The sequence below is a fragment of the Miniopterus schreibersii genome (genome assembly GCF_964146895.1).
Source record: "Miniopterus schreibersii genome assembly, chromosome: 8".
NCBI classification, from domain to species: Eukaryota; Metazoa; Chordata; class Mammalia; order Chiroptera; family Miniopteridae; genus Miniopterus; species Miniopterus schreibersii.
Genome location: NC_138109.1, coordinates 2933859 through 3001065, shown reverse-complemented (window position 1 = coordinate 3001065; position 67207 = coordinate 2933859). Strand labels below are relative to the sequence as shown.

The 67207-nt window shown below is 54.6% G+C and overlaps 5 protein-coding genes across 7 annotated transcripts in view; 3 read left to right on the top strand and 2 right to left on the bottom strand.

Moving 5' to 3' along the window:
- Positions 1-2007, top strand: part of CTRC (chymotrypsin C) — a 6317-nt gene extending 4310 nt beyond the window's left edge. The window contains exons 6-8 of the mRNA XM_081144307.1: positions 217-362; positions 1221-1373; positions 1920-2007. Coding sequence (XP_081000433.1) covers positions 217-362; positions 1221-1373; positions 1920-1934 — 314 coding nt within the window. The 3' untranslated portion in view covers positions 1935-2007. The remainder of the gene's footprint in view (positions 1-216; positions 363-1220; positions 1374-1919) is intronic.
- Positions 2008-9477: 7470 nt separating this feature from the next.
- Positions 9478-20118, top strand: LOC308560698 (chymotrypsin-like elastase family member 2A; the record flags this gene model as incomplete). Its single annotated transcript, XM_081144871.1, has 8 exons — positions 9478-9517; positions 9772-9860; positions 10639-10736; positions 11861-11989; positions 13727-13863; positions 15456-15601; positions 16758-16910; positions 19745-20118. The coding sequence occupies 8 exons, from the start codon at positions 9478-9480 to the stop codon at positions 19760-19762; spliced, it is 810 nt and encodes a 269-aa protein (XP_081000997.1). The 3' UTR covers positions 19763-20118.
- A 101-nt stretch (positions 20119-20219) lies between these two features.
- Positions 20220-33402, bottom strand: CASP9 (caspase 9). Its single transcript, XM_081144870.1, has 9 exons — positions 33205-33402; positions 30581-30932; positions 28303-28337; positions 27220-27396; positions 26686-26775; positions 25349-25496; positions 22598-22777; positions 21934-22043; positions 20220-20939 (listed from the first exon to the last, which is right to left on the bottom strand). The coding sequence occupies exons 1-9, from the start codon at positions 33334-33336 to the stop codon at positions 20850-20852; spliced, it is 1314 nt and encodes a 437-aa protein (XP_081000996.1). The 5' UTR covers positions 33337-33402; the 3' UTR covers positions 20220-20849.
- A 2146-nt stretch (positions 33403-35548) lies between these two features.
- On the top strand, positions 35549-58923 carry DNAJC16 (DnaJ heat shock protein family (Hsp40) member C16). Of its 3 annotated transcripts, none has more exons than XM_081144203.1 (15): positions 35549-35798; positions 37970-38154; positions 41820-41886; positions 42832-43168; positions 45050-45234; positions 47304-47408; positions 48094-48252; positions 50759-50889; positions 51558-51741; positions 52425-52607; positions 52756-52832; positions 53974-54054; positions 54150-54248; positions 54729-54899; positions 55604-58923. In XM_081144203.1, exons 2-15 carry the CDS (start codon positions 37988-37990, stop codon positions 55998-56000), a joined length of 2343 nt encoding a protein of 780 aa, XP_081000329.1. In that variant the 5' UTR covers positions 35549-35798; positions 37970-37987; the 3' UTR covers positions 56001-58923. The 3 variants fall into 3 exon arrangements, with proteins under 3 accessions (XP_081000329.1, XP_081000330.1, XP_081000331.1); XM_081144204.1 differs by having other exon boundaries at positions 35693-35798; positions 54732-54899; XM_081144205.1 differs by lacking the exon at positions 37970-38154 and having other exon boundaries at positions 35789-35798.
- Positions 58924-59296: 373 nt separating this feature from the next.
- Positions 59297-65860, bottom strand: AGMAT (agmatinase (putative)). The gene is made up of 7 exons (XM_081144206.1): positions 65600-65860; positions 64886-65088; positions 62942-62990; positions 61777-61972; positions 60978-61157; positions 60419-60503; positions 59297-59685 (listed from the first exon to the last, which is right to left on the bottom strand). The coding sequence occupies exons 1-7, from the start codon at positions 65836-65838 to the stop codon at positions 59612-59614; spliced, it is 1026 nt and encodes a 341-aa protein (XP_081000332.1). The 5' UTR covers positions 65839-65860; the 3' UTR covers positions 59297-59611.
- Positions 65861-67207: the final 1347 nt, after the last annotated feature.

The window sequence follows — 67207 nt, the reverse complement described above, 5'->3', positions numbered from 1 at the left end:
GCCTGCTCCCCCTTCCCCGCCCTCTGAGGGGTCTCTGACCCTAACAGTCTGACCCATGGGCTCCGAGCCTCTCCTCTCCATTAAGGGCATATGTGTGGTTTCCACAGTCTAGCCCGAGCTCCCTGGGGTCCTGTCCCAGCCCTGTCCAGCCCTCTGCCCTGAAGGCCTGGGCCCCTGGGCTGGCCCCCCGCTCACCCCGACCCGTTCTCTCTGCAGCCAATGGCCCCATCGCTGAGGAGCTGCAGCAGGGCCTGCAGCCCGTGGTGGACCACGCCACCTGCACCCAGAGCGACTGGTGGGGCGCCATGGTGAGGGACACCATGGTGTGTGCCGGCGGCGACGGTGTCACCTCAGCCTGCAACGTGAGTGTCCAGGCCAGGTGGCCAAGCGGAAGGGGACAGTGGGGGGCAAAGGAGGGGTGGGTTAGGGACTTTCCCTGGGAGGAGGCTGAGCTCTGGTCGGCCCCGGCGGCTTAGAGAAGCCTGTCACCTCCTCCCCTGCTCTCCACCCCTCCAGCTCTGTGGGAGAGCATGAGGGTGGAACATGAGTATCTTAGTCTCAGTCGCACCCTGCGCAGCTGTGTGAGCTTGGGCGGGCTGCTTAACCTCTCTGAGCCTCACTGTTCCCGTCTACCGCATGGAGACACAGTGAGCATTTCCCGGGGTTGCCGCAAGGACTAAATGTGTCCATCAGGACTGGAAGGAGCCTCATTAAAGTCTCTACACGTGTTCTGTCCTGCTGCCGGCTCCATCCCCCCAGGGAGGCAGAGGCCTCGGGGAGTCTGACAGGCCCAAGAAACCTCTAAGACACTTGGAAACTGTCCTCTTGTCAAACGCACGGCCCCTCTCCCCACTCCCCCGTGCCCCGCTGTTCCGGCTCTGCAACACAGCTCCCGGGGTCCTCGCCTCCCCGGGCAGCTCACGGAGTCTTAGACATGGTGACCTGAGCAGCTAGGGAAACCGAGGCACAGAGAGGGCTGTCGTCATCCTGAAGTCACACAGCACATCCAGAGCTACTCTGACACCCCAGGGCCTGCTAGAATGAGGCCGAGAGAGCCCCAAACCGCCTCTTCTCTGCCCCCCTCACCACGGAGAGGTGGAGGCCCAAACGGGGTACAAAAGGCTGAGAGGAACCCACACCCCACACCCCAACTCGCCCTTGCTTCCCAAGCCTGCCTCTGGGGGAGGCCTGGGGACTGATGGCCGCCTGGTCTGGTGCAGGGGGACTCCGGCGGCCCCCTGAACTGCCAAGCTGAGAACGGCTCCTGGGAGGTGCGGGGCATCGTGAGCTTCGGCTCTGGGCTGGGCTGCAACACCCGCAAGAAGCCCGCAGTCTACACCCGCGTGTCCGCCTACATCGACTGGATCAACGAGGTGGGTGCCCGCCTCCGAGCCCGCCTTCCTGCAGGCACCAGCCCTCACTCACCCATCCCTCCACTCACTCACTCACTCATTCACTCACCCATCCCTCCACTCACTCATTCACTCACTCACTCACTCACTCAGTGCAGAGCGCTTGCTGTAAGCAGCCGTGAGTCGGGCGCGGTGAAGGTCACGGCCGTTACCATTCATCCTCTGGCCTCAGCAAATGCTCATGTCCCCATCTGAGGCACCACGCTAGTTCCCTCAAAAGAGAAATGCGGCCCCAGGAGAGCAGGGCTCAGTGCAGGAGGGGGGCAGAGTGGTGGCCATATATTTCTTGAAGGCAGGGAGGAGAGGGTCACTGGACTGGGGGCTTTCACACCTGGGCAGATGTGTTCTGAGCCCCATTTGGCTCATGGAGTCTGGGGCTGCCCGCAGTGTCCCTCGGGGTCCTGCGGGGTCCTCTTGTTCCTGCTCTCCGGCAGTAGGGGACACGGGCACAGTAGGGGACATGGGTGCGGGGTGCACATACACTCACCCTGTTCTCTGCTCTTGCAGAAAATGCAGCTGTAATTCATCCTCAGGAGCCACGGCTGCAAATCCCCCTGCAAACCCCCTGAAACCACAATAAACCTCCTTCCCCTCGAGCCAGACGCCTCCTTTCTTGATTTGCAACCCTGAAGCGGTTCCCAGGCTCCCTAGGGGGGCCCCTTTGCACACCAAGAAGCAGAGACCCGAGCCAGGCTGGTCGGGCCTTGCTTGGAGTTTGCTCCTGGAGGTGCTAGTGGAGGGGGGTCCCGGGAAGCCACCTGGTGCCTGGGCGATATGAGTTAAGGACACACTGGGCACTTGCCCCCAACACTTCACAGCTGTGAACCACTGTGGCCCAGATCAAATCACCCTCTGCCCAACCCTGTCCCCACAGAGGAGCCTGGTGGGCCAGCTGGAGGCAGGGTATGGGGTCTCCCCCAGGACAGCCTCGCTGGCTCCGAGAGGCAGCCACAGGAGGATGCCCGCTGCCCGGGGACAACTACCGACTCCCTGGGGAAGCGGCTAACACACCCCACCCCGGAGCAGCCCCCAGGGCCACTGAGATGGGGAGTAATGAGCCCTGGCCTTGTGCCAGCCCCGCGCTGGGCACAGCGAGAGTGCAGACCCAGGGGGAGGGCACAGCCCCACCCTCCGGGGTACAGGTTTGAGGAAAGCAGTGGTTTCCACACATGGTCAGAGCAGGTCAGAGCTGGGAGAGCTTTCACGGTGTTAGATGGGCAGGGAAACTGAGGCCCAGAGAGAGGAAAGAGCCGGGCCAGGCCACAGGAACAGCGAGCCAGCAATACGTGCGCCACGGAGACTCAGGGCGCGGGGAACCCTTGCAAGGCCCACTAGAGAGCAAGTGCAGCCCAGAAAGAGAGCGATCCAGTGTCCAGTGAGGGGCAGACCAAGTGGGGGTCCTGACCCCCAACCACTGTGCGCCTGAGAATGTGCTGATCTGCCAAGGGAGGTGCCCCGCCCCCCAGCCTCTGAACTCCAGTTTCCCAGCTCTGGCCTCCCACCTCCTCCTCGGAGAGCTCCGGGCTATGGCTGCCCTCTGGTTGGCCCATGAGTTGTCCTGCTTCCCCAGCAGACTGGCTCCTGCAGGTGGGCACCGTGGTGTAACTCCCATGCCTCACCATGCCAAGGCAGTTCCAGGAAAGACTTGACTCATTCAACAAGAGCACGGGGCACAGGGCAGGGAGGGGGTGACCAACAGTCCTGGTACTGAGGCATTTTCTAGGGCATGAGACTTTCGGCGCTGAAACCAGGGCAGTTCCAGGCACACTGGGATGACTGGTCACCCTAGTGGGGAGGGGCAAGAGATGTGACTGGAGCATGAGCAATGGGCTTTCTTGGAGGGCCTTATAGCCATGGTAGGGGGTTTGGAGCTTTATTGGAAGGGTAATAGGGAGCCATTGAGGGTTAGATAGAGAGGTGACCCTGTGGTCAGATGTGCACACTGAAGTGTTCATCTGTCAGCCGTGTGGAGGGGACTTGGGGCAGGCAAGTGTGGAGGCAGGAAGGCCAGCTGCCATGGTCTAGGCCAAAATCACTGCGGCCCTGACCAAGGCAGTACTAGAAAGGAGAGAGAGGATTCAGAAACTCAGTAAGAGCTCAGGACTTGTGTAAGAGGCATGTGTGACGTTAAACAGCAGCGCCCCAGTCCCAAATCTATATATACTTTTGGGAATGTGATTGAATTAGTACAACTACTTTTATCAGCTAATAAATGTTGAAACATAAGCCAAGGTACTGTTTGACAAGAACATAAAATTCTCGCCCGGCTGGTGTGGCTCAGCGGTTGAGCATTGACCTATGACCCAGGAGGTCAGGGTTCGATTCCCAGTCAGGGCACATGCCCGGGTTGTGGGCTCGACCCCCGGGAGGGGGCGTGCAGGAGGCAGCCGATCAGTGACTCTCATCACTGATGTCTCTCTCTCTCCTTGAAATTAACGAAAACATGTTTTCTTTAAAAAAACAACATAAAATTCTCAGATTCAGGGGCATGACCCGCTGTTCTGTCCGAGAGTCGATGTCTGTGTGAGGCACACAGAACAGCAGCCCTCCAAAGACGCCCACCCCCAGTCCCCAGAATTTGTGAGCGCGTTGCCTGATACAGTCAAAGGGGTGGTGCAGGTGAGACCAATTTAAGGCTCGGGTGGGAGGGGGTCCCGGGCCGCCCAGGTGGGCCCAGTGGAATCACAGGCGTCCTTATAAGAGGGAGGCGGGAGGGCCAGTCTGAAGGCGGCCTGAGGACAGGGCAGGGGGTCCGAGTCAGAGGGAGGTTCGAAGATGTTACCCTGCTGGCTCCGTAGATGGAGGGAAGGGGCCTCCGGAATCTGGCAAAGGCCAGGGAAGGCCTCCAGAAGTTTCCAGCCCCAGTTTAGCCCAGTGAGACTGACTGTGGCCTCTGACCTCTGGAACCGTAAGTGTTTGAAGCCGCTGCGTTTGCGGTTGGTTGTTAGAGCAGCAACAGGAAATAAATACGCCGAATCTCCTCTCTTCTGGCGAACCCTAGAGTGCGCCGTGGGGGTGTCGGGGAGAAGGAAGGGCAGGGTGAGGAAGGACTCTGGGATCTGGCTGGGATGACAGCGAGGATTTGTGCCCTTTGCCCAGGAGGTCACAGGCCAGTGGTTGGTGCGAGGGAAAGCGGGCACTTGGGCACTGACCCGCCACCTCCACCTTCTGAGAGCCCCACTCGAATGCCACGTGTGTCTGATGCAGTCGCCGCGGCTGGTGGGTACAGAGCACGAGGTACCCTGTGTGCCGGGCACCACCCAAGGGCTTTACATACACTCTCATTTAATAATCACGGCGGCCCTGACTACTGTCCCCCTTTACGGATGAGGAAGCGGAGGCTCGGAGATCACGCAGCTAGTGATGGGGCACCAGGTCTGAACCCCAGGGGGCCTGACTCCAGAGCCCGTGTGCTTAACAACCATGCTATTCTGGCTTGAATCCCCAAATCTTGAGGAGCCCCCTACACTGAAGTCCTCCAGCGGCCCTGCGGAGGGTGGGGAGCGGTGGGGTCTGCGGGTGTGCGGACGGGCCGGAGCCACGCTGGCGGTGAGCCCAGGCAGGCGGGAACCTGGGAGGAGGATTACTGCTCACACACGTTCACAAAGGGCTCGCACCCACTGTGCCAGCCCCTGCGGGCACAATGAATAACTGCGCAGCAACCAGCCACAACCCTCAGTGGCATCCGGTGACAGGACTTGCTGCTTACACGTCCGGGGTCACCTGGAGGCCAGCTCAGTGGCCCTGCTGATTTTGGCTGGAATCCCTCCTATGTCTAGGGGCCTGGGGGTTGGCTGGTCAAGCCTGGGTCTCAGCTCCACGTGTCTGTAGTCTTCCAACTGGGAGGACACTGCAGAGTTATACCGCAAAAGGCAGGGCTACAGGGAGGGGTAAGGAATCGGGGCACGTTGGCAATCTACCACACCCACATTATCTCAGCCACAAATCGGCGGCATAAACACTGGGAGGGCAATCACGGGGCAGCGACAGTGGCTGAGTCACTTCACCTCTCAGAGCCTCAGTTTCCTCAACTGTAAAATGGGCACCCGCCCGCCCTGCCTCCCTGCTGGGAGCCAACGCAATCACAGCGGCTCATGACCGGAGTCATTCCTTCTACGGGCCTCACGTCTGGACTCCTATTAGCAAATCCTCCCTCTCGCTCTGTTCCTTAGGAGAGCGCGGCATTCCCAGCAGGCCTTGGGGGCTGGCTCCCTGGGGCTCCCTCTTATGAGGTTGGGGCCTGTGTCTGCAAAAGTCCTCCTGGAGGTGGGAGGGGGCACAGAAAGACAAAGAATAAACACGGAGCATCTTTCCAAAGTATCGATTTTCCATGAAGATTGGGTGGGGAGGAAAACAGCTTGCGTTAAACCCAGGTACACTATGAAGTGAGCTGCAAAATTCAGACGGAGTTTTCCAGATGACGAAAGAGACTTTGGAGACGTCTCACTTTGTGTGGTGACTGCTTTGCAACAGACCTCAGATCACTTCTGCAAACCAGAGCCAGAGAACCAAATCTGCTTTGTAAATAAAGTTTTATTGGAACCCAGCTATGCCCAGATGGCTGCTTTTGCAGAGTCGGCTAGTTGCAACCAGGACCATATGGCCCGCGAGCTAAAACACTTACTGTCTGGGCCTTTGCAGGAAAGCTTGCCAGCCCGCCCCTGGGGCCCTCCGCGGGCGTCTGGGGCCTGCGGTCTGGGGTTGAAGAGGAAACACTGTTGCACACTGACTGCGCTGGGTGTTTTAAGTGAGTAAACTGCGGTTTAATTTTACCCACAGACCTAAGGCTGGTGCAAGGCCGGGTGTTGCTACTTGTAGCTCATTCACCAGCATGAGTTGCATCGGTAGGTCCGCGTGGGAGGGGGCGTTTCTCACCAACCCGAGCGGGGTGGGTGCTGCTGGTCACCCCACTCCCCGAGCAGCAAGGACCCAGACCACACAGGCAGCCCCCAGAAGCCCCCAAGCACCCAGCCACGAGGCTTCTCTGGGAATCTTTCCGAATGAGTCATAAGCCGCATCCAAGTTCACACCTCCACCTCCCTGCCCCCACTGAGACCACGGGGGGGGGGGGCAGGGGGGCGGGGGGGGGCACCGGGTTCAGAACTCCACAAACTACCTTGTCCGACAAATGGGGAGCCGAGCCCCGGCGGGGAAGTGGGCTCCCGTGGCTGTTTTCTCTCCCTCCCTGCCCCCATCCCCTCTCTAGAACCCGGGTTTTAGTTTCTGTGCCACCCCTCCCCACATCCCTTCTACATGTGGTCTGGGTGGAGCCTCAGGCCTAGGTTTGGGGGCGGGACTTGTGCTCCAGGCCTGGCCAATCACCGTGTGGCACCCCCTTCCCCACCACAACAATTGGCTCAGAGGTGGGTAAGTGACCTGAGGCAGGTCCAATCAGAGTTGCGGGGCTTCTGAACCCCAAAAGGCTCTCCCGCCCTGCTGGGTTTGAGGGTGAGGTGTGAGGCTGCAAGAGCAGGAGCGGGAGAAAGGGGAGAAGGGGCGATTTTGCTCCCCGGGGGGTACTTGGCAATGTATGGAGACATTTCTGGCTGTCATGAGTTGGGGGTAGAGAGGAGGGGGCGACTGGCAGCTAGTGGGTGGGGGCCAGGATGCTGCCAAGCCCCCTACAATGCAGAGGAGGGCCCTGGTAACAAAGAATCGTCACCCCAAATGTCAGCAGCGCTGAGTTGAGAAACCCTGGGTCAGAGATCCTATGGCCATCTTGTGCCCATGGACGGGAGAACGTGCTGCTCCAGGCCACTGGAGAGGATGGAGCTGAGGATGGACCCTCAGGAGAGCAGCTGAGTCCTGGGGACACCCTCAGCTCTGGGCCCTGCTGTGCCTCAAGCTAGCACTGCCCCTGGGCTTTTCTATTTTGTGGCCCAATCCATGGACCTGTGGCTTACTTCTGTTAGATGAAGGTTTCCATCACTTTCAACTCCCCAAAGCAATGAGGTGGGCATATGTCCTTCTGTTTTACAGATGGGCAGCCCCAGGCCAGAGAGCCTGTGAGACTTTCCCAAGGTCACACAGCAAGCCTGTGGCATATGCCAACTGGTATTTGTTCAGTGACCTCACACAGGACAAATTATATTTTTATACTAAAGCAAACACAGCTACAGGAAGCAGAATGCAAAATTCACATTAACTTTCAAAGATAAAAATAGGGGACCTCAGAAATAGTTTGTTGTTGTAGCGACTGCTACAGGCTATACACAAGAGTGCAAACACCCACGGGGAGCTAGGGGTAGAGCAGGGGTGCGATCCCAGGTGTCCTGCACCCCAGCCTCGCTCACCTGCACATGATCCTTGGGTGACTGCAGAACTCTTTGGGGCCATAGCCTCACCCACCCTCACAGCAAGCCTGCAACCCAGACCTGGGCTGTTATCTAGGAAACTCTGGTCCAAAAGATAATGTTCACATCTGACTGAGCGAGGACTTGAGCCCAGGTCTTAGGAGTTGAAGTCCCTTTCTCCTCTGCTTTTCTGGCTGGGCCAAGGGTACTGCCTGTGGTCCCAGAGCGGGGCTGTCTCACCAGAGCCTGGCCTGCCTGGCACTGTACTCGGACCAGGACCACAAACAAGGAGGGTCTAAGGAAGAGCTAGGAAAACCTGGTGCCTTCTACACACACACACACACACACACACACACACACACACCAGCAACGAGGGGCTTACTGCAGGACTAGGGGGTTCAGAGGCCATCTCCAGCGGCATCAAGCAAAGAGGCGTTGAAATCAGACCAACCTGAGTCGGAGTTCCCATCCTGTCTTAGAAGCTGTGTGATCTTGGGCAAGTCACTTTACCTCTCTGAGCCTCCGTTTCCTCCTCTGAAATAGGGAGTTCTCTTGCAGGACTTTGTGAGGCTCGGATTAGATGAGACACGTGGATGCATCTGACATACATGTGACGTTTGGTGTCAGTCCCCCTTTTTGGATGTTTCTGCTTGGACCCCATCTGGAAGATGAAATTATTGGAAAAGTGCAAACTGCTATTGTCTTGGGAGTAGACAATAAAATACATCTTTAAAAAATTTTTTTTAATTTTTTTTAATTGATTTCAGGGACAGGAAGGGAGAGGGAGAGAGAGATAGAAACATCAATGATCAGAAAGAGTCATTGATGATTGGCTACCTCCTGTATGCCCCCCCCCACTGGGGATTGAGCCTGCAACCTGGGCATGTGCCCTGACCGGGAATTGAACTGTGACCTCCTGCTTCCTGGTTCATGGGTCAACACTCAACCACTGAGCCACACCAGCTGGGAAATAAAATGCATTTTAATCCATCCAACAACGCCCTCCTCCGCCAGCACTCTCTCTCACCCCATTGCTGGGGCTACAAACCCCAGTCGTGTGGGTCTGTCTGGCCTTCTCCTCTGTAAGCACATCCCCTGTGCTTTTCAAATCCTCTCCACAATGTTGCAAAACAGGCTGAACGCATCTTTCCCTCGCTGTTTCACAGATGGGCAGGCCCCAGGCCCAGAGGTGTGCATGACTCGTCCAAGGTCACACAGCAAGCTATGGGCCAGGATGGGATTCATCAACCTCAGCACCACTGACATTGGCAAGATCATTCCTGTCATGGGCCGTCCTGTGCACAGTAGGATATTTAGCAGCATCTCTAGTCTCTACCCACTAGGTGCCGATAGTACGCCATCCCCAGCCATGACAAGCAAAAATGTCTCCAGACATTGCCAAATGCCCCCTGATGGCCGGCACTGACCCCATGGAGAACCATTGGCCCAGGATGCTTTGCGATCAGCTGTTGTCTTTTAAAAACTCGGCTCCAAGGACCAACACCCCCTGTTTTTTTCTTCCTCAGCACGTAACACAACCTCTTGGAAGCGGATAGAACCTGTAGTTCAATGTCCATCTTTGGCATCTTTTTCAAAGTACTTCCAGGGTGACAGGTGGGAGAAAATGGAAAAACAATATTTGAACACAGGCCCCATTTTCCACTGGGCTTTGAGAAAATCCCCACCTTGTGCACTCCTGGTATATCTCTGGCCGATAAGGCAGCTCATAAAAGGGGGGCCCGAGCCAAGTCCAGGACTCCTACGGACACACCATGGTCAGGGCCCTGCTGCTATCCGTGTTGGTGGCTGGAGGTAAGCCTGTCACCCAGGCACCCTCCCAGTCCCCTGGTAGGATTGAGGATGGGACTTCCCTGACCCCACTGGACTTGGTCCTCTGGTTATAAGGAAGCTGAGTGGTGTCCAAAGAGGTGGAGCGAAGGGCAGGACTCTGCGCCTCTCGGGGTCCTTCTAGAGCAGGACTTCTCTATGGAGCCTGGGCATGCAGCGAGCGCAGATTACACTGTTTGGGTCACTGCTTCCCGACTCACAGCCCTCTCTCCTCACAGCGCTCGGCTGTGGGCTCCCCACTTACCAGCCCCATCTGCCCAGGGTGGTCGGAGGTGAAGATGTGAGGCCCAACAGCTGGCCCTGGCAGGTGAGTCACCCACACTCCCCTCCTGCCTCCCCGCCCTGCCACCTCCCATCAGCCCTTTGCCCTCCACCATGGGGTCTGTGGCACTGGGAAAGGTGGGAAGAGTCACCAATAAGACACATTTCTGTGGCCTCGGTCAAGCTCCGAGGGTAGAGGAAGAGGTACCTTCTCCAGCTGCATAAGGAGCCGCCCCACCCAACTCCCCATACACACGTGTGTCCGTGTGTGTGTATGTGTGGACATGAGTGTGCACGTGTGCTTGTGAAGGGTGGTCACAGAGGCTTCTTGGGGAGGGTAACCTTGACGACACATCTGTAGGGAGTGAAGAAAGAAACTATGCTAATACTGGGTGGAGAATACTCCAGGTAGGAGGAACAGTAAGTGCAAAGGCCCTGAGGCAGACGTGGGCTTGGTGTATTTTTGCAGAACCTCCTGGAGGTCAGTGTGGCTGGAGCAGAGGGGAGTGGGAGCCTATGAGGTCAAGGCAGCCATGGCGAGCTTTGTAGGTCTTTGTACAGTTTTGGGTTTTACAGTGTAAAATGGGGAGCCACTGGAGGGTCTGGGCAAAGAAGAAATATGGATGTTTTGTGTTATTTTTCTTTTTTAATGTTGCATTGGAATGTTACCTAATCTGATTACTGAGTGTCTTGGTGCCCCTTGCACACTGCACCTGAGAGAAGTGCCTCGCTCGCCTTGCCCTGGCCCTGCTCCCGGGGATGGGATGCTGAAGAGCAGGGAGGCCCGGCTCTTTCAGCTACCAGAGCACCCACCTTCTCCCCAGGTGTCCCTGCAGTACAACAAGAATGGGGAGTGGCGCCACACCTGCGGAGGGACCCTGGTGGCCCAAAACTGGGTCCTGACAGCTGCCCACTGCATCAGGTAGGTGCTGCTCCCAGACACCCAGCCCCCTCACCCCACTGGCCAGCACTCAGCTCTGAGCTGGAGCCCGAATGCCCTGACCCACCCTGTATAAAGGAACCTTGCACATAACCGCTGGCCTGGCTTTGGTCAGCCTTTAGTCCACTCTGCTGGGCAGTCGATGGGTCAACACGTAACAGGACTGAGTGCCCTGTGCAAGACTCTGAGCAGGAACGTGGGGGAGGGGAGGCCACTTCCTGCCCTCTTGGGGTACCGGATGTGGCCTCCGGATCTGGAATCGGGTTCCCTCAAGAAACTTGAATGACTTCACCAAGCCTCAAAACCATCACCTGCAAAAAAAACCACAAAAAAAACAGATAACAAAATTTAATGTGGATTAAATGAAACGATGTGTTAAAGGGCCCTGCACGGGGTAAGTGCTCAATGAAAGTGAACTGTTTCCACTATAAAGGCCCACAGGGAAAGAAAAGGCTCTGTGACATTCATTGTTCACCTGCCTTTTCCCCTCCCTACATAGACCTCTGCTTATCTGACCCCAGCAGGTACTCAGTGACTTTTCCCTAGGGTGGGTGTGACTCTCATTGCCAGGAGGGTCCCTTCTCCCCACCTAATTCATAAGCTTCAGGAGGTGGTGGGGGAAATAATAGAGGCCTGGGAGTCAGGAGTCCCGGCTTCCAGTTCTGGATTCTCACTAGCTATAAAACCATGGACCAGCCACTCCTCTCTGAGCCTCAGTTTCTCCATTTAAAAATGAGAGGTGGGGAGATTAAACTAAAAAATGCCCCTGAGGGCAAATGACTGCTGTGTTCTCTGTATCCATCTCATTTCCCCGATGGTAACCTAGGATTTACATTATTATAACTTTTCTTTTTTGCTATAGTTTATCATTAGTGTAGTTATAATGGTTATATAGTTGTAGTCACTATGTTATAACTAACCAATTGTCCCATGGAAGAAAAATTCCCAAGTGACAACCAGTGGCATACTTGGGCCCACCCCAGCATTATCCAAAGCCAGGCCTCCAAGACAGTGCACTGAGGTGTCCCTGCCCAGGGGAGGGGAGGGGGCAGAGAGAGGACCGGACAGCCGGGAGCTGACCGTCTCGCTCATCTCCTTCCTCCCAGTCCCTCCAGAACCTACCGCGTGGTGTTGGGCCGGCACAGCCTCTCCACGGAGGAGCGCGGCTCCCTGGCGGTCAAGGTCTCCAAGCTCGTGGTGCACGAGGACTGGAACTCCAGCCAGCTCTCCAAAGGGTACCTCTGTCTGGGCGTGCTGGGGGTGGGGTCGGCAGGGGCACAGACAGGAGGGTGTCTGGCAGAAGGCACCCCTCCTTTGCCCCTTTTTGTAGGGAGCAGGGAGGAGCTCTGACCTATAGAAGTAGAGCCAGCCCCAGAGGTGCCTGGGATGAGGGTGTGAACTGGGGGAGGGAGAGGAAAGGACTGTCAGGGCCACCTGGGTCCCCTGCCAGTGAAGCCTGCAGATGCCCTGCCCACCCCAGGCCTCACTGACAATGCATCCATTCTGTGCCGAGCCCTGGGGACACAGGCAGGAGGTCTGCAGGCCCCATGACGGTTGACAGTCGGTGGAGTAGGACACAGTGCCTCCTGCCATTCCCTGCCCTGCCCCCCTCCCAACAAGGCCTTTGACATTTTCAAAGATTCCCTGGTACCCTGCAGGGACAGCCTGGGGGTAATGGACACAGGAAATGACAAGGGTCTCCGAGCTCTCCAAAGCCCACCCATAATTATTCCCCCTTACAGGGAAATGACAACAGCCCCATCCCACCTTCCCTCTCAGGTGAACAGACACCATCCTGTGCGTACCCTGAGCCTTTACTCACCCCCTACCCATGTGCCGTATGCCCTGCTGGGCACCAGGCTCTGGGTGCTGGACACAGAGATGCGTGGGTCACCGTGCCAGCTCTCGGGGAGCTCAGAGGCCTAAGTGGGGCAGTGGGCAGTGCGGGGTAGTGGTTAGGAAATGACCCGGAGCCTGACTGTGTGACCCCGCACAAGCTCCTCAGCCCTCCTGTGCCTCAGTTTCCTCTTCGGTAAAATGAGGGTGATAACAGTGCCTACCTCTGGGGCTGTTGCGAGGGTTAAATGAGATGATGTATGTAAAGCGCTTAGGAAGGGGCCTGGGAGGGGGTGGCCAGGGTCCTGGGGAAGATGAGGAAAGGAGGAAGTGATGAAGGGAAAGGTCCCCTGCAGAGTCCCCCCGGTCCTGCTCTCAAGGCGCAGGCCCACCGAGGCACACAGCCCGCTGCATTAGTGATTAGCTCGTGTCTGACTCCCCCTCTTAGACAGAATTTTGCAAGGGTTGGGCTGTGCCTGATTCATCTGTGAAATCTCCACCCAGCTCCTAACCTGGGGAGGAAGCGCATAGTAGGGCCAGAGAATAGGTGCTGGGCCATCAGGCTGCTTCTGTGATCGCTGATCCTGAGATCCAGGTGTTGCTAAACAAAACTCAGAGCCATGGCTTCACTCACACCCTCATGCCATAAATATTTGTTGAGCACCTACTATGTGCCAGGCCCTGTTCTAGGCACCCAGGAAACAGCAGTGAGTGAGACACACCAGGCCCCCAGCCCCGTGAGGTTTAGGGGAACACCTAAACCTGAGCAGCTCACTGCAGTTGGGGGAGCTCCCCTTTCTAAGCCCACGGCAGAGGCAGCCCAGTAACCAATGGTGACCGAGCCCAGCCCAGGCCATCTTCCTCAGACAGGCAGGGATGTCAGGGACCTCCAACCCCCAGAAACTGCAGTCCAGGGTGCCTGGAATACGGGGCTCCCAGCTCCACCAGGGACTAGATGCAGCCCCAGGTTTAACCACAGCTGCTCGCCGGTCCCTCGTAGCCCTGGCAGAAGGAAGATTCCCCATCAGGCCGGCCAAGGAGGCGCTTCGGTGGTTCCAGCAGGGGCCAGATCAGAAATTAAGTTAGGACAGGAACGGTCAACGCCTTCTGTCTGCTCTACCTCCTTACCGACGCAGGAACGACATTGCCCTGCTCAAGCTGGCCAGCCGCGTCCCCCTGAGTGACAAGATCCAGCTGGGCTGCCTCCCTCCCGCCGGCACCATCCTCCCCAACAACTACACCTGCTACGTCACGGGCTGGGGACGGCTACAGAGTAAGTGGGTGCCGGGAGGGAGGGGGCAATGTCGCCCTTGTCCAGCCGGGGGCCCTGTCCACACCCATCACCCCAGGGTGTCTGGAAGAAATGCTGGCTGCCTTGGAGAGCACAGACCGATAAGCAGTCGGGCTGCCTGGGTTTGAATCCCAGCTCCTCCTCTTACCAGCTGTGTGACCTTGGGTACATTACTCAGCCTCTCCTTGCAGCAGTTTCCTCCCCTGCCTCACAGGGACCCGGGAAGGGGCGTGAAGGAGATAATCCACGGGAAGCACTTAGACCCGTGCCTGGCGCATAGTAGGTGCAGCGTGTTAGTTGCCACTGTCACTGTGACAGAATGAGGGCAGCAGTGACTACATGACATCTGGCAAAGACGTTCCTCTGTGTAGCCCAGGCCGGAGTCCAGAGCGACATTCACTCTGGGACCTCAGGCTTCTGCGGCCCTCATCACACCCTCCTCTCCGCACGTCAAAACCTGCCTGTCCCACGAGCCACCTGATTTGACTGCTCAGAACCTGGCTTCGTGTGCGTCTCCTTTAGGCGTAAACCCCAAGGGTCAGAAATCCAGTGCTGGTAGGACCCGCCCTTCCCCTGTCATATCACCAGGGGCGGCAGACTCTCGGAAGCCCATGCAGGGGACGGTTCCTTTCATGATGACATAAACCTATTAGCATAAGTCGTCTGTTTTCCCAGAGGGACATCGACGTACCTGCAACTCCAATAGGTCAGCATCGCTCTTGACTGGCCTATGTGCCAAATAGGGACACGTGGAAACTCAGCCGAAGTGAGCCGCAGGGCAGGGGGCTCCTGCTTCTCGAGATGCAGGCGCAGCCCCGTGTTCATCTACCTGGGAGACACGGGGCTGCACGCTTTTCACTGGAGGCGCCGAGAGCCAGGGGAAGGTCCAGGAGCTTGGCTTTTGGGCCCAGCTCTGCTGCTTAGCTCTGCAACCTTGGGCACGCCGCGTTGGAGCCTCAGTTTCCTCCTCTGGTTCGATGGAAACACGGTTGGCAAGGTTGGAAGAGCTAGGATAATGCTTCGTGCACTGTAAGATATGGTCCGTGTCAGTTCTTCATTAAAGTGGTCCTGGGCAGGCTGCTTAGCTCCTCTCAGCTTCCTACCCCACCTGCGGTGCAGGAATGAATACTTACGGTGAGGGTCAGCATGCCTGGAAAGGCCTAATACCGCGCACGGGTGGAATTCGAATATTATGAATCCTTGCCGTAAGCGGCAGTGATAACAGTGGAGGTGACGGGGACCGTATCATTAGGGGCCGTTAGGGAAGCTCTGCCTTCGCCACATTGGAATATTTTCCCCAACTTGGGGCTCCAGATGCCAGCGGGCTCACTGTTACATTCAGGATAAGTGACAGAAAGCCCTGAAGCCAGCTGGTCTCATCCAAGGGCAGAGACACGGCCGGGCCTCGGGAACGGGACAGACTCCCAGGAGCACGGCTGCTCCCGTCGCCGCCACGGGTGGATGGGGTTCAGAGTGGCCGGGGAAAGGGCTGGGCAGGAGGCCCCCGGCGTCTCCCCCTTCCTTTAGTCTCAGGCGCCCCCTTGTCCCTTAACGCCTCCTCTCGTCTCGTGCAGCCAACGGGGCAGCCCCTGACATCCTGCAGCAGGGCAAGCTGCTGGTCGTGGACCACGCCACGTGCTCCAGGCCTGACTGGTGGGGCAGCTCCGTGAAGACCAACATGATCTGCGCAGGGGGCGATGGCGTCATCTCCAGCTGCAACGTGAGTGCGGGAAGTCAGGTGCCCCCCACGATGCGATGGGGCCTCGGGATCCTAAAACCCATTCTCCCGCCTGCCCGCAGAAGACCGGGAGCTAGCTCCAGACCTTTGAGACCCCAACATTGGTCCTTGTGGTCCCCAGAATAGGTGTTTTTAGATGTTCCTCGTTGTATCCACACCCCTCGCTGCTAGAAAGTCCTTCCTTGGGTCTCACTGGGGTCTCTCATCACCATCATCTCTTATCCTCAGCTCTGTGTAGGAGGGGAGCCAAGGAGATGGGGGCTCTGGGTTAGGGCCTTTCTAAGGTGACTTCCGGTTTATCTGTTGAATTAATCCCATTAATGGCCCAGTGTGTCCCCCTATGGTAGCTGCCACAGAGCCTCCCTGGAGACAGTGTCTTAACCGAAAGGAATTGCTCTGGGGTGGACTCTGCAGCAGAGGGGGACACAGTGAGAAGGAGCCCCACATGCCCTTTAGGTCACACTGTGCCCTGCACTCCCTGCCCCGTCAGGCCCCACAAACCGGCCCCTGGGAAGGTCCCTCATCGTGGGTGGAAATGGCCGGTGGCAGTGGAGTGCCCGGCACTGTGACCGTGAGACGCAGTCTCAGCTCCTTCACTTTCTGCCTGTACGACCTCAGGCAAGTCACGACCTCTGAGAGCTTCAGTATTTCATCTCCAGTGAAATGGGGACACTAACCATACTTACCTTGTAGGCTCCAGTGAGGATGCAATGAGATAGAAAGTGCTTAGCTCAGTCCTGGCCGGTGTGGCTCAGTGGGCTGGGCATCGCCCTGTGCACCAAAAGGTTGCCGGTTCGATTCCCGGTCGGGGCCCACGCCTGGGTTGGAGGCTAGATCCCCAGTAGGGGGCGTGCAGGAGGCAGGTGATTGATGTTTCCCTCTCACATCGATGTTTCTCTCTCCCCCTCTCCCTTCCTCTCTCTCTCTAAAAATCAATAAGCTGTTCTCGAAAGGAAGGAAGGAAGGGCTTAGCTCAGTTCCAGGCACACAGAAAGAACAAATGTTAGTTCTTGCTGGTATTATGGTGCCACCTTGAGCTGTGACCATGGGAAACACGGGTCTCTATGGGCAGCCCCTTCCCCTCCCGTCGCCTGCCAAGCCCCCGGGGACCCTCCTGACAGAAGCCCACCTTCCTTAGGGAGACTCCGGAGGACCCCTGAACTGCCAGAAGGCCAACGGCCAGTGGGAGGTGCACGGCGTGGTCAGCTTCGGGTCCTCCCTCGGCTGCAACTACTACCACAAGCCCTCTGTCTTCACCCGGGTCTCCAACTACATTGACTGGATCAACGCGGTAAGAGCCGGCCACGCCCCGGGCTAGAGCTTTGGCCCGCGCACCGAAGGGTCTGGGTTTGGTTCCCGGTCAAGGGCATGTGCCTGGGCTGCAGGTTCTATCCCTGGCCCTGGTAGGCGCTTGCGGAGGCAACCAATCAATGTTTCTCTCTCTCCCCCACTTCCCACCCTCCCTCCACTCTCCCTAAAAATCAGTGGAAAAAATATCCTCGGGGGAAGATTAACAAAAAAAATGAGAGTGGGATCCTTAGGACTAGTGGGGAATTCTACTCTTGCTTGTCTGTGTGTCGGCCCAGACTTCACCATCCAATGCTATCAACGAGTTTATCTGCAAAGCCCAAAACCAAACAGGTTGAAACCCCCCACCACCTTAATTATTGGAAACTTCTCCCCCCTAAAGGGTCCCCTAACTAATTGCATCCCCAAGCACAGATGGTGGGTGACAGCTGTCTCGGTCTGCAGGGGACTGGAAGGTTTCTGGGATGCAGGACTTTACGTTTTAGACTGGGCCAGGCCAGGCAAATGGGACTGAGTTGGTCCCACTAATATCGTGAATATGTCCCTGGAGAGGTGTCTCCTGGGAGCTCAAAACCTCATCCGCTTCCACCAGCTCGATTCCTATTTTAACAGAAAACACACATTTATAATAAAGACCATGAAAATTACTTTTCTTTTAAACTGGTACCAGTCTTGGGAACGGCCATGGTTACAGTCAGCAGCAGGTCTAAGCAGCCCCGACAGGGAAAGTCATCAAGGAAAGGCAGGCCTGGGGGGGGGGCATGGGGAAACTGAGGCAGGGAGCCATTGTGCCTAGCGATGGCTCCAGGGAGGGAAGAAGGCAGTCTATGCCCACTAGGGGCACTCTTTACCCACCTCCTGGCTTCACCCCTGCCTCAGTTTGCTCTCCTGTAAAATGGGACTTGAGCAAGACCAGGCCTCCTCGTGTTTTAGGAGCCAGAGCAAGTGGGAGCCGTGTGTTTGTGGCAGAGCCCCAAGGAAGGGGGGCTGGCATCTGATTCCATTATTTTAATTTTCAGAGGACTGTTCACCAACTCGAACCGACACTGTTATAAAACCAAATATGAAGCCACAGCCAGGAGCATGTGGTCACAGGGGGGAAACTGCACCGTCACACGGGCCCTGTCAAAACAAGCAGGTGGCCGCCTCCGCATTTCCCATTAACACTCGCCGCTCCTCACTCATTCATCTGCCTGCTGGCGTCTCTTTGCCAACAAGTGGTCACAGACACCAGAGGTGCCAGGAGAACTTGTTGGAGGAAAATGTAAAATGGAGAAGAGAGTAGCCATTCATTTGCAGGGTTTTGTTTATGTTTTGTTTTGGGTAAATTGCAAGAGAGCCAGGATTCCGGTTTGGCAGAGGGAAATTGGAGTCTGGCTTTTACGGTGTCACCAGCATTTCAAAGAAGCCCTGGCCCAAGACTGACTGGACAGGAGGGTGCAGAGAGGCCTTTTCCCAGGCAAAGGGTCCTTCCCAGCCCCAGCTGCTGCATGCGTCACGGTGCAGCTGGTCCTGGCAGCACCTGGAGGGCCCAAAGCAGGGGCCCAGGGGCAACTGTCCTGATTTTCTGTCCCAGCATCAGCTGTTCCCAGGGACAGACACAAGCACAGCAGAGCGGGGCCACAGCCGAAAGCATGGCAGCTAGGCGAGGTCCTGGGTTCACGGGACAGCAGTCAGGGCAGGCACATGTGCCTGGTAGTGGGCTCCCCGAGTGGCAGAGCCAAGCAGCCAGCTGTCCCCTGGTGGAGGCCGCCCGGCACAGTGGTCACAGTCAGGGGCACGCCTGCGTCACACACAGGTGCCGGGGAGCACCTGCCCAGACAAACCCAGACAGGTGTCAGAGGGTCACGGTCAGGAAGCTGCCATCAAACAGGAGCAGGAAAGCAACAGGGGGAGACAGGTGGGGGGGACATTCATCTTTTCAACACATGTTCTTGGAGCGACAGCAACACATGAATCTCTGGCATTCACCACTTTTATTTATACTTTAGAAGGTAATACATACTCTTTATAAAAACATTGAAAGAATATAGGGTATATCAAGTAAAAAGGTACAGATTCCCCTTGTCTTACATCTCCAGTTCCACCCCCCAGAGATCATCATCGCTAACGGTGTCGTCTCCTGGGCTTTATGTACATATATATACACACTGTCTTCTAACCAAAAATAGGATTTTACTGCCCTGGCCGGTGTGGGTCAGTGGTTAGGGTGTTGGCCTGCAGCCCGAAGGGTCGCAGGTTTGATTCCTGGTCAAGGGCAAGCACCTTGGTTGCAGGGATCAGTCGCAGGTTCGATCCCCGGCCCCGGTTGGGGGCGCGTGTGGGAGGCAGCCGATCAATGTGTGTCTCTCACGTCGATGTTTCTCTCTCTCTCCCTCCTCCCTCCCTTCCACTCTGTCTAAAGAAAATCAATGGCAAAAATATCCTCAAGTGAGGATTAAAAAAAACAACAACGTTTAAGAGAAAACTGCTAAACAGCCTCTGAAGACGGGTTACAGCCCCGCCCACACGCTTCGCGGCCCGCCCGGCGCAAACAGGAGTGCGTGTAAACAGGAGTGCGTGTTAACAGCGTCAGGGCTCCCAACCCCCTGAGAAACAAGTGACATCTAAAGCCTGTGATTTGTAGGAGTTCCCCCGGCAGGCGGGGAAGAGCTGTGATGGCGTTGCTTTCTCCCAGAGCGCGGGGCCTCGCGGGTACCACTAGAGCCCCGCGGGCACTGCTGCGTCACCGGGGGCCCGGGCGGGGAGGCCCACGCTGCCCGGCGCAGCGCCTGCCCGCCAGGTTAACCTGGTTGTCCTCTTGCGTGTGTCCTGCAGGCGATTGCGAACAACTAACCACCAGAAGCTCCCGGAACGGCTTCAGCCTTGGAAAGTCACAGAGGAAAATAATAAAGTGACGATAACACGAATCACGCCTGGGTGAGAGTCTTATTAGCAAACCATTCTCACGTGCTGGGCTTTGACAAGAGGCCGATTGGGACCGTTCAGAAGACTTTCGGGTCGGGGCCTTCTCTGGGGAGGCCCAGCATTTCAGTCCCACGGCTGGTCCCCCTGCAGCGCGGGGTCCTCGGCCCAGGAAGGCACCTGGAGGCGCAGGCGGGACTCCATGGTTAACAGTGTTCCCCTGGACAAGCACCTGACCTCCCTGAGCACACGGTTCCCACCCGTGACCTCCTGGGATGGGGTCGGGGTGGGGAGCCAATGAAGTGTTTCGGGAAAAAAGTGAAAGTCTCCTTTATAAGGAAGAACAAAGGGCTGAAGCAAAGTAAGAGGGAGAAACAGGCAAAAGAGAGCCCATGTTCACCTGAGGTTTATTTTTTTAAGAACGCTGAAATACAGGAAAATTTAATAGTTTTTAAGACTTCATTTAAGATCCACAGATTCCAGCTGTTCAGACTCGGGTCCTACACTTGCTGGTCTAAGAGAGATGCTGGCTTGTTTGTAGCTGAAATATTCCCACAGCTCAGTGTTCTCGGGCGGGGCACCCGGCAGTGTCTGGAGGCATTTTCGGTTGTCACTGTTCAGGGACAGATCCTACTGGCATCTAGTGGTTGGAGGCCAGGGATGCAGCTAAACCTCCTACAGTGCACAGGACACCCCCTCCCCCAGCACAGGATTGTCTGGCCCCACGTGTCAGTGGTGCTGAGGCTGAGAAAATACAAGGGCCTCAGACACCAGCCACGGGTGGAAAGCCACACGCCGTCCACGGCCTTCGGCTCCCCGTGCTCCATCGTCGGTCACTTGTCTCCGGTTTGGAAGCTGCTAAGAGCCTGTCCGCCGCCCGTGGGGGAAGAGCAGGCTCTCAGGGGCCACAGCACCCTTCTCGGCGTGACAGCCACATTGAAGGAAAGCCCAGGCCTCGGCCGTCCCGGGCGGGGAGCCAGAAGGTTTGGGCGAGGCAGGGTCGGGGGCCCTGGCTTCATTAAGTTTTAAAGAAGAGTTTTTTCCGGAGGAAATTAAAACACCCAGGAATCTGTTTGTAAACCCCTTTCTCCGAGACGGCATTAGCGACCTGTGAAAACAACCACGGGGAGCTCTGTGAGTTCTCGCTCCAAGTGAGAATCCTTCCATTTCTGGACCGAAGAGGGGCTGCGGATGTCCCCCGAGTAAGCACTTTTAAACGGCTCTCACTGAGGCCTGCCTGGGGGCAGGGGGGCAGTTAAAGAACATGTTTAGAAAACTCAGAATTCAAAATTTCCAAATTCAAAAATTTACCAAGCTCAAATCAGACGGAAAGGCCTGCTTGAAGGAAAGTCGAGAGAAGCGATGGGCCCAGGAGCTGAGTGCACCACTTGGCCCCGAGGGACCCCCGACCCCCACCCCGCAGGCTGCAGGCTGCCTCTGGGGGCCTCATGGGGGCCCTGCATGTGGCTTCTCCTCTGCACTCAGCTCAGGAAAGCAGAGCCAGAGCCTCTGTGGAGGACGGGAGTGGTCCCAGCCCAGAGAGCTCTTCTCGTGACACAAAACACCTGAGCAGAGCAGGGGGCCCATGTGCTCTGGGGCCCTCAGAGGAAGCCACTGCTCTGAGTGGGATTCTGCTCAGCGAGACTGGGGCCCCGTCAGGCCATCCTCCCCTGTCGTCTCGCTGGGGCCTCCAGAGAAGGGGACATCCGAAGAGGATTCAAGGTTCTGGAGGGTCAAGAGTGTAGGACCACATAGTGGGCCAAAGGGCTCAGGGACAGCCCACGGCCTGCCTTCAGGACTGCCGTGTTCTGTCGCTCTGTCCACCAGGCAGCCAACCCTGGGGCTGAGGACTGGCTCCGTCGGGCGGGGGGGTGAAGGGGAGCAGAAGGTGTCGGCCTGGGGACCTCAGAGAAGCCGAGGATGGCGGCCCTTGTAATAAGGGGCGAATGTCACCGCAGGCAGTGACATCTCGGGTTAGAGAAGCAAAAGCGCCGACTGGCGAGCGGAGGTGCGGAGGCCGACGGTGTCCCACCACCTCTTGCCTTTGGTCTACCTGCCCCTCCCAGCAGCCTCCCCGCTCCTTCCCCGAGGGCGGGGCTCACCCTGAGCAGGAGGCTCTGCAGGTCTTCAGAGTGAGCCCACTGCTCAAAGACGCCATCCAGGGTCTCGATGTACCAAGAGCCGCTCCTGGGGTCCCTCCAGGAGACAAAACCTTCAAAGGAGAAAGGAGGGAGGCTGAGCGTTGCTGGAGAGCCGCCGGCCACCCGGCCACCCGGCCCTCCGGCCTCCGTTCACGCCCCAGGAGCGGCCCTCCTCCCTGTGCTGTGTCCGCGCGAGACCTTGTTTCGTCACCACCACCACCCCTCGTGACGTTGGCCGTGATTTCCAGCACGGACACCAAGGCTCAGAGAAGTCAAGGGACTCCCCTGAGGGACAGGAAAGCAGGGACGCCGGGCACTGTGCCGGGTGGTGAGCCAGCCACCTTGTTCATCCTCAAGGTACGGTTCTTATTCCCACTTTAAAGATGAGAAACTGCGGCACTGCCAGGGTGGGGGCGAGGCACACAGCCCAAGGGCGCATGCCGCCTGAAATGCTGTGCCCCAGGTGCCTCGCCCGCCTTGACCCGAGGCTCGGAGGGGGTGAAGTAACGTGCTCAGGGTCACACAGGCGGCAAGAGGCAAAGCCAGGCCTCACGCCCAGGTGTTTTCCTTCGCAACGCAGCTGCTCCGAGGACGGAGGGGCAGCCCCGCCGGCTGACGCGCTCACCTGGGAAGGTGGAGTAGGACACAAAGATGTCGCTTGGCGTGGGCAGGCTGGACACGGCATCCGGCTGGTCGTAGCTGCCTGGGTGGTCCTGGAAGGGGGCAGCGTCTGACTCCGGGTTCCTGCCGGGGGCCCTGTCCTGAGGGGAGCTGGAGACCACCGCAAACCCGTGGTCTTTCTGCTCTGTGGGAGGCAAAACCGGACGGCCCTCGTCACTGAAACACGCGGGCCAGACCTCCTGCTCCCTGCAGCCGGTCCCCGACCCAAGACCGCGCGATCCCCTCTAGGGCAGGGTTCCCGTGCTGGGCAAACACGGGGAGGAAGCTGTGCTTTATCTACAGCAAAAGTTTTACGCATTCATTGGGTAAAATTTGCGGGTAGAGGGCGGGAAGATGCAGAAATTTAAAAAAACAGCTGTAGAAAGTTACAAAGTATGACTTAAGTGGAGGGGGCAGGGGGCCTGAGACGGGAACGTGGGACCGACGCCGGTCCACCCGGGCAGCCGGGGGCAGCAGGGGGAGGGGCGCTCCAGCGGGGATGGCCTAAGAATGGCCTCAGGAGCCGGGGTGCGCAGAGGGGCTGCCTGTGGGAAACGGAGCAGAGACAATAGGATCCCAGAGGGGGCGGTGGGGAGGACAGAGTGCGCCGGGCAGGGGACGCCAGCCGCCTGTCCGTTCATGCATCACCCTCATCTACACGCCCGCTGGGAAGGCCCAGCTCCGGGGTCACGCGCTTTATGCACAGCTTGGTTCCTAAAGAGCCTGGATGATTCGAAACCCCCCGGGAGGCGGGGCCGAGTTCCTTCCCCGTCAGCGAGACCACCCAGCGGGAGGCGCTGTTCCCTCGGCAGGGAAAATCCACAGGCGGCTGCGGCGCGTCTTGTTTCCTTCCGCCTTCTCAGCGTGGGCGCCGAACGCTGAAGGGCGGTCACCCCAAGTTAACAGCTCGGCCAGTAGAGGCCGCTCCGCCTTGGCCAGAGCGGCACCACGCTGTGGCCTGTAGCAGGCTACTTCCTGACGTTCACAACAAGGTCCCCCCTGCTGCCGGTGTTAGAGGGTTTTTAAAAAATATGCGTCTATTGATTTCAGAGAGGAAGGGAGAGGGAGAGAGAGATGGAAACATCAATGATGAGAGTCATCGATCGGCTGCCCCCTGCAGGCCCCCTGCTGAGGATCGAGCCCGAAACCCGGGCATGTGCCCTGACCAACCGGGAATCAAACTGTGGCACCCTGGTTCCTAGGTTGACGCTCCAGGCGTTAAGAGGGTTTTTAAATTGTCTTAAATTGTAACAACAGTGAGGTTTAAAATAGCAACCAAAATCCAGGGCAGACTTTCTGACGCAGGTGAACACAGGTCGCCATGCCCGCCACTGAGAGATCGGGCGTTTCTGTGTTTCTGTTCTCAGCTGACAGTTGCCCCCATGTGGCGGCAGAGTTAACCAGGAGGCCACACAAGCCGGCTGGGGACTCAGCAGGGACCCGCGCTCCAAAGGCAACTGCATCCCAGCTGGAATCCTGCTTTTCCCGTGGGTTGCTTCGGTTTGTTTTTTTAATGGCGGGAGTCTACGTTATTGCAAATTTCACTCACAGGTATTTTTATACGGTTCTATTTCAAATTCAAGTTCAAGTCATTAGAATGCACGTAAGGTGCAACCAAACGCTGAGCTTTGCGCCAGGCCAGGACCTCGCCCTGCCCGGGGGAGCTGGCAGGGGATGAAGCTGTCTCAACACGACGGGAAGGTGCTGTGACAGGGAGGACCAGGAGCTGCAGGAGCCCAGGGCCAGCTGACCCTGACTGTTCAAGGAAGCGGGTGTTCAGGGAAGGCTTCCTGGAGGCGGTGACAGTGAGTTCTAACCAGAAGGGTGGATGACTAAGACTTGGCCAGGACCAGGCGAAGGATGGCACATGGAAAGGCAGAGGAGCAAGCCAGAGCCTGTGACACTCGGAAGGTTGAGCGGTGCTGGGCGGGCACAGCATCCAGGCTTCGGAGGCAAAGTGGCCAGGGCCAGATCGCCAAGGGCCTCCTGGGCCCCACTAAGGAGTCCAAAGACACGGCAGAGATCCTCCGTGCTGCTGGGAACGGACACTGGAGCAGACACAGAGCTGGAGGCCCGGCTCCCTGTCCCTTTCCCAGAAAGCTGGCCTCCCTGTCTCTGGAGAGGTGGAAAGAAGGTCACATTGGTGGAGGTCACGAGCATGACAACAAAGAAAATGAAGGTTTTTTTCCCCCTCTTTTTAATTCTTGCCCGAGGACACGTTTAGAGAGAGGGGAAGGGGGAGAGAGGGAGAGAGAAACATCGACGTGGGCGAGAAACGTCGATCGGTTGCCTCCCCTGTGCACCCCGACCAGGATCGAACCCAAAACCTAGGTACGTGCCCTGACCAGGAATCGAACCTACAACCTCTCCGTGTGCAGGGTGAGGCTCCAAGCAGCTGAGCCACCCGGCCGGGGCGGAAGGAGATCTTCTTCCTCCACTTTGGTTATTTTCGTCAAGTCTCTGGAGTTGAGGCACCAAAGCTGCGTGAGCCCCCGATGCTGTGGCGCTGAGACAGAGACGCTCACCCCTGAAGGCCGGACAGAGCCGCGCCTACTCTAGCCAGACGCGGGTGCTGACACCCGCACACAGCGACCAGTCTGGGACCCTCCGACTGCCCCGAGGGACCCTCGCGCACCGCGGGGCGCTGCTGGAGGGGGAAGCAGGCGGCGGCCCCTTCCCTGCCAGGCCCTTCGCAGGGGGCCGGGGAACCCCTTACCTCCACCGCAGGCCTGGATGAAGAAGAGTTTGGGCTTCCCTCCCAAGCTGGGGCAGCCGGTTCCGTTGAAGATGTTCACGATTCTCTCCACGGACACGGGATGCCCATCTGTGCCGTAGACGGCCCCCGGGAACTGGAGGTGGCTGGCCTAGAAGACCAAGCATCCTGGTCATAAAACCCAGAGGTGGGGTGGGAACCCAACAGCCCATTCGGAGGCGTGAGGGCGGGGCAGCAAGCAGAAGGTCCCAGCCGGGGCACGGGCTGGTTTCACGGAGCAGGCCGGTTCTGGAAGAGCCCGGTCAGCTTCCACCCAAAGGCCTCTAACTCGCGCACCTGCAGAGGCCAAGAGAGCCTAGCTGGAGGGCGCCGGCCATCTGCTCCTGGATCCGCGCTCTCCGAGTGTGGCCCCAGGACCAGCAGCAGCAGCTGGGACTTTTAAGACATCCAAACGCCTGGGCCCCTCCCAGACCTCCTAAATTGGAAACCCTGATAGAGGAGACCAGAAATCGGGCCCTTTGATGCCACTGACCATGAGAACCACTGCTCTCGATCGATCGATTCATCTCAAACTTCCTGTGCACAGGATCCTGTTACAGTGCGGGCTCTGAGTGAAGCGGTCTGGGGGGGCCCGGGAGTCTGCATTCTCACCAGCTGCCAGGTGACGCCCACACTGCTGGTCCAGGGGCCACACCTTGAGGGAAACGACCTCAGGGGCCCTGCCCAGCTACGGGCCACACAGCGTGCCCTGTGTGATGCTGACTAGGAAGGCCAGATCTCTGGGGTTTTTGAAGAAAAGCTGGGAATCCTAATTTTGGTGTGAGGGCCGTAAGATCTGAAAACACCGCATAACCAAGAGGGGGCTACAGGCCCCCAGCTTGTAACCTCTGACCTTTCCAACTCTCAGTTGAAAAGATGGGAAAACTGAGGCCCAGGAAGAGGAACAGCCTTGGGCACAATGACCCAGCATATTAGTGGCCAAGCCCAGAGTAGGTCCCAGTGTCCTAACTCCCAGCCAGCAGCAAAGGGCCCGGAACAATGCCCAGCAGGCCCGAGGCAGGAGCTGGGAGCTCTGACGCATGTGCGGGCTCCGAACAAAATCTGGGGGCAGGAGCTTGTCTCCTGCCTGCCTCTCCCAGGACCACCACCACCCCACCCAAGAGGAGAATCCAACTCCTCTGAGGGCCAGGTGGCTCCCAAGGAAACCATGGGAGGGGGACAGGGCCCCGTGGCTCTTCCCACAAAGCCCTGGGTGTCCTGGACACAGGAAGGGACAGGGCTCCTGCACGGCCTGTCGGTACACCTTTCCCAGGTGTCTGCCTGGGAAGCTGGGGTCCTACCTGACAACCGTGAGAGAGGATGACCACCACACAGCAGTCCAGGGCGCTGTGGTCCTGCCGCGCCAGCTCTGCCAGAGCCTGGACCATATGCTAGAGAGAGGAGATCGCAGGTGAGCCAGAAAGCCGACAGGTCAGGTCCCCATCCTGGGCGCACCTGAACACCGGCCAGAGCACCTTCCCCACTCCCAGGGCCAACACTAAAGTTGTAACGGTCCCAGCAGCCACCGTTCTTGGTGCAAAGGCGCTGGGCTGGGGCCCAGTCCATTTAATCCTCATGATGACCCCGGGAGGTGAGTCCTGGTCTTGCTGTCCAGACAATGAGACTGAGGCTCAGGAGTCACCCAGCAGGGACCAGGAGAGAGTCCTCCACCCACGTCTCTCTCAGTCTGAAGCTTCAACTGGTAACCACTGGGCAACACTGCCCCTCGTGGTCCTCCACACCTAAGGGCTAGCCTTGGGGAGCTACCTGCTCTCGGGGTCCCTCACTGGACACAGCCCTACCTCACCCCGTCTCTGCGAGGACGGGGGCCGTACCTTGGCAGTCAGGTTGCGCTTCACCTCCACCATGAAGTGTAGCAGGTGGAAGCGTCTCTGCAGCCTCTCGCAGTCCACGTCGGAGCCCTTGCGGGTGCTGAGCCCCGACGTAAGGCAGAAGGTCACGTTGTTGATAATGATGCAGTGGCCACAGGGGTCCGCGTTCAGGACATACGCCTGCCCAAGTACACGGACCAAAGTAAACTGGGGTCGCACTGCCTTCCTCGGGAGGGAAGGCACCCCCCTGGTCTTCACTCTTGTGGTTGACAGTCTGGGGCGATGAGACGGGAAATGGGGTCTGCCCCCCCCCGAAGGAACAGCAGGGTCTGTACCCAGCACTGCAGGGCACAGCAAGCAGACTGCAAACCAGACTGCAGGGAGCACTAGCTGTGTGAGGTTCAAATAGCTCAACTCAGGAGAGAATGGCTCCCACCCGTGTTCAGGGAGGGGAGCTGCTGGCTTAGAAATCCAACACCCACAGATATTCACCCCAAAAGGACCTTACGGGCCATCCTGTCAGGGGAGCAGAGTCGTGTGGGTGACTCCGTGGGCAGACTCGTGCCCAAGGCCAGCCTCAGAGCACTGACGCCAGCTCACCGTTTCCCTTGCAATCCTCTCACATCAGACTGTTCATTTGGTTTATGGTACATAACACTACTTATATGTTTCTTCCTCTGACTAGCCTCTTGCTAGGCTGATGGCTCCACCGGGGATACAAACACAAGTGGTCTGTTCCCAGGTGTCCCAGCACTAAGGCCAGGGCTGGCACCCAGAGTCGCACAATTGATGCCGTGAATGAGAGTGAGTGCCTCGGTCTGGGGTGGATGGCACTGCCATTTCTGGTGCCCACCCCTCATTAGGTCTGACCCCGACTTCACAGGTGAGGAAAGAGCAGAGTGGGACAGTCTGCTCCAGAAAGAGCTGTGCCAGAGTCCGGAAGCTACAGGAGCCTGGGACAGAGACCCTCCATCCAGCAGGGCTGGGTTCCCTGGGCTCCCGACACAGCTCAGGGAAGGACCTGGGGAGAGAGGAGCAGACGGACCCAAAGCCAATGCAATGGCCCCAAATCGCATGAAGACTCACCAAATCAGCGTTTCCCCTCGATCTCCCCTGAGCACCTGAAGGGAAAGAGACGAAGAGGGGAGACATGAATGTCAGGGTCCAGCAGGGAGGGGTGAGGGACTCCATGAGGACAGCCCCCACAGAAACGTAGGAGTGGGAACTCAGGAACCCTCAGATGCTGCTGGTGGGAGGGAGTCAAGGGGCAGAGCCGCCTTGGAAAACTGTTTATGTTTCTAATACTTGTACACACCCTCTGACTGGCAATTCCACTCCAGGGGTACATACACCCAAGAAAAATGAGTGCAGTGGACACAGACTTGGCCACCAATATGCACTGAGGCCTTACTCACAACGCCCCAAACTAGAAACAGCACAGATGTCCGCCAACAGGTCCACAGATGAACAGATGTGATGCAGCCTCTAAAGGCGTGAGCTACCGATGCATGCAGCACCGCGGATGGCCTCAAAACACTACGCCGAGTAAAAAAAACCCGTAGAGTATATACAGTGGGATTCTATTTATGTGAATCTCTAGACCAGAAGATTCATCTCCAGGAGATGCCCCACTCAGTGGAACCCATGGGGCCCAGCACACAGTAGGTCCTCAGGAAATATTTGCAGAATGAATAAATGAGTAAAATGGTCATTTCTTCCTTCGGTGTCATAAGAGTTTTCATTTCAATGAGCTAAAAGTCAACTAGCCACCAGCCTATAAGGTCATGGGACACTTTTTCCTTTTAGGCAGAGACCAAGGTGGCCACCTCCAAGACGTGCTGGAGTCGACACTGGTGATCCAACGATGGTGGCCTTCATTGCTCAGGGCAGGCCTGGCCCCCCATGGAGCACTATTCTCTCACCAATTTAAAAGGCATGCCAGAAAAGTATTCACACGCCACGTTTAAAACAAAACAAAAAAATGGCTTTACCTAGCTAGCCCAAAGGCTTCTATCAGTCCGCAGCCTTAATTCTAAAACTATTGCTCATTTCCCATATTCCACCGCATCCCCAAAATATAACAACTGCCTGCTACTGAGGAATTTATTCATTTCTCAAATTAGCGGCAGTGATCCACAAAGTGAGAGAGTGGCATCATCCAAATGGCAGAATAAGAACTTTCTACTGCCACCCTGGCCAGCGTGGCTCAGTTGGCTGGGCACAGTCCCGTGCACCAAGGGGTTGCAGGTTCGATCCCCGGTAGGAGGTGTGCAGGAGGCAGCTGATGGATGTTTCTCTCTCTCTCTCTCCCTTCCTCTCTTGCTAAAATAAATAAATTAAAAATCTTTAAAAAACACACATACAGAATGTTCTACTGCCTTCCCCCACAGAGAACACCAATTTTGACCATCACCACGGACAAGAGTGCCTTTGTGGAAGTTCAAGAGCCCGGTGGAGTACTCCCAGCACGCTGCTGATGTAAAAAAATAAAATTAAATTAAAAACCCAAGGTTAGGTGCATGGAAGAGGCCAGTCAGTAAAGACTGGAGAAGGTGATGCTGCTTCAAACACAAAGACAGAAACACAAGACTTCAAGGGAATGTGGCACCACCAAAGGAACACAAGCATTTTCCAGTAACCAACCCCAAAGAAACGAAAATCGGAGAGTTGCCCAATAAAGAATTCAAAATCATTGTTTAAAGGAAACTCAATTCGCTACAAGAACACACAGAAAGACAATTCAACGAAATCAAGGAAACGATAGATAAAATGAGAAGTGTAACAGAGAGAGAGAGAAATCTTAAAAAAGAACCAAACAGAAATTCTGGCCCAGCCGGCGTGGCTCAGTGGTTGAGCATCAACCTGTGATCCAGGAGATCGAGGTTCGATTCCCGGTCAGGGCACGCGCCCGGTTGTGGGCTCGATCCCCAGTCGGGGGCATGCAGGAGGCAGCCGGTCAATGACTCTGTCTCATCATTGATGTTTCTCTCTCTCTTTCTCCCTCTCCCTTCCTCTCTCTGAAATCAATAAAAATAAATAAATAAAAAAGAAAAGGAAATTAAATAAATAAAAAAGAAATTCTGGAGCTTAAGAATACAATGAATAAAATAAAATAAATGCAACAAAGAACATAAATATTGGACTTGATCAAAAAGAAGGAAGAACCTGTGAAGCGGAAGACAAGTCGTTTGAAATTATCCATTCAGAAAAGAATACATGCTTTTCAGAGGAGGGGCTTCCAAAATTAAATCTCCTGAAGATTTACCAGAATAGTCCACCCATCCCCTATGAGTACTCAGAAAGACAACACCAAAATTAAATTCTGAATTTCCGCCTGCCCCGCCGTACCAATGGTCACACTCACCGACATCACCGGATCCTCCAGGACCAATGTCCACTGGCCTGGGCACGCCTGGTCTGGGAACCTCTGGCCTCAACACCACTGGAGTGAGTGTGCCTGGGGTCAGCTTCGGTGGGTCCTGCTTCGCTACTCTCAGCTCCTCTGGTCTGACCACCACGGGTTTGAGGTCCAGGGGTCTGATGGCCTCCAGGTCCCGCCTTGCTGCTTGGCTACTTGTTCTCAGGAGTGAAGCCAGGCTGTGCTGGCCTGTTTCCTCCAGGCAGGAGATGAACAAAGGAAGGGCCTGGCTCCCGCGAGTCTCCAGGTCTATGACGAGCTGCCTGGCCTGATCACGCCGAGACCCAGAGCCTGCCCTCTGTTTGGAAAGAAAGACATGGCACTGTTACACGCTTTCCTGTGACTCTCACCTGGTCCCCCTATTTCCCAGATGGCATAAATCTAAACAATCGGCCATGCGGGCAAAAACTGAGCCTGCCTTTGCTTATCTGTTCATTCAGTGTTTTGGAGGCATCTACTATGTGCCCAGTGCTGTGCTGAGTGCTGAAAATACATCGGCAAATGATCTCAGTCCTCAAGAAGCAAACGTCGTGTGGGGAATGCAAACAGACAAGTCAACAATGACACAGCAAGGAGAGATGTGCCACGGGGAAAGCACATGGAACTGGGTGAGTACAGGGGCACCCAACTCAGTCCTGGGTGGTCAGAGAGGCTTCCAGCAGGGGGTCTTCGCTGAGGACCTAGGGAACATTAGCAAGTGAACAGCGAGAGGCAGTGACGGAAGCAGAGGCTGGAGTGACGTGGCCACAAGCCAAGGAATGCTAGCAGCCTCTAGAAGCTGCAGCAGGCAAGGAAGGGGTTCTTCCCTGAGCCTCCAGAAGGAAGCAGCCCTGCTGACACCTTTATTTTAACCCCTTAGGACTCACTTCGGACTTGAGCTCTCCGGAAATGTAAGAGCATAAATCTGTGTTGTCTTAAAAAAGGAAGTGTGAAACGGGAAATGTAAGTTGGGGCGGGGAACAGTAGTGAGGGGATGACCCATTTGTGTGGTCATGTCAAGGAGGCTGCGAGAAGCCACTGAAGAGTTTTGAGAAAGGGGGTGAGAGTCAGATCTGCCTTTTAGAAAATTCATCCTGGCGGCAGGGTGGACAATGAAGGGAGTGAGGCACAGCCAGGTCCGGTGACGGCAAAGATGGTGCAGTTGGAAGAAGTGAGGACAGGCCAGAGAAATAAGGAGGGAGAATCGACAGGACCTGGCCACTGATGGGGTGGACTGTGAGGATGCAGAAATGACCAAGGTTGACCGGTGCGGGGATGGTGCGACAGGGAGAGGGGTGAGAGCGAGAAGAAGCTATATAACAAAGATATATAACAAAGCCAGGAGGAGGGCCCAGGTCCACCTGGCTCCAAAGCCTGTGTGTTTATCAGCCCTAACAGGTGTGGTGAAACGGTGCCCATCGTTCACACAGCATTCTTTAAAAATTCTGGATATTTGCTAATGTTTAAAATCAGGTAACTGGACATCAAAGTCAAGACTTCCAGCTTCTCTTTAACAACGTGAAAGACTTGGCAACCCTGGATGGACCAGGATTCTGGCATGACCATACCCGGCTGGAGCTGGAGGGCAGGGCAGAGGCTGCCCACTGTAGTGCCCACCTAGTGGGCCTCCAAGGGAATTCCAGTTGGTGACCCTGTGACTATACCTAAAGGCAAGGCTGTGGCCTCAAATCATGTCCACGCGTGAGTACAGGCCACACAGCGAGTGCTCATAAGACCTCTTTCAATAGTATTCATTGATAATTTTCCCTATGACTCTTGTTCTATTAAAGACTTCCTCAGTGGGTCAGGCCGAGCTCCTGGGTGATGCAGAGACTGGACACAGCCTGCAAGCAGCCCTTAGGGCACTAGCCAGGGGCCTCCAGGACCCCACGCACCCCATGATCAGAAATCCCTCCTGTACACACCTCACCTCGCAGGGTCAAGTGAGACAAAGACATGAGAGCTTTTAAAGAGAACCTCCAATGTTTAACTTTAGTATTCCCTCCATCATCTGCATAAGGACATTCATCTCCAAAACCCCTCACAAAACATAAACCTGACGCACGAGGGGGGCTGGCCAGAGTACAGGGCACAGCCAGCTGCCACCCAGGAGCCTCAGTGCCTGGCACTGGACTGTTCCACCTCCCTTATCTCACTTAGCCCTCAGGGCAGTACTGCGGTTGTCCCCATTTCACAGCCCGGGAAACTGGCTCAAAGAGGGTGCCGTGCCCAAGGGCAGGGTGCCAGGCAGTCTGCCGCCCAAGTGGGTGCCGTGGACCTCCGTGCCGGAGAAACGGCCATGCGCCCTGGCAGGGAAAGCGCAGCGCTGCGGCCGGGGCGGACCTGCGTCTTAGCAAGTCCGCAGAGGGGCGTCCCGGGCTGTCCGGATCGCCGCCGCGAGGAAAAACGGGGTTCCCACACAGCGGCTCCCCAAAGGGGGCGGGGCGCCGGTTGGCACGGAGCCGGGAGCTCGGCCCTCCGGTTACGCCGCGGCTCCTGCCACCCTCTCCGCGCGGCCCCGCGGTCCCCATCGGTCCCCGAGGGCTGCGCCCCGCCGGGGACGCGGGGGGCGCGCGACGGGGCGGGCGCACCTGGATGTCCTCGATCATGTCGGGCTTGAAGAGCTCGCGCTTCAGCAGAGCGTCCCAGAGGGGGGCCACCTGCAGCTCGCCCACCAGCTGCACCCGGCACCGCCGCAGGAGCTGCCGGTCGGCCTCGTCCATGGCGGGGGACGGCGGGGACCCCGGGCGCCCGCTCCGCTTCCGGGCCCGCGCCACCGCGCCCCGCCCGCTCCCAGTCTCCCCTCCGCCCCCAGGGTCCCGCCCCCAGGCCGGGCCTCCTCGGGTCCCCTCGGCTCCGCCTCCGCGCCCCGCGCGCTCCCAGGATCCCGCCCCCAGGCCCGGCCTCCTCCGGTCCCCTCGGCTCCGCCTCCGCGGCCCGCGCGCTCCCAGGATCCCGCCCCCCAGGCCCGGCCTCCTCCCCCTCCGCTCCGCCTCCGCGCCCCGCCCCGCCCCGCCCCCAGGGTCCCGCCCCCAGGCCGGGCCTCCTCGGGTCCCCTCGGCTCCGCCTCCGCGCCCCGCGCGCTCCCAGGATCCCGCCCCCAGGCCCGGCCTCCTCCGGTCCCCTCGGCTCCGCCTCCGCGGCCCGCGCGCTCCCAGGATCCCGCCCCCCAGGCCCGGCCTCCTCCCCCTCCGCTCCGCCTCCGCGCCCCGCCCCGCCCCGCCCCCAGGGTCCCGCCCCCAGGCCGGGCCTCCTCGGGTCCCCTCGGCTCCGCCTCCGCGCCCCGCGCGCTCCCAGGATCCCGCCCCCAGGCCCGGCCTCCTCCGGTCCCCTCGGCTCCGCCTCCGCGGCCCGCGCGCTCCCAGGATCCCGCCCCCCAGGCCCGGCCTCCTCCCCCTCCGCTCCGCCTCCGCGCCCCGCCCCGCCCCGCCCCCAGGGTCCCGCCCCCAGGCCCGGCCACCTCCGGGCCCTCGGCTCCGCCTCCGCGCCCCGCCCCGCCCCAGGACAGACCCACGCGCCAGCGCCCCGCCCCGCGTGAACGCTCAGCCGAGACGCGCCCCGCACGGCGCTGCGGCTCGCCACCGGCCAAAATTCCAGAGCGCTCTCTTTCCCCGAGACGCGGTGGGGTCACGCCGCTAGTAAGAGACTTGAGCCGCGGCCTGTCCCGCCCCACTCGAACCCCTTCCCGCTGAGGCTCCCCTGGAGTCCCCTCCCCCGCCCCCCATTAAAACCATTCATCTGCCGCCCCGGTGCCCGTTTCTTGCCGTTCACTGTTCCAAACTCGCGCTTCTCAGCCAAACCACCCCCCCCTTACGCGACCTTCCATTCCCCTCTCCCCTCCCTCCCACCACGGGTGGAAATCTAGTCTTCTGAGCTCCCCGTTTGCACGGCTCATTTCCACACTTGAAAAGTAGTTGCTCCTGTTTCTTGAGCACTTGCTGAGGCGCAGGCGTTGTGCTAGCCGCTTTGCATCGCATTACCTCATTTCTCCCTGACTACAGGACCTTCCCCCAGTTTACTTAAGTGGAGTCCCCACTCACGATCACAGGCGTAAGTGGCAGAGGCGGGCAAGATTTACACTCGAACCTGACTCAAAGCCCACGCTCTTAACCGGGAGCCCACCTTAGAATGTGTACACCCCTGAGCAGCAAGACCTCAGCCCCGTTCATTCATTTACTCCCCAACTGTTTATTGGGATCCTATCTGTGCCACGGTCTGCGCAGGCGCCGAGGATACAGAGGGGAAAGAAAAAAAAACACACGACAAAAACCCTGCCATTAGGAGTTCACGTTTCCGTGGGAGAAGACAGATGATAAAGTAAAAGATGTCGTGTGTTAGTGATAAATGCAAAGGAGATAAAAAATAAATAAAAACAGGGCACGGGGGGGATATGAAATCTCTTTATATCCCTAAAGGACTTCTCATTGGCTCAGCGGCAGTTTACCTCCTTCACCTGTGCCTCCCCCCATCCCCAACGACCACCACCTTATAAACACACACCCCTTTCCCGTGCTAAGGGCAGGGACTGGCACATTCTAGGGTAAATGGGTTTAGGAGTCCTGGGTTCCGGGCCTTGGGAAAGTCCCTGCCCGTCTCTGGGCCTCAGTCTCCCCATGAGCATACAGAGGACTTGGACCAGAAAGGATCCCTAAGGCCCCTTCCACCTCTGAAGCTCCAGGATTCTATGAATAGGCTTAAAGAGAACCGGGACCAGCGATTGCTTCCCCACCCTAGCAACTGTTGCTAGACTAGGGCCATCTCCTGGAACCGCTGGAAACACCGCCCCTGATCGGGGAGGTCTCCTGGGTATCCCATCTTGCACCGCGACTTGGCCTCGCTAGGAGGCACGTTTTTGACCTCTTTGGTCACGCTCATCCCTCAGGAGCCAGCCAGAGAGCGCGCCTCGTCCCCATGGTAACCGCGTTCGGTCCACGCGCAGACGGCGCGTGGCAAGGGTCAAAACGCATTCGGAAGCTAGAGGCCCTCCGCCGGGTCCAGACGGTGCCTTGGACGCGCGGGGCCTTTAAATATCACGTGACTGGCTCCCTTCAGGCTTGTGCCCTCCTTCCCCTTCCCCTTCCCCTTCCCCAGGCCGGGGCGAGCGCTGCTGTGGCCCGGAGTCCCCCGGCCGGCGGACTGACTGGATCTCGGACGCCGCAGCCGTTTAGGCCGGTGCCCTTTCCCGGTAACTCCTTCCCGGCGTGACGCGCGGAGCCGCGGGCGCGGCGCGGGGCCGGACAGGCTCGGGAGTTTCCCTTCAGTGCCTCAGGCTTCCCGGTCCCTGCGGGGGCCCGCGGGGAACCGGAGCCGACAGGGCCCGGCCCGGGGCCCTCGGCGGGCGGTGAAGGAGGGTTCGCGACCCCCGCGGGAGCTGCAGGCGTGCTCACACTCGGAGCGCGCGCGCGTGTGTGTGTGTCCCAGCGGCTGCCAGCTTCAGGGGCTACTGCCCGAGGGCGGGCGCCTACCTGTTGGGCAGGTTGCTTCCTGCCCCGAGGCCGGCCGGCCGGGCCCAGCTGTCAGCACAGGGACCAAACAGCCCCCCGCCCGCCGCCACTCGGTCCCTGTACGTGGGGGCGACTGACCCGGCCGCCTAAGGCGGTCCCGGCACAGCCCGTGGACCGGGCGCGGTAACGAGCGCTCGACCTCGTGCCCCGGAAACACTTCACGTGCATTAAACTCCCAGGCTGACCCTTCGGGATGGTGTTCTTCACCCCCGTTTGTGTTTTATTTTAAAATAAGGACGCCGAGGTTTCACACGTCGAGGTGGCTTGCCCACGGTGGGTCGGTCGGGAGCGAGTGGAGGACGGGCCTGGCCTCAGTCGAAGGCCGCCGCGCCCCCGCCCCCTCAGCGGGCTGTCGGGGTTCTGCGGGGCCGAGCAGGGGGCAGAAGAAGCTGGCTTTGGGGCTCCCAGCGGGCGTGCACGCAGCCCCGCCCCGGGCCGGGGTGGGGTTCAGTCAGCTCCGTGGGGGCCCCCGGGCAGCACGTGCACGTCCCTCCCGCCGCCGGAGTCCAGCGCCCTCAGCGCTTCTGCCCCGCTCGGAGGAAAAGGTGCGGCGGTGGACGCTTGACCCCTAGAACTTCATTCATGAGGAGCCGAGCTGCGTGCGGCGCTCGGGAAAACCGTGCGTCACGGGGTCACGACCCCGCAGCGCGCAGGCGGACGTCCAGGCCCCGCTCCCGGGGCGGAGCTGCTGAGTGTTGGGGGCCGCGCCCGTCCACGGCCTCCGGGTAACCCTGCGCGTGGGAACGGGACGTCGTTGCTCCCCGCTTTCCCGCGGGGGGCCGAGCGCGTCCCGGGGCCTCTATCCCGACCTTATGCTAATGGTCCGATTAAAGAGCAGCTCTAGATTCTCGCTCTCACGGGCTTGGTGAGAAGGGAGAGAATCGGGGCATCTTAAGTCGTAATGGCACAGCTTTGTGTTTTTTTTTTTTAAGAGTGTGTCACTTTGGCCCTGGCCGGTCTGGCTCCGTGGCTGGAGCGTCGGCTGCGGGGGGTTCCCGGGGTTCAGTTCAGGCCGAGCGCTCGGGCCTCGGCTTCAGGCTCGTCCCGCGCCGGGGTCCGTGCCTCGGGCAGCCGATCCACGGGTCCCCCTCTCTCTCTGCCCCCCTTCCACTCTCTCTGAAAAGCAGTGGGGAAAAATATCCTTGGGTGACGATTAAAAAAAAAAAAAAAAAAGTATTGCTCCCAAGAACGCCACGACCCTCTCATTTCGTGATGTTGCACATGGTAAACCTTACGGTTGCATGATTTTATTGAGCAGACACTCAAGGAGGTATTCTTAAGCCTCTTTTTTTTTTTTTTAATGTTTTTATTGATTTTTAGAGAGAGAACCGTGAGTGATGAGAGAGGGTCGTGGATCGGCTGCCCCCTGCAGGCCCCCTCCTGGGGGTGGAACCCCAGCCCCGCCCCGCGGCGGCCTGAGCAGCCGAGCCCCACCCAGCCTCCTGTTTTAAGTTTACACTGTTGCTGTCAGAGCAAGCGAAGCAGTACGTTTGAGATGTGGTCGCCCTGATTTTTCTGTGTGTGTCTTCCCACGTTCGCTTATCATTTCTTCACCGCATTCATTTCCAGTCCTTTCTAAAGCTTCTCTAATCCAAGGGTCCTGGAGAGTTGCTACTCTTATTGCCCATCTTTTCATCTATAGTAGTTCTATAGTAGTTCTTATTTGTGATAGTTAAGTAGCGAGATTGGTAATTTTTAAAATATGTATATACTCAAGCCGCTTGACACTTTTCCTGCAAAATATCTTTTTGTTTCTTTTGTTTTTCGTCTGTGTATCTTTACACCTTTGCCTAAAAAGCAAGACCGTCCAGGTTTCTGCCACTGAAACTTGTTGCCTCTCCCATTATTTCAGCTCTGGAAAGGAAGAGAAATGGAAGTGAAAAAGTTGAGCATTTCCTGGCAGTTCTTGATAGTTCTGGTTCTGATCCTGCAAATTCTGTCTGCGTTGGATTTTGACCCGTACAGAGTCCTAGGGGTCAGCCGAACAGCCAGTCAGGCTGATATTAAAAAGGCTTATAAGAAGCTCGCCCGGGAATGGTAGGTGAAACAAAGAAATAGTTTAATATAAGCTTAGCAGTTCTAACAGGGAAATGAAGCCTAAGTTTTGATTAGCTTTTATTTGTCTCTGTTTATATATGTTCAGTAAGTATATAATTATATCTGTCTAAAATATTTTATTTGGGAGAACTAATGTTCATGTTGTTCTATAAGTTTTAGGGATTTGACCCGAAGCCTATCTTACTGTGAAACCCCCTTAATTGCCCTAGATGCCATTAGCATATTTAATGTTAAAGTAAAGTAGGGAACTTTAATTTTTAAAGTGTATGTGTACTCAGTGATGGATAAGCTACCTTCCCCGTGATGTTATTCCTAAAGTAACTCTTCATGAGTGTCATTGCTGGAGGGAACACTGCCCAGTCCTGTTTTCTAGATTATTAATGTTTAGCTTTCAAAAAAATTTTAGAACGAGCTTTTTGGCCCGCAATTTTAAACGAATATTCAGGAATTGAGTATATTACTTTATCGAAAAATTAGAATTTTACCTGTAGATGTTATATATGCTAGGGAATATGTGTTTATGAATTAGGATAGCAATAAATTTAAAGCTTATTTTGGACAGACATCCTCAGTTTCTTCTACTAGTGCTATGGACTTGCCTATGAGGAAGTGTTGGATTATATAGCTGGAGGGGAGCTGCAGGAGGAGGGAAAGGACGGGCGACTACAAGCTGGGCGAACCAGCCCAAGTACAGAAGAAGGTTGGGGTGGGAGCCGTCACTGAGCTCCTGCATGCTAGTCCCCAGGTTCTGTGTTTTATCTCATTTAAACCGAATATTTACACTGTGAAGGGAGGATCTGGCTGTCCCTGTTTAACGGGTTGTGAAGTCTGTATTACCTCTGGCTTCCATAGTTTGACCTTCTCACCAACAGGTAGTTTGTTGCCTTTTTGGTTTCTGATCACTTACCCATCTGGGCAGAAGTAAGAGTGAGTAGGTCAGCGTGGGGGGTAGGAAGTCAGGCGGAGATGCCGGGGCAGGCTGCGGGTGACTGCCTGCCACCATTCTTCAGTGAAACGTCTCTTAGTTTTAAACTGGCTGCAGTACAGGTAAAATATAGTGTTAAAATATAATGTTCTGAGTAGGTATTTTAGGCTTATTAGTGTTATGGAGAATCCAGAAATAGTTACTAAAAACACAATCTGTCCAGGGGCTGTCTTTAGTTGCTTCCAAAGCAAAACTTAAAAACCTGCAATGAAGCATAAGGTAGTAACATTCTTTCAGACAGGACATGGCCTTTGACAACATTTTAGAAGCGGAAATGATCGCTGGAGTGTGTAAGGCCTGTTAAAAGGTACAGCTTTGACTTTGCTGTCTTCCAGAGCTGAAAAGGGTGTTGTATTAATTAAATGAGTCATGTGCTTCTCTCCCTTAATTAGATTCTCTCTAGGAGTAATTTATAGCAGTAGAAATATATAGAGTGTCCTCCAGTGAAGGTCTAAAATGTTACATTTTCGCTGTACTGTTATTTCCTGCTAAGTTTAGGCTGTGGCCGTGTTTTGTCGCTGAAATTGTTTGTTTCCTTTTGTAACAATTTCACATACACTGAAAACGGCAGTGTTCCCCAGTTTGCCTTTTCAAAATGATCTATAGGGGGCGGGGGACGCTCAGGTAATGGCTGGACTGGATTGGCAGCCTTCCTCTGCTGTGTTTTACTACTTCAGAGTGTTGCTTCGACGCCTCAAGAGCTTGCCCCTTACTTGGTGAAACCGTTTAAAATTGCTTTATCTCTCAGGAAAACTGTTTCCCAATAATTAAGTTTTATTGTAGGTACCTTTCTTTTGTCATCTACTTTGGCAAAATAAACAACTCCTCCCACTCCAAGAAAAAAGGCGTCATAAGGTTTGATTTGAAGCAAATGGGTCCGACATGGCCAGTCACCTGAACCGTAAATGGATTTGTCTAATACTTTGCTACATTACTTCCAATGTGTATTTTCACTACTTTTTATTACAGTAGATGTTCAAACTGTCTCACATTTTCTTTCCCTTAGAAGTAGCTAGACCACCGGTAGATACCAAGCACAGTCCATTCTTTGCTTTGGGAGTGAAAGGGTGTGTCTATATTGTAGTCTGTGCAACGTTTCACATGCACTGAAAATCGCACTGGACAGTACTTTCCTAGAGCTGAAGTTCTCTCTCTCTGCTTTTAACTGTGTGCTGTCCCCCCTGTGATTAGAATAATATTCCTTATATGCTGAAACTGCCCTGTGGTTTCCTCCCAATTCTTGGGCCTCGGTTTCCTCTGTTGCAGGATCTGCGGTTTTAACCCGGCAGCCCTCACAACTCACTGTTTGGTTCAGCTTCTTTAAAAGCCCCTTCCCACCCTTCCCTGGGTAGAGTTCTGTGTGTCAGATCTTCATTTGTGTGATCGCATAATTTTTAGCCTCTCAGCCTTTAGCCTGAGTGAATATTTACAGCACTTTTTTTTGTCATCCAGAAACATGCTTCAAAACCACCGTCTTGTTTCCTTAAGTCATACTTCTTTCATTATCTTGCTGAGATTTCCCCCCACTAATATCATAACCAGGATTAAATAGTTAAGGAGTAATGTCCAAATTCAACAGTCAGCCTTTTGAAATATTTTTATTTTCAGAGAATCAGAATGTGTGGCATAATTCACTCAGATGTTTTCCTGCAAGAGTAAGTTGGTCAAGTTGTAAATGTTTTTTATTCCCATGTACCTGGTGCTGTTTTTAGTGGCTGTTTGCTTCCCAGTGGGTTTTCTCTCTCCAGAACCTTTGCTACAGAAAACTTACTAGATGTTAACAGAGTGATTCCATAAAGAAAGTCTATAATAGAGTCTCCATAAAATGAGCACTGAAAGGTCAAACACTGGTTCAGGTCTGCGGACATAAAACCCAACTCCTACTTCCCTGGACTATAAAAGTCGCAGAACTAAAAGTGGTATAAACACAAGCAGATTGCAGAGTCGTATGTGACCGCGAGATGGACCACGGCCAGCTGTGCATGATGGCAGATGTTTGTTCCAGTGTTAGTTGAAATCACTTCGCTTAAACCGTAGACTTTGCTTACATCTTAAAACTTGTGGCCTTGACGTCATTATCCATCTGTAGGTCAGAGGCAGTCACAGGTAGAGTGGGACAACCAGAGTGATCATGAAACTAAATGTTCTGCCTGGAACAGCAGCAGCAAGGTGCTGTCTGAAGCATAGTTGCTACTAAATAAATTCATGTTGCAACGTTAAAACTATTTCCTACACCTGCCCGAGTTGTCGGAAGAAATCGGTATCATCAATACTGTTCTGACATGGGGATGAGATGCTGCCATCCTGGGAAAAGACGTCAGTTCTATGGAGAAGTGGCTTGAGCCACAAGCCAGCATTAGGGTGTTGGGAGCAATGCAAAGGCACACACTTCCCACCTTTCCTAGGAAAATGCGCAGGACCATCTCCTCTTGCACTTTGAGAATGGGCCCAGCTGAAATACTTTTGGAAGAAGTTTAAAGTTGCATTTTTTTATAGTTATGTGAAGCAACCGGTTGCTCCTACCATTTATCTTTAAGAAACTGTCCTAACAGAATGGCCGTCCGTTTGCCTCTGACGTAGTAAACCGTGTGGATGAGGGTGTTAGTTGACCGTGTGTGAAACGTTAACTCCACTCTCATGCTGCCCTTTTGTGTTGCAGGCATCCCGACAAAAACAAAGACCCTGGAGCAGAAGACAGGTTCATTCAGATTAGCAAGGCTTACGAGGTATTGTGCCCGACTGGGATTCCTCCGTGGGCTCTCATAAAACTTGTCTCAGTGTTTAGTCAAGTCCTCAGACAGGCCGTGTTCCCTGTGCCCTCGACCCGGTTTCTAGATGGTGGTACAGAGACTGTATTTGGCCACATCCAGTATGTCAAAGCCAGTGCCCGAGCACTTCAGCTCTTTTTAAAAATGGCCTATTTTAAAGGCTTTAATTGGAATTGTAGAACTACCCTGAAGGTATGTCTCCATTTCCTTTTTAGAAACTTATATTATGTGCTCACTTCAGCTGCACATATACTAGAAACTTAAAGAACTGCAGACCAATTTGCCTGTAGTTAACATGACACAAGGTTGCAAATACATTTAAACACAAGATTTTCAACAGTTCTCTAACATGTCAGCTTAAATAGGTTGTCTGGAGGACGCACCAGCCCATGGCTTCCTGCTTGGGCAGGGTGATGCCCCTCACCAGACTGCTCAGCTCAGAGGATGACTCCTCATCTTAGCGCAGGGTCCAGAATTTCAGAATTAACTTCAAAGTTCTTTCTAAGGAAAATAAAGTCAGCCAGTGCAATTCTGGGGTTACTTTTTGTGTCTACAGCTTTTCACATTTTGGGTTGACCTAGTCAATTTTCTTGTGGTCGAGCCCGGTGGTCAGCATTATGCTAAGTTTTATTTGTTTTACTGATGTGCTTAGTGTTACGATAGCTCAGAATCTTTAAATCCAAGAGGAGTATCTAAGTGACTGAAGTAATTTGGTCTTGAAATACTCAATGTGTCTATTGGGAGAAGTTGTTTCTGGCACATAGTGACCAATTTAGAGCACTCGCTCATGCCATGTTTTCCAGTTTCTTCTTATCCTCCGAGCTGCTACAGGAAAGTTCTTTGCGTAAACTTTTTTTGGTTCTATGGGTTTTATGGGTTTCTTTTTTTTTTTCTTCATTATAGATTCTTTCCAATGAAGAAAAGAGATCCAATTATGATCACTACGGGGATGCCGGGGAGAACCAGGGCTACCAGAAGCAGCAGCAGCGAGAGTTCCGCTTCCGCCACTTCCATGAAAATTTCTATTTCGATGAATCCTTTTTTCACTTCCCCTTTAACACCGAGCGGCAGGACTCCATTGATGAAAAGTATTTGTTGCAGTTCTCGCATTATGTGAACGAAGTGGTTCCCGACAGCTTCAGGAAACCCTACCTCATTAAGATCACCTCGGATTGGTGCTTCAGCTGCATCCACATCGAGCCAGTTTGGAAGGAAGTAGTTCAAGAACTGGAAGGATTGGGTAAGAGGATGTCATTCGCCAGAAGGTGTTTATCTGGGAGGAGGTCGAGTTTTAAATCTTGAATCACATGGGACACTGGGGAGAAGGAGCAGTGTGGCTTCTCTTCGCAAGTTCACAAGGACTGTGTCTTCGAGGATACATTTTCAGAGGGGAGATGGTTCGGCCACTCTCACTCCGCATTTCTAATTCGAAGCTTTATCTGTATAGTCCCGTGACAGATAAAGCTTCAAATTCTGGTTGGGTGCCTAATACGTAGGAGAAGCTGGAAAATGATCGGTGAATGAAGCAGCCCTCAGGCACCAGTGTTCAGGCTGGTTGGATTTTCAGTTTATCCATATAGTATTTGTGATTTCACTCTGTGTATTAGTTTGCTAGGGCCACCATACAAAATGCCACATAAACAGCAGACATTTATTTCCTCACAGTTCTTGAGATTAGAAGTCCAAGATCGAGGTGTCGGCAGGGTTGGTCTCCTCTGCGGCCTCTCCCCTTGGCCTGCAGATGGCTGCTTCTCCCTGTGTCTTCACGTGGCCGTCTCTGTGTGTCTGTGTCTGGTGTCTCTCTTTTCTGTATACTAAACTCTTTTTATAGGAACACCAATCATATTGGATTAGGGCCCACCCTTATAAAACCCATTTTAACTTCAGTTCTTCTTTGAAGGCTTTATCTCCAAATATAGTCACCTTCTGAAGTGCTGGGGGTTAGGGTTTTGCAGGGGGTTGGGGGAAGAGGAGGGTAAAGATTCAGTCCATAACACTGACTATCACGGGTAACCATTCTCAATCGCAGATTGGCCTTTCCTTTGCTTATAGTTACCTCTTAGTGCCAGGAAGAGTTTAGTGATCCAGGGAGGATATTTATTTTAATAACTCCTTAAAGTTGGAATTACTGAACTAAATATGTGTGCGCATGTTTTTGCGTGCTCTCGCGTGCATACGTGTGTGTGTGTGTGTGTGTGTGTGTGTGTGTTATGGGCATTAGCAGACCTATTTGCAAGTAACTAAAACAGGACAGACTCAGCCATAGTGGCGCCAAGGGGCCTGTGTTTCTTTGGAGAGGGCATGCCACTGAAAACCATCGGTTCATTTATTCTAAAACAGACATTTCAACCTGTTGTTCAGAAGCACTCAGATGCTTAGATTTGCCAAAATGCTTTCCTGAGATTGAATATTAAATGAGAAAATTTTTATTAAGTGCTGATATGTAGGCAGCACTTAATAAATTAACCTTAGAGAGTTTCTGATTAACTAGGTTTTCTGGTTTAATAAAGTAAAACTTTTAAAGGTGCCTATTTTATAAACTTCTTTTAATAATCTTTCTTAACTGTATTAGTCTACTTTTTTCAGCTCACTGACAGTTGAGCACCAGCTCTGTACTTACTCATAGCTTAGTCCTGGAAGGTGCTTACAAGCTGGACAGGAAGTGGGGGGTCACATTCAGGCAGAGGGACAGAGCACCTGGGACAGCCAGCAGCCAGGCATGACCTGCGCGTGGGTGGGGGGGAACAGGAAGAGCTGGGAGCTAGGCAGTAAGGAGCCTTAATTCCAGGCTAATGAAGCTGGACTTCATTCTATAGTATGTAGTAAAGCCAAGAATGTTCTCACACAGAGGAGTGGCACAGTCAGACCTGCTCCCTGAAAGCTAACTTACAGCTACTGAAGGACAGATTGCAGACGTGAGAGTAGAGGCAAGGAGGCCACCAGCCCTGGCAAGACAGCAGCCATTGGCCTAAACTAGGGCAGAAGGACTAGCGAGAGGTAGGCAAGTGTCAGATGCCCTCCTGGAGGTCGGGATTTCAGTTTCACACCAAAAAATTATTCATCGGCATTTGTTCAACTGCCGGGGGACATAAGCTTCATGTAGGTCTCCCATGCGTCTCAGGTGTGGGGATCGGCGTGGTCCATGCTGGGTACGAGAGGCGCCTAGCCCACCACCTGGGAGCACACAGCACGCCCTCCATCCTCGGGATCATAAATGGGAAAGTCTCCTTCTTCCACAACGCCGTTGTCCGCGAGAACCTCCGGCAGTTTGTAGAGAGTCTCCTTCCAGGGAACTTGGTGGAGAAAGTAAGTACCTGCCTGAGAGGTGGCTGGCGAGCCGCTGGGACTGCTGACTGCCGGCCTCTCCGTGTGGCCATTGTGAGCGGGCGAGAGGCATGTTAGTTAGTGATTCACACAAACTAAGTCATTTCCGAGAAGTGTGTCAGAGACTGAAATTGAACAAGTGGAGCAGAGAGTCTCAGAGTCCCTGTGATAATAACCACTGTGCAGTTTCACTCTGTCACAGGACTCTGAGCCTGAAATTCTTCTAAGCAAAAAATGAGACCTCCACACGAGGTAAAGGATTTCTTCCTGGCCCATGGCCTCGTCCACCTGAGGACACTTTCCTGTGGGGGAGTATTCAGGTTAAGCAACATTCGATTATAGGTTTAATGGTCATATCTGTAGGAGACACCAGATTCCATGAAAGCAAATACTATGTCTGGAACTTTCAGAACATAGAGTGATGCAACAGTGGGATTAAGTTCCACGTGCAGAAGGTCGAGCTAAAGGAGCCAGGCGTGAAGGGTTCAGACGAGTGTATGGTTTTTATATTTTAGAAGTATTTTCCCCCAGTTAAGTTAGCGGTCAGAGGAGCTAGAACAGGATCCTTGTTTTGCTTTAAGTGACTCACTCCTTTAACAATACCAGGGAGAGTGAACATGCAGGCATTTCCATCATGTTTCCACCTGCACTGTTCACAGACTGGCTGCCAGGACCATCGCCCACAGAAGAAATACCTCCTGGAGTCAGCTTGACAGGAGATTTTCAGAGAGCACTGCAGGCTCCTGAAACCATGAGAGGCTGCCCTGCTGCATCCTCCAACCTTTATGTAATATTTGTTCTGTGCCTGGCACTGGGATAAGTGTTGAGGACAATTTTTGAAGAGCTCACAGTCTAGTGGGTGCTTATGTGTCCATCTGGGATGTTAAGAGCTGTCCTAGGGTTGAGAAAGGCTTCCTGGCAGAAATGTCCCCTGAACTGAGTTTACCAGATGAGGAGAGGGAAGTAGCGAACGAGTCCCGGGCACGCAGAGGTCCGGGGCAGGAAGAGCCTGCTTCGTGTGCAGTCATCACCTGTGAGCGGGAGGGGACAGATTAGAGCGTTAGCAGGAATCTTTAAGGAGCTTGGGCCTTCGCCTGCAGGCAGTGGAGCCTTTGACCAACGGGGAGAAGTGATCAGATTGAGGTTCCTTAGAGAGCCTTCTGGAAGCAGAGTGGAAAGATCCTTTTTTGAACTATTATTAAACATTTTCTAGATAGAAATTTAATTATGCATGCTTTTAATTTGTTTTCTCAGTAGGATTTTTTAAGGCATAAATGGAAATACAAAAGTAGCCATTCAGGTGGCAATAAATGAAGTTGTGCAATGAATAGATGAGGGGGCCCACTTATTTTTACCATGTTTTATTTGGGGGTTGGTTTCAGTTGAGTAATGTCCCGCCCCCTTCCTTTACACGCCTTCTCCTCTTTGGATGCTGGGTATTGTCACTTCTACCTTGTTGGGTACAATGTTAGATGTCTTCATTTTCCTATAAATACCCGAGCTCTGTTCTGGGATGTGGTTGAGTTACTTGGGAACAGAACTGTGTGGTCTTTTCAGGTCTTGTTTTACATTTCTCTCATTGAGGACAGAGCAGCAGTTAATCTAGGGCCAGTTTTGTCTCACCAAGGTGGCAGAGTCCCCGTGCATGCTCCTCCCAGGGCTCTGAATGAGGGGAGGTTTTACCCCCGCTCGGGCCCACTTGGTTCCTTTAAGCTATTTTAAAAGAGCAATTGTTGCATGATCTGCTTTAGATTAAGTTAATAGATTAAGAATTACTGTCTATAATTAAGCAAGAACCAACGGTGAAAGCTCAGTTTTTTAAAATAACATGGTCAGTAATTGTTTTAGAGAAGATTGTGATTTCAGAGTGGGAACGCACGAGAACATGAAATCAGCATCTCTGCTCTTGCCATAGTTTCAAATGAAGACAAAAGATTAGCTTTACAAAGTAGTATTTTATACATATTTGATTTTATTTAGTGATCTAGTGACTGGATAATAACACAGTTGAGAATTAAATGTTGAAACTAACACCGTCTTTCCCACTGAAGGTTACAGACAAGAACTATGTCCGGTTCCTGTCCGGCTGGCAGCAGGAGAACAAACCGCACGTCCTTCTGTTCGACCAGATGCCGGCTGTGCCGCTGCTGTACAAGGTAGTCTGTGCTGGGCGACGTTTCCTCTTGCTCTGGTGGAGGGACGTGCAGCCTGATTGTCCTTCTTGTGGGTAAACGCTTGTCCCATGAGAAATACTCGAAGACCAGAAATTTGCCTTAAACGCTGTGCGTTGAGCGTCTCCGGACGCTGGTGCTGTGCTGGTGCCTTCCACCCATGGAATCGCAGTGATGCAGGCGTGACCCCTGCCTATGACCAAGGTCCGGGAGCTTAGCATGGTTGTAAGACCAACCCAAGGTCTCCCTGAAGCATAGGGAGTGTCGATTCCCTTGAAGCCTGACTCCAGGCCTGCCCTCTGAGTGACACCCTGTTCTGCACTTCCACACGCCTCCGGGTACACCGTCCATGAGATGGTCACTGCCACCTTACACGACTGGGGTACAGGTAGCTCCCCAAACATCCCATGCCTCCCATCTGGTGCATAGCTCAGGAAGTGGAACATTTTGTTCCACCTGAAAAAAGAATGAGCTGTGTTGAGCCTTGTTGGGGCAGTTTTCGTGTGTGGAACACCTAGAATTCCTGACGTGTACAGTGTGTAGCAGCCTGAGTGGGGCTGTGCAATGGGCTAGTGTTCACCTCCACCCTCCGATGTGACGAGTCACACTCGTCTGTAGTTTACTGCTGTTCTGTTGATGTCATTTCCTCCCCTCTGTTGTGCCCCGACAGCTGACGGCTTTCGCGTACAGAGACTACCTGTCCTTTGGGTATGTGTGCGTGGGTTTGAGAGGGGCGGAGGAGATGACGAGGCAGCAGAACATCAATGTCCATGCCCCCAGCATCCTGGTCTTTAAAGAGCATACAGACAGGCCTGCGGACGCCATCCAGGTACGAGACAGCCAGCCGGTCTCACCATGGCTCACACTTATCTCGGGCCTTCGTGGAAACACCAAACAGCAAAGCAGGGGAGGAGGAGAAGCTAGGTTTCCATTTCTTCCTTCAGAGGCAGGAACTCAAAAAGTTTATTTTCCAGCTGATTGGTACTCTTTTACTTAAAAAATAATCGTTTGGCCTTGGCCAATGTGGCTGAGTTTGTTAGACATTGTCCCAGGTACCAAAAGGTCACCAGTTCAATTCCCAGTCAGGGTCCATGCTGGGGTTTCGGGCTTGATCCCCAGTAAGGGCCACGCAGGAGGCAGCCGATCACTCTCTCATCATGGATGTTTCTCTCTCTCCCTCTCCCTTCCTCTCTCTGAAATCAATAAAAACATATTTAAAATAACAATAATAATCTTTTGACAGAGAGTGGAATGGTGGTTGCCAGGGGCTGGGGGAGGAAAGGGGCATTAGTTAGTGTTTGCTGGGTACGTTTCCGTCTGGGAAGATGGGAAGGAGGTGGGTGGCAGGGTGGTTGTGGAACAGTGTGAGGATATGTGATGCTACAGAACCATACATGTAGAAAGGGTGAAGGTGGCACAGTTTATGTCGTGTGTATTTTACCACAGAAATTAAATAATAAAACCTCCTCCAAAATGGGCTAAGAATATGAACAAAATTCTGAGAAGAGAGTCAAGTGACTAATAAACACTTTTAAAAATTAAATCTCACTAATAATCCAAGAAAAGCAAATTGAACATTCCCTTCTCCCATCAAATTGCTAAAGATTGTCAAAGTAAAAATACTCAGAAGTGTTGAGGGAAGAAAGAAGCAGACACTTTTTTTTGCCTCGCTGGGGGAGGCTTCACAATTTCCAGAAAAGCAGTTGGGTGGTAATGAGTCAGCTGCCTAGATTCCTTCATCAAGAGTCCTCCCGTGTCCCTGTCATGTGCCCAACACTGCTCTGTGTTGGGGGTCCAGCCCTCAACAAGACCAGCAGGACCCCTCGGCCGTGTTCTGGTGGGGACTGCAGACAGTCAGCATGACATACTCTGTGGGGGTGTTAAGTAGTGGTAAGTGCTAAGGAGAGAAATAGAGCAGGAGAGAGGGATGTGGAGTGTTGGGGGAGTGTTGGGGGCCTTTCTAAGGTGTGGTGGCTTCATTAAGATCATGCTTGAGTAAAGACCTGAGGGAGAGGAGGTTACTTTTTAGGAATCTCTCTGTCCTAGGGGAGCAGGAACTCAGACAGAGAATTACTACAGAGACGGTAAGTACCACTCTTAGTAGCAGAAATGAGGGGGAATGTGGGTACCCACCAGTAGGATAATTATTGGTACATTTCAAACAGGGACCTCATATAGCCACTTAAAATGGCAGTTTGGGGATACTAGTGATGGGAATAATCTTCATAATAGAACGTTAAAGAGCAAGCAGGATGCAAAGTTGTACGTGCAGTTTAAACACTGATCCCAGGGTAATAACATGCGTGTGTGCACATATGCAGGAAAAATGGAAATAAGTGCATGACAACATCAGTGGTTATCTCTTCATGGTAGAATTATACATTATTTTAATGTTTGGGTTTTCAATATAATAAATGTATTCTTTTATATTTTTCAATGTTATTTTTGAAAGTTAACAAGAACCCTTTGGCCTTCTCAAGGCTAGAATGAAGGAAATGAGAAATTCTATTTATTGACTTAGAGACATAGATTTGTTGTTCCACTTATTATGCACTCAGTTGCTTTTTATATGTGCTTTAAGTACTACTTTATCTGCATCGCAGCATTGATAGTGTTTTCAATAATCATTCAAGTTCAGGATGTTTTCTAATATCTGATCTACTTTCTTAGGTCAGTAGGTTATTCAGAGTGTGCTTCTTAACACCCAGGGCTGTTCTGGCTCACATTGTACGTCGGTTTCTAGATTGTGGTCAGAACCTGCAGTACATGAGGCGGGCAAAAGTAGGTTTACAGTTGTGTGGAAAAATATACAAGACAAGAAAAAATAACAATGCAGGAATAAACTCTGTGCTCTGTGTACTCACACCTGCAAAACTGATTTGCCACCGTGTTCAATTTCAGTCCCTCACAGTGTGTGAAAGCTGCTACTAACAAGGGTCCCATCCAGCCTTGAGTCCGCCTCTTGTATGCATAACTTTGTCACTTTGGAGTTTTTTTAATTGTTCAGTTTGCTGCAAATCCTAACTGGAGGTAAATTTGCCTAGAATGTGAAATGATGGCGTTTTAAGCCTGCCAGCATGAAACAGTATACGGAGTTCTTGGGTGAAAAGGGCACCTGACTCTCACCTGGCCTGCAGTCACTGCGGCTTTGCCTCCAGCCCTGCGTGGTAGAGGAAGGTCCCACGTCCATCAGGTTCATTTCCTCAAGCGGACCTCTCTTGTTTTGTTATGTTACTGCACCAGGCTCAGCCACATTTTTGTGGGGCTCATGAGTAAGTTTCTGGTTACAGTGAGGAAACGGAGTAAACGTCAAATGTTCCCTGGTTTCCCTGCAGACCCGAGGTTTGAAGAAGCAGGTCATTGATGACTTCATCACCCAGAACAAGTACCTGTTGGCAGCCAGGCTCACCAGCCAGAGGTTGTTCCATGAGCTCTGCCCTGTGAAGCGGTCTCACCGACAGAGGAAGTGAGGACTCTGCTCGTTGCAGTGGGGGGGGGACCGTGTCGCACTTTACTGCAGTAAATGCCATTAAATGTCTACCCCGTGACAGTCAGGACTTATTCCTCATGCAGCAAATGCTCACTGGCGGCTGTTAGGAGTGGGGCATATTAATTCAGGGTCCCTTAGGACCCTGATGGATGTACCAGCCTGGTCTAGGGGTCAGAGGTCTCCCTAAGATGTAACACTTCCACTGAAACCTGAAGAATGAGCAGACTTTTGCCAGGGGTCAGGGAGAGATGGTTACTTTGAAGAAGCATGAGTGTGAGAGCTACAACCCTGCTAGAATATTCCACGCAGGTTTCAGATAGAAACTCCACACGGCAGGAACATAGTAAGTGCTCCGGGAATGTTTGGGAAGTGGACAGGTGAATGATTGGCTACTTTCCATTGGAACCATTGCAAAGGGCGCCCTTCAGAGTGAGGCTGGGCAGCCTGCAGCCGAGAGGGGTGAGCAGCCCTGCCTGTGGGGAAGAACCAGACCAGAGGACCCCTGAAAGGCCTCTGCGTCAGGGAGTCATTGGCCGTTGCCTCCAGAGAAATTCCCAAGTGTGGCCGGTTTGGCTTGGGGAAACATCAGCCTGGGGAAGAGCAGGTCGTGGATGACTGGGTTATAACGTCTTGTTGTGGTGCAGGTACTGTGTGGTTTTACTGACCGCTGAGGCCACCAAGTCAAGTCAACCCTTTGAGGCCTTCCTGTCCTTCGCTCTGGCAAACACACGGGACACCGTGCGATTTGTGCATGTCTACAGCAACCGGCAGCCGGAGTTCGCCAGCGCCTTCCTGCCAGACAGCGAGACGTTCCAGGGGAAGTCGGCGGTGAGTCACAGTCTCCGTCCTGACCCCAGCTCTGCACTAGCAGAGCATCTGATTCTGTGTCCTCCTGCCTCTGGGGTTTCTAATACAAATTCCAGAAGACCCAGAAATCTCTGAGCCTGTTTGAAAGCCTGCTGTTGAACAGCCCCTCACCCTGGTGGTCTCACCCCCTAGATTTCCAGCCCCGGGCCTGCGAGGGAAGGCTGCAGAGCATCGGCCCTTTCACCAGCTCTGCCCATGGCAGGTCTAGTCTTGCAGGACCCCTTAGGCTACCGATAGCGTGCTGCGGCAGCGCCCCCCGCGCTCACGCACCCTGACCGGTCTGCATCCCTCCCTCCTGTGTCATCACTGGGCACGAGCACGGACGTCTCCTCTTGTCCTCATCTTGGTTATCAGGAGAATCTCTCCAAAAACAAAGGGTTCCTTTGTTATAAAGTTAGGTCAGAAGTTGTCAACCAAAGTTTATTGAGAAAGAGCTTTAACTTTTAGCAGAAGCGTCAGAAAGTCGCCATAAAAAGCCACCGTAATTTCTTTTGTCAGGAAAATTTATCCGCATGCATCGTTGTGTTTGAGTTTGTTGCTCACTTCTCTAGACCCCGCCCCCCCCCCCCCCCCCCGTAAAGAAACCAAACAACAGTAACTGACCATTGTTTTGAGAATTCTGGTGGTTTTTCTTTTTCCCCCAGGTATCGATCTTAGAAAGGCGCAACATGGCAGGCAAGGTGGCATATAGGACCCTGGAGCATCCCTGGACCGGGAGCGAGAGGGACAAGTTCATCCTTCTGGGTTATCTTGACCAGCTGCTGAAAGACTCGGCTCTGCTGTCCTCGGAAGCCGTGCTCCCCGACCTGACCGATGAACTTGCCCCTGTGAGCACGTGGCCCGGGAGAGGGCACCGGGCAGGGCTGGTGGCGCCCAGGACTGAGCGAGGTTCAGCAGCGGCGCTGTGTGGGGGTGAGGACTCCTCCCTGGGCTCGGCTCAGGGCCTGGTCCTGACCGACGTCACTTTCTTACCAGATGTTCCTTCTCCGGTGGCTGTACTCTGCTTCCGACCACCTCTCGGACTACTGGGACAGCCTCTTGCACAGCAGCTGGTAGGTCTGGTGCGGGATTGGGTTCCTTCTGCTCCGTGAGTGGCAGGGCCACTGCTTCTCCTTTGAAGGGAGTCTGTCCCTCTTTGAGGGTGTGTTCAGCATAGGCGGGCGGAAGAATGTCCACATGTGTTCAATACCAGTCCCCTTTTCTTTCTTTTCTTTTAATATCTGCTGATTGACTCGTTCCCACTGGCTGCCCTTGCAGACAACAGAGCCTGAGACTGTCCTCATCAGGGCACCACTGGGGCCCAGCCCAGGGCCTGGCACACAGAGTCCAGCGTATAGGTGTCCAAGCCAGTCATTGAATTAATCAGAGAAGGGGGTCTGTCACCCTCCAACCCCAGTAAGACTGTGGGCTCCTAAAGGAAGGAGCACATCTCGTTCATGTTCACGGTTGCTGTCACCCAGCCCAGCTCCCGAAAACTGGTAGGCAGGCCTTTGGCAAGTGTTCATGGGTGAATAAAAGTTTAGAACACCAGTCCTAGAGAAAATTAAAAGGTCAGCTTTCCCTCCCTACTCCACCCCCCTGAGCCACATCCGAATTATTGCAGCCAGGAAAAATAACCAAAATAAAGGAAATAACTCCAGACTCTAGTCACTGCCGGTTAGTTAGCCATTAGATGTGATGGCTTCCCGTCTAGTCACACCTCAGCTACCCTGACGTCAGAACGTCCTCCAGACTCACGACTTACTTTTCCCCCTTTCTATTGAACTTATTGGGGTGACACTGGTTAACAAAATTATATAGGTTTCAGGTGCACAATTCCACAGCGCATCATCTGTGCACTGGGTTGTGTTCAGCACCCCAAGTCAAGTCTCTGCCCATCACCACGTACACCCCCTATTCGTGCTCACAACCTAAACTGTTACCACCGCCTCACTGTCGCCTTCCGCAGGACATGCTAGCCCACCCTGTAGTGCTGAGGCGCAGACCACATTCCTGCAGCGAGGGGAGCTCTGCTTCCCCCCCACCCCCAAAACCTGTGTGTGCATGGAACTGGAGTGTTTATTGACAGGCAAGCTTTTTGTTTTGGGGCTGTTTGGGGGTTTTGAGCCAGCGTGAGGAAACCTGAAATTGTTCCTTGGGGTGTCACAGCCGCCCGCTTGGAGTGGGCAGGCTGTAAGCTTCCGGCCGTTTCAGGCGGGAGATGATGCCCTTCCTGTCGCTGGTCTTCTCGGCGCTCTTCGTCCTGCTGGGCACTGTCATTGTGCAGGCCTTCAGGTGAGTCCTCCCTGCCTCCCGCTCCTGCAGGGTGGGCCCCCACCTCCTGGGGGTTTGGCCTCTGGTTGTGTAAAACTTCTTTTTTCTCACGTCAGTGACCCAAACGATGAGCGAGAGTCAAGCCCTCCGGACAAAGAAGAAGCCCCAGAGAAGGCGGGGAAGGCGGAGCCCAGCTTTCCCCGGGAGAACAGCAGGTGTCTCTAAGCATTGCCGCCTTCAGTGCAGCCCCGCAGCCCCTGTCTGCAGTACTCCAGGTCCCCTCCTGCCACGGGGGTGGGGCAGGAAGTCACTGCCGATCCCTGTTCACGGAGACCCTCTCCACGTGCAGACGCTGGGCCCCCTTAGCTCAGTGTCATCAGTTCCTCAGTCTCAGGTTTAACAGTGAGGGCAGGAAACCGAGAAGCATGTCAGAGAGGCTAGATGAGCAGGAAGCAGGGGATGGTGTCACCATCGCTGTGGACGGCCTTGACCCCGTCCCCGGTGGCTCTGCGCTGGCTGAGGCTCCATGGGCCCGGGACTGCCAAGTAAGGACGCCCGCCTCCCAGTGCATCAGGCTCGAGATTATTCGGTAGCAAAGCTGGTCTGGTCAGGCAGCGTTTTCTCCCACTTGTCCTCTTACAGTACTGGCACCCCCCGCCCTGGTCACAGGTTCACTCCTCCATGTTTCTCCACAGCAGGGTCCCTAAGAAAGGCTTCGTGGAGGTAACGGAACTCACCGACGTCACCTACACCAGTAACCTGGTGCGCCTGCGGCCGGGCCACATGAATGTGGTCCTCATCCTGTCCAACTCCACCAAGACCAGCCTCCTGCAGAAGTTCGCTCTGGAGGTCTACACGTTCACCGGGTAAGTGCCTGTGTGAGACATGAGGGGGCAGCACGCACGTCTGGGTAAGGGGGCGACTGGCAGAGAATTAGGTCCTTTCCTTTCCTCTGACCATGAGGAGCTTCATCCATGCACCCGGTGTTGGCTGTGACCTTTCTAAGCCAGAAATCTAAGCCGTCCCGAGGGGACCCTCTTTCCCCCTTGACTTCAAGTCCCCTCGGTTCTCCTTCCCTGAGCCCTTTCAGAAAACTGACTGTTCTCCAGCTCTTGTGTGTTTTCCTGAAGCTGGGCACTCGTGAGAGTGACGTTAGTGACACCAAGCAAGGGGTAGGAGTGGGCGAGTGTGGCGTGCAGCTCCTGTGGAGCCCTCGGCTCCCGCGGGAGTCCTGGTGTCCTGCACTCTGGCCCTACCTCACATGAAGCCTGTTCTATTTATTTTTTTAAATACATTTTTATTTATTTCAGAGAGAGGAAGGGAGAGGGGGAAAGAGAGAGAAACATCCATGATGAGAGTCATTGATCGGCTGCCTCCTGCACGCCCCCTGCTGGGGATCGAGCCCGCAGCCTGGGCGTGTGTCCTGATCAGGAACTGAACCAGTGACCTCCTGGTTCATGGGTCGACACTCAACCGCTGAGCCACACGGGCCAGGCAGCCTGTTCTTATTTGAAGCCTGACTGAGGCAGCTCTGTCCCCTGTGCCCTCAGTCCTCACTCGCCCTCTACAGGAGCAGCTGCCTGCACTTCTCCTTCCTGAGTCTGGACAAGCACAGAGAGTGGCTCGAATACTTGTTAGAGTTTGCCCAGGACGCAGCCCCGATCCCGAACCAGTACGACAAGCACTTCCTGGAGCGCGACTACACGGGCTACGTGCTGGCTCTGAACGGCCACAAGAAGTACTTCTGCCTCTTCAGGCCCCACAAGGCAGCGGAGGAGGAGGACACCGTGGGGGTGCGTGGTGGCCTTGACTCTTCCCTGCACCCGGGGGACTCTCGAGGGAAGCCCGGCGGCCTGGGGCCCAGGCCCCTCAAGGGGAAGCTGAGCAAGCTGTCCTTGTGGATGGAGCGCCTGCTGGAGGGCTCCTTGCAGAGGTTTTACATCCCGTCCTGGCCCGAGCTAGACTGAGGACCACAAGAGACTTGAACTCAGACCTTTCACAGGCCCTGCGAACAGGTATTTTCAGGACCTAGACTGTCAGCAGACAGAGCATAGCTTTTAGATTATTCTAGAGCAGCGGCTAGAAGAATCTTCCCTTTGCCCTGCTCGGTCCTGTTCTAACCCAGGAGTGAAAACTCCACGAGTCGAATTCCCTAGATCCGAATATTTTCCTTTGGGGTTTGTTTTCCTCATCTGGATGCCGCACTATTTAAAACAGACTGCTCAGTCCCTCTTCCTTTCTGGTCCCATCACTTGGTCACGGTCCCTGCCCTGTCCTGCGTCTGTGCCGTGGGGGAAGCACAGGTGCTCACCCTGCAGCGGTACCGGGTGCGACCTCAGGAGCCGTGTGCTCACTGCCGCCCCGCCGCCCCCGCCCGCCGTGCTCCCACACGGTGCATGCTGTAACGGTGGGCCAGCCCTCGGCAGCTTCCAGGCCCGCGTCCTGAAAGAGGCCTGGATCCAAGCACTCTTACACTGAGCGGTGTTTCTGGCAGTAAGCGGCTAAAGCATATTTTGGGGGCATCCCCCTACTGCAGTGTGTTAGCCATGGTTTTAAAGGGTGGGGCTGAGTGGGCTTCTGCATATGGTTTGGTTTTCTTCCCCAGGCAAGAGGAGGGAGGGCTGGGCAGTGGCTGAAGGGATCCCTCTGTGAGCGTCCCATCAGCCCATCAGCTGCCTCCCCAGCACGAACCGTGGCCGAGGGACCCATGCAGCAAGAAGTACTATAATGATGAGCCATTTACATGGATGTTTTCGATGCCTTCCTGCCTCTGCCGGGCTTAGGGTGGGGATGTTAGGAGCCATAACTAACCTCATTCTCTGGACGTAGAGATGAGCTGCTACACTATAAGCCTGTAGATGTTAAACCCATTGTCCCACCTGCCACAGTGGTGTCTCTAGTAAGATGCAGACACGTCTTTGTATCAAGGAACCTAACATCTCCCAGCAGCATTGTATTTTGAATCCAGAAGTGCTGTATCTTGAAGTCCTGTTTCTTGAAGTCCTGTTTGTGACAGTGAGCCGAGACTTGTTCTAGACCCGCTTTGCAAAAGGCTTCCTTTGAGCGTCTGGCCCCTGTTTTGATGTCCCATCTTAATCATTTCTCGTGACTTACAGCTGCCTCACCAGGAGCAGGGTCAGTCCTGTCATCCGCTTGCTGAGCCCCAGGGTGAGCTGGACGCCAGGCTGGCTCATTCCCGCCAGTCAGAGGGCTTACTGTCCTCTAGGGCAAAACTATCAGTGGGGTTTGGGCAGCCTCAGGAGCGGTCTGTTCCAGTATCAACGCAAATTGCCCGTTGAAGGCCGTTTGCAAAGGGAAAGGTCAAATCAGTGATGGGAGAAAATAGTATTTTCTTCAATCACAATGCTTCAAACTAAGCCATTTGGATCCTGAGTAACTTAAATACTGAGCTACAGCGACAAGGAGTGAACTGTTTGAGCTCAGGAATTTCTGTAGTTTCCTTGGAATCTGTAGCTTTATGGCAAAAGTAATCACTGCCCGGCTTCTCTCTCCACATGGTCCCCGAAAGGATGCTGGCTCTGCCGGCCGCCACGCACGCACCCGGCCAGGGAGGGGCAGCCCAGGACTCGTTTGGCTTTGATGTGCCTGTCCTCACAATTACTCCTGGGGCTTCTATGGCCAGGCTGCTTGGATGAATATGTTTAGGTTTCATGGTAGGTTTTTATTTTTAATTTCTGGTACTAAATGGGATTCTTGACCATAATTTCTGAAAACCAAAACCTCCCCAGATTTGTTCATTTTAAAAAAAATTTTACCATTAAAAAGCACCTTCAGACAGCTGCATCTTCCATCTGTACTAAGGAAGGAAGGTGATAATAGGATTGGAAACATGCCTGGCAAATACTTCAGTCTAAAAACCCTCTACAGGTCTCACTGGGGCAGATGTGTCTGCCAGGAGGACACTCGGGATCTCGTTTTAAAATGAGCTTCACCCCTGGCCACCCAGGCCTTTCCTGCCGAATGCTGTTTCCATTCATTTCCTTTTGTGTCAAATGTATGAGCCACTGTCCTGCTCAGCCAGTGCCACCGTGTCTCTTCCCAATGTATGTAACCACACAGACCCAGTTTCAGTTTAACTTCCTAGTCTTTGAACATGTATCTTCAAAAGATGACATTGATGATGTCAGAAGTAGGTTTTTCTGGTCGCCAGAGACTATGCATCATGTTTAGCAGATGGGATAAAAACCAGTCTTAAAAGCCTTTGTAGAATCCACGCCAGTTTAAAAAATATTTTTTTATTGCCAAGGTGTTGGGGGCACGATTTGTCTAACACAGAGGTGGGCAGCCCCAGCAGGGCCGTTTCAGGGGCGGACTGCCCTGGCGTCCACGGGGCCCCGTCTCGCTGCCGTCACTCACTGACCACGGAGACTTAGTTGTGGTTTTCGCGCAGTAGGTTGATTTCCTCCCGGTCAGTACGCAAATGTTTTCCCTGATTTAAACAGAAAGGGGATCTGAATGTGCTTGAAGTGATTGGCTTTGTTTGGGAAATGGGATTAGAAGTGAACATTCAGAACTTTGTTTTAAAGGAAAATCCTTTACAAGCCAATGCAAAACAGTTTACCAAGTGAAACGTTGCTTTCATCCAAATACCTGCCAGCCCTCGCAGGCAGATGCAGTGCGGCAACTGCCGACTCTGTTGGGTTTGTCAAGGGGAATAATTATACTTTCGAGACAGATCTGAAGAGAAAGTGAATATTTTGCACTTTTGATACTCTTAGGAACAAATAACTTATTTGGCAAACGGTGTCTTTTTTATGTTGTTTTTGTTTTGTATTGTGAATAGGCACTAAAGCGGATGTTATTTTTGTTTTGAGAACATTACCGACTGGAAACAGAAATAAACTATTTTAATGTGTGATGATTACGGGTAGCTCCTGCGTTACGGGTGGTGACTTGACCCTGGACATGTTATCAGCAGAACTGAGTCTGCACGTAACTCAGCACTTGCTTAAGATCAGCACGCGGTACCTGCAGATTTTGAGAACTGCTGTCCTAGAGAGTGTGTCAGCCAGGGGACCAGATCATACAGCGTTGAGAGGGCTGTAAGGAGGCCAGCCGGTGTCATCTGGGCTAGAAGACAGTTCGTGCACCCTCCTGGGCCTTTGGGTGGGAAGTTTATTAGGACCTGCCAGTTACTTTCAGATTCTTGTTCCCAATGGTCCTAAAACCAAGAAGCAGCCCCCAAGCTTCTTGGGGGAGGAGCAATATTTTAAAAATACGGTAGGAATGCGGAAGGTTCGTACAGTGTTACTTCACAGTCTCTTTATTTCATTCCTCCAATTTTTAGATAACTGAACCAAATTCTCCATCCCCGCCCCCATCTTTCATTGAAGGAAAGAGTCCAGCGTAAGTGCTTGTTTTTTTAAGTTAATTCAAACCCCTCAGAAACGTGAGGTGTTTGGGTTAGAGTTCTGCTTCATGCCCTGATTTTGCAGCCACCAGACACTTCTGCAGACAGTTTTATTGCCATAAACTCCTCAGGACTGACCGCTTGCTCACAGTGCTTGAGAATGTGTCCTGGGTGCCACCTGCTGTTTCTCGTTGAAGGGCACCAGGTTCAGACAACTCTCACTTTGGGGAGGGCACAGAGCATCTCGAACAGCAGGTTGGCCGCCAGGAGGGCCGTGTTTCCTGCAAAGGAGTGGCAGGCACCCAGCGTGAAGGCCGCGCCTCCCCAGGCCGCACCTCCCAGGGCTGCTCAGCCTCCTGCCCTTTCTTTGCCTTCCTTTCCGGGGTCCTGCCTTCCATACTCTACCCGAGACTGCCGACCACCCCACGGACATGCCTTCCCTGGCAGTCTGCTCCATCAGTCGTTTGGAAATAGTATTTTAACATGCTGAGGTTCTTTGTTTACTCTGAGAGCCAGATTTTCCCCCAAAAGAAAACCTATAATAATGGTGTGTATTGTGTTACTATCTACCCTCTGAGGCTGACAGGCCTAACTCTGGAAGGTTTTCTAAATTAAAATTATTGGGATGGCATCTGCTTTGAGCATCTCTCCTAAGCCAGCTAACTCCCCCACTATATTAATATTAATAACTACATCCTTTGGGAATTCACTTTTCTATGAAACATCGGGAGGGTGGCAGTGTGTCACCCTGTCACTAAACTGCAAGCTGGTTTCCCTCTTTTGCTGACTGGTGGGGATGCTAATAATACTTAGTGGCCTCCTGGGGGGTTCGTTAGGGATCATTAGCCGTGTCTGTAAGATGTGCAGTAATCAGGTTATTTTCTTCACTGTAAGGCCATACTCAGCGGGTTCCCAGGTTACACAGAAGGGCCCGTCTGTCTGCTACCTATTAACTAGATTAATACAATTTAAACCAGCAGCTGCCTGCACAGCCCAGATTTCTTGATGACTCACCAAAAGGGTCGTAAGGCGGTGACACTTCCACCAGGTCACAGCCCACCACGTTCAGGCCTTGACAGCCCCGGATGATCTCCAGAGCCTGTCCACGACCAAGCCAGAGTGGAAGTCATTTACGACGGGAAACCACCAGAGGAGGCCTCCCCACACCTCGCCGAGCACACCCTTATGGGAAGTTATTTGGGTATTTCTAAAGTTCTCAAACTACCTTGGTAGCTGGTTGTGCACACTTTTAAAATTTAACCCCTAAAAGGTAAGTTTGGTGGTTCTTAAGAGGGGCACCACACCGTCGGCCCCGCGCTCCAGCGGGGTGTGGACCCTCCGCAGAAACGTCAAACGAAGGAGCGTGATATCCCAGGTAAGAAATGGGCCCCTGGCTAACGCCCGTCCTCAGTGAGTCAGGATTCAAACCCAGCGCGGCCCTGAGGACAGTCAAGGCGCACGTGCTCCGCTTTTAAAATCTGTCCCGGCTCCCGAAGCCTCACCGCAGGGCCCTGGAGAGCAGGGAACTAAAAGTCCCCACGCCCAGGAATGGTCCCTGGTGGAGCCTCCGTACCTGACTAGGGGTGAGACCAGCGATTTCAGGTGTCCCTGTGCCCGGGGCGTAGGCAGGATCCAGGCCGTCGATGTCGAAGCTGATGTACATGGGTTTGCCGCCCATCTGCTGCCTCACCTCGGCCATCAGGGGGACCAGCGACTTCATCCAGCAGTCCTCCGCCAGCACCACGCGGAAGCCCTGCGGGCGCGAGGGAGCGGCCGAGGCCCAGGCTCTGCGGGCGGCCCCCCCGGCAGTCCCTCCGTGCCAACCCCAACCCCGCGCTAAGCTCTACGTGCCCGTGACACTGGGCCCTCGGCCTCCGCTGCACAGGTGAGGAGGGGGCAGGGAAGGCAGGGAGAAGGTCAAGGCTGACCTACAGGCGGGATCAGAGGAGTCTGAGTCGAGCAAGAACGAGACCCCAGGACAGCGCCACCCAGAAGACTGGCCTTTGCCCGGGGACCGGGGCCTTTCCTGCTGGGTCTTGTATGTGTTCACCTGGGGGCCACTCTGCCCAGCGGGTATGAAGGTGAAAACTAAAGCGGCCCCTCGCCTTGGGTTCAGGGCCCCCCAGCTCTTTTCCAAGCCAGCAACATCCCCGGGGGCGGTTCGCGTCTGCTGTCTCCCCACCCAAGCAAGAAGAGGCCGCCTCTGCCTTACGGACTGACACCCTGGCTCCTCGCTGCTCCACGTGACCCTCTGGGTGCAAACTCAGCCTTTCCTCCCACTTTCTGAACTTGATTAGCCCCTGCGGGACCCACAGCGCCATTGCGTAAGCAGTGGAGAGGAAGGCGGGGAACGGGGGCGTTCGGCCTGTCACCTGGCTCCGGCTGTATCTGCAGGGATCCAAGGTCATGGAAGAGCCCCTGATGCCAATCTGCACCACGCGCTTACAGTCCAGAAGCCCCTCGTCCACGCACCGGCGGAAGGGCGTCCCGTGGTAGAGCTTCTCTCCCAGGGCCTTGTCGGCGGTATCCATGTGGGCATCCACGTGCACCAGCCCCACGGGGCCATGCCTGGGGACAGCGGGGCAGCTCAGAGGCCAGGCCTCCCTGCGGGGACTGAGCACAGCCGCCCTCCAGGCCACCAAAACTCAGGGAGGGGAGACCTGGCATCGGTTACGGGCCTTGCAACTGGTTTCTGTCTCCAAATGACTTAGCATCTCAGAGCCATCAACTTGGAGAAGTCAGGCCGAAAATAGACGCGTGCTCTAGCCGGCCGCCGCCCACTGCCTCCCGCCCAGATGGAGAGAGCTGGGTGGGTGACAGTGAGGGGCGAGCTCGGCTGAGCTCATCAGAGCCGCCCCTTCTCCAGCTGCAGCACCGAGAAGCAGGCTGGACCCGGCTCGCTCGCCACGCTCCACCAGCCCTGCCAGCCACCCAAGGAAACACAGAATCCAAAACCGCGCCAGGCAAACACAGCCTCGAGAAGACGCTGTACCCACCCACCCCCAAACCAGAATTCTACCCACGTCTTTCCCACCTATGAGTTCTGGGGCGGCCACCGCCTCGGCCCATCTGCCTCTTTCTCAAACTAACTTTCACCAAAGTTAGACAACCCCTGATGGGCTTCCCCTCCTGGGGAAGCCAGTTCCTCCCAGCTTCTCTGGGCAGGGGACCCTCCTCAGCAAGCAGCACCATTGAGCCCGGCAGGGTTTGGGTTGGGCCTTCGAGCAAAAGTTAACTGGGGTTGTGGGCTTATCTTCCCCAAACAGGCAAACGCTGAGCCAGCATCCAGGGCAGATCTAGGGCAAGGGAGGGTGGCAGAAGCGTTAATTATAGTCCTGACTTCTAGCCGGTGACTGACAGAGGCACCTGGAGCCCGACCTTAAGTTTGATCCACAGAAGCCACTCAGCCGGGAAGGTGCTCTCGCCCCCAACACCCTGAGCCAGCAGAGGTCACCCAATGCCGTCCAGCCGCAAACAGCTCGTCCCCCAGCTCCCGAGCTGTGAAACCGTGCTTGGGCCCAGGCGCTTGGCACTTACTTTTTTGCCACGGCTTGCAATATAGGGTATGTGATTGTGTGATCTCCACCTGCCAAGAGGAAAAGGAAGGAGCCGTCGGGAAGGTGGATGAGACTAGGGGACTGTGTATTACACAGAACCGGCTTCCACCTTTGCTATTAGCCCGAGGAACTACAGCCCAGCTAAAATAAGATTGTGTTCAGTGGGGAAAGGGACTCTGGGTGTTTGATTACACTGTCGTTTAAAACAAGAAACTAAACAAATTGCGGCTCACAAGTAAACTGCCCACAACAGCCCTGTCCCATCGAACTTTCTGCACTCATGGATGTGGTCTGTAAATGCGCCGGCCAGCGTGGCGGCCACCAATCACACGTGGCTATTAAAAGGGGGCTCATACAGCTGAGGGACTGAATTTTTTTTATTTGATTTAAAGCAATAATTAATTTAATTTTTATTTAAATAGCTACATGCAGCTACTGGCTACTGTATTGGACAGTCCAGGCCTAAAAAAGTACTACTATGGATACCTATTAATAATAATCACTAACACTCATTGAGGCTCAAAATATGCCAAGCACAGTGCTGGGCCTTTTGTATGCACTTTCATTATATGTCCCTCACACAACAGAATGTGGTAGGTGGTGTTATTTCCATTTTACAGATGAGGAAACGGGGCAGAAGTAGCTCGTGGGCGGTGGGGCTGAGATTTCAAACCAGGTCATCCAGAAACCCCTGTGCTCTGCGGGCCAGGCTCTCTGATTCGGCAGAAATTAATTTGCTCTTTAGAAAAAAGTCTGTGCCACTTTAACTGCTGGTGAACCGGAAGGGAAGGAAATGCTACGGTGAGAGTGGGCGAGGTGGGCGGGGGGAGGAAACCTAAAAAAGTGCAGTGCTCTCTAAGTCAGTTCTAAGTCGTTAACACAGTGTCCTCGAAATAGTCCAAAACTCACACTGAGCCCCTGTTGGCAGCCTTCCCCGGGCCTGGGATCCAGGGCTGGGACAAAGGTGAAGCGGGGAGGTGAGTGATGCAAAATTTAAGGGATGCCAAGAGCTCAGTAATCAAGATAAATACTCTTGTTATTTTAGTAACAAGAGGACCTGAGGATATTTTTTCCATTACTTTGGGGGGGATAGAGAGAAAGAGAGAGAGAGAAACATTGATGTGAGAGAGACACAGCGATTGGTGGCCTCCCACACGTGCCCGACTGCAGCTGGGGACCAAGCCTGCAGCCAAGGTCCGCGTGCCCTTGGCCAGAATCAAACCCGGGACCCTTCAGTCCACGGGCTCACGCTCTAACCACTGAGCCAAACTGGCCAGGAGCGAGATAAATAGTCTTTAAAGGTAAAATTTTAAAAAATTAAAATTTCATGCCAAAAAATCCGTGATGGCTGTGGTTTCCCTCTGGGGCACGCCCACGCCTTCCTCCCCTCTCAGGCCCGCATCTCCCGAACCCTGAGCCACCCGGGAGACTTGCAGCCAGGGGAGCGACCGGCAGCTCATCCCAGGCTAACCCGGACCTGTCCCCCGGGCCCCCTTTTCCCTGACTTCCCAGTGAGCCAAGCAGCCCGCGTAGGCTCTCCTGCTGCTCCTTCCATCCTAAGCCCAGCCTTGTTTCCCCGAGAGCTTTAATAAACATACTCTCGAAATAAAAGTTAAAAATCCACGATAAGTTTTAAAGAAAAGATGGGACCAGTACCTGGGCTGTTCTGGGCGACGGGGGCCTGAGGCAAAAGGGGGGAAACGGTAATAAAATTGCACGGCCCTTTTCAGCACCCCTTAAATTTTGCACAGAGGGGAATGCCTCGCCTCGCCCGAGTCTAACCCTGTCCATCCTACTAGTCCAACGATTTAAACAGCCTCTCCCCGGGGGTTAAACGACAGGAGTAACGGCCTCTATGCCACCGTCTCCGTGTTCACAGCGGGCCCTGAGCACAGCGACCGCGCCCGCCCTGCAGATGCCATACCCAAGGTCAGAGGCACGCAGCCGGCGGCCACGATTTTCTGATAGGCCTCCTGGATTAGGCGGCAGCTGTCCTGAAGGTTGTAAAGATTGACGTTCACGTCGCCCAGGTCTGCGACCGTGAGGGACTGGAAGGGGAGGGCCCCCGTGCTGGGGTTGATCGTCCGAAGCATCACGGATTCCTCTCGGATCCGTCGGGGTCCAAATCTGGAAGAAGAGGGGCTGACCTGTGTTCATCCCTAAAGGCGGAGAGGCCCCACCTCGGTAGGGGCTCCTCGGCCTCTGCCCTGGTGACGTCTGGGGCTGGATGTCATGGGGGGACCGTCTTGTCTTGTACCTTGTAGGATGTTTAGCAGCATCCCTCGTTTGTCCCCACTAGATGCCAGTAGCAGCCTCCCCCCAAGTTGTGACAACCAAAAAAAAAACAAAAAAAACCGCCTGCAGACACTGCCCAACGTCCCCTGGGGGCAGAAGAACCCTGGTTGAGAAGCACTGTTCAGGGGAACATTGCAGATTAAAGGCACAGATTTACTAAATGTGCCCCCAGCGTCCGTCCCAGCAAGGCCTGGGGGTCAGGGCACCACGAGGCTCCAGTGGGGACCCCCCCCCCTTTACGCATGGATGCCACCCGGGGGCCAGGCGCCAGCCTCCACCCTGACCCCGGGTGGCCGGTGCCCTCAGGCTGTCCAGCCACGTGTCCCCAGTCCTCCGGCCTTACCTCGCCCCCGGCCGGTTGGAGGTCCCGATGTCCAGGGGCACCCCGACGAAGGCGGCGTCCAGCCCCTCGGGGGAGGTCTGCACCGGCAGCCGCATCATGGAGCAGACGCCCACCGGCCGCGCCACGAGCTCCGAGCTGGGCGGCTGGTTCCGGGGCGCGTCGCAGGCGCGGCGGCGGGGGGCGCGGGGCCCGGCGCTCCGGGGGCCCCGGGCGCAGCGCGACGCCAGCAGCCGCAGCATGGCCCGCACCTGACCCGGCGCCCAGCGCGGGGATCAAAGGGCAGGGGCGCCAGGCGGGGATCAGGGCGGGGGAGGGGCGCCGTCCCCACACCCCTCCCTGGACTTCGGCCTCTGGCTCCCATGGTGAAGGGAACCCGGCCAGGGGCTCCCTGCTCACGCCCACCTGCGTCTGCGCCCCCAAGGCCCTTCGCAGCGTCTCCTCCTATGCAGGGTCATCGTTTTTTAAAACCCGACAGATTTGAAAGGAAAAGACTCTTCTCTAAGCGAGAGAGATTACAAATGCATTTAAAAACAACAACAATGTATCAAGAAATGCCTGAGTGGGGCTCTCAGGAGGCAACAGTGTTTCCATAAAGCTTTTTTAAAAGGTCTTAGAGGCGAGCCCTGGCCCGTGTGGCTCGGGCGGTGGACTGAAGGGTCCTGGGTTCGATTTCGGCCCAAGGGCACATACCCCGGTTGCAGATCCGATCCCCAGCCTCGGTTGGGGTGCGTGCGGGAGGCAACCAACCGATGTGTCAACCAACCCATGTGTCTCTCTCACATGGATGTTTTTCTCTCTCCCTCCCTCCCTTCCACTCTCTCTAGAAATCAATGGAAAGAATATTCTTGGATGAAGATTTACCAAAAAAAAACACAAGTCTTAGAGAAGAGCCCTCTAGTGTGCGGGCCTCTGTTTCTAAGGGGAGGGGAGGAAGTGATTTGCACTGAGGTTAGTGAGCCATTTGGTGGTTGCATGTATTTTTAATCTCTGCAGGTTGACGGTGAAGGGGAAAGGCCTGAGTTTGGGCTAAATCGTAACCTTTACAGGAAAATCACACAGTCCCGCCCACCCGGCCTCTGCTCTGCAAACTATCGTAATGGTAAATGTGGGGTATTCGGGGTTGGAAGTGGCTGCAGGAAGGAGGCCCCCACACTTCCTGGGACAAATGGTCTTGGTTATGGTCTTAACGCCCCTGTGCCCAGGCTCTACCGCTGTTTCATGTGACTCATCCTATGCGTACAGTTTTCTTCCTCCTAGTTTTTCTTATATTCTCACAAATATCTGAGTGCCTACTATGCGCCAGGCACTAAGCGACAATGGTGCCAACCTGTCTCCATCAACCGCTCCTGCCGAACGCTCCCTTCCGTTAATCTTTCCTCAGGTGGCCTCTTTGACCAGGTGTGCCCCTGCCCTCCTGACACCTATCGGACCTCAACGTGACAGTTTTCACCTGTAGGCAGGTAATTCACAGCCCAAATTCCCGTCGCCCGTTTGCTAACCCCCACCTGGATGCTTTGGCAGCTCGGCGACTCTCTGCCTCCCCGCCTGGGATCCTGCTCTCTGCCCTGTCCCCCTCCTCGGGTAAGTCCCCATGGATTCCTGCAGCCA

What these genes read in the sequence shown, in the direction of transcription:
- CASP9 (XM_081144870.1), bottom strand. Translation starts at nt 33,336, where the DNA reads ATGGACGAGGCCGACCGGCAGCTCCTGCGGCGGTGCCGGGTGCAGCTG. An exon ending in ACATGATCGAGGACATCCAG is followed by an intron (nt 30,933 to 33,204) that starts GTGCGCCCGCCC and finishes CTTTCCAAACAG; the next exon opens with AGGGCAGGCTCTGGGTCTCG. An exon ending in TCCTCTCTCACGGTTGTCAG is followed by an intron (nt 25,497 to 26,685) that starts GTAGGACCCCAG and finishes TTGGTCTTCTAG; the next exon opens with GCCAGCCACCTCCAGTTCCC.
- DNAJC16 (XM_081144203.1), top strand. Translation starts at nt 37,988, where the DNA reads ATGGAAGTGAAAAAGTTGAGCATTTCCTGGCAGTTCTTGATAGTTCTG. An exon ending in TCAAGAACTGGAAGGATTGG is followed by an intron (nt 43,169 to 45,049) that starts GTAAGAGGATGT and finishes CATGCGTCTCAG; the next exon opens with GTGTGGGGATCGGCGTGGTC. An exon ending in CGGTCTCACCGACAGAGGAA is followed by an intron (nt 50,890 to 51,557) that starts GTGAGGACTCTG and finishes GTTGTGGTGCAG; the next exon opens with GTACTGTGTGGTTTTACTGA.
- AGMAT (XM_081144206.1), bottom strand. Translation starts at nt 65,838, where the DNA reads ATGCTGCGGCTGCTGGCGTCGCGCTGCGCCCGGGGCCCCCGGAGCGCC. An exon ending in CTGCGTGCCTCTGACCTTGG is followed by an intron (nt 62,991 to 64,885) that starts GTATGGCATCTG and finishes TCCTCTTGGCAG; the next exon opens with GTGGAGATCACACAATCACA. An exon ending in CTGGTCTCACCCCTAGTCAG is followed by an intron (nt 60,504 to 60,977) that starts GTACGGAGGCTC and finishes GGTCGTGGACAG; the next exon opens with GCTCTGGAGATCATCCGGGG.